The 72,089-nt window shown below is 42.0% G+C and overlaps 1 protein-coding gene across 2 annotated transcripts; it reads right to left on the bottom strand.

Annotated features, from left to right (window-relative positions):
* Window positions 1-1,175: 1,175 nt before the first annotated feature.
* Window positions 1,176-45,247, bottom strand: LOC147888909 (glycerophosphocholine acyltransferase 1-like). Of its 2 annotated transcripts, XM_087392790.1 has the most exons (9): window positions 45,060-45,247; window positions 44,766-44,852; window positions 44,462-44,519; window positions 44,150-44,250; window positions 41,092-41,376; window positions 13,698-13,793; window positions 13,497-13,590; window positions 2,332-2,569; window positions 1,176-2,057 (listed from the first exon to the last, which is right to left on the bottom strand). In XM_087392790.1, exons 1-9 carry the CDS (start codon window positions 45,126-45,128, stop codon window positions 1,535-1,537), a joined length of 1,551 nt encoding a protein of 516 aa, XP_087248916.1. In that variant the 5' UTR covers window positions 45,129-45,247; the 3' UTR covers window positions 1,176-1,534. The 2 variants fall into 2 exon arrangements, with proteins under 2 accessions (XP_087248916.1, XP_087248917.1); XM_087392791.1 differs by lacking the exon at window positions 41,092-41,376 and having other exon boundaries at window positions 45,060-45,245.
* Window positions 45,248-72,089: the final 26,842 nt, after the last annotated feature.

Genomic DNA, 72,089 nt, shown 5'->3' on the forward strand with positions numbered 1-72,089 from the left:
GTATTTGTGCAATATAATTTTTTAAAGAGTTAAAAGCAAGGTTGAAATTAAAAAGTAGACTATAATGTAACCAAGATTTTACTTTTATAAATTTTGCAAGGTATTTAAAAACAACAATCGTGAGAATTGTTGAGACTAAAACTCTTTGATTTTCCATCATGAGTAAAAGCTGTTTTCAAATAAAAATTGAGAATTAGTAAGGATAAGAGAGGAGTCGAGTGAGAGGAGGTAAGAGCAACCAGGAAAATGAAACGTAGGAGGAGTAAGTAGGAAGTAGGAAGAAGGGAATAATGAAAAAGAGGGGGAGGAAGGAGGGAGAATCGGAGACAAAAAGTTGAGAGAGTGAGGGAGAGAAGAAAGAGGGGAGAAGAAAGAAGGGAGGATTTGAATGAACAATATAATGAAGGAAGGAACAATATAATGAAGGAGGAAGGAGAAGTAAGATGCTGAGAGAATGAGAAGGAAGAAAGTTAACAAAAAGAGGATGAATCAAGAAGTTGGAGAGAGACAGAGAGAGAGAGAGAGAGGGGGGGGGGGGGGGGGGGGAGACGAAGGGAAGGGAATTAGAAGGAGCTCAACATAAGAAAATATGAGAAAGAGAGACTGATGGAGAATTGGTGTATAGATGCAAAGGAGACCGAGACACGTATTGCTGAGCTTCAGAGTATTGGAAAAGTCCCATCGAGAGGGTGATAGGTGCAAGCAAGCAACATAACAAGGGTCGAAAAGGTAAACACCAGTAGCTACATTTCGGCTAGCAGGAGTCCTTGGCCAAAGTATCAATGTCCTAAAATGCATATATGGTACATTTCATTTCAATACCATGATAGCATATACTTTTGGAATTGCTCCATGGACATCAGTTTTAATAGAAGCGAGAGACAGAATTCGCCTGAAAATCAGCGTTTCAAAACCACAATTTCCTGTTAGTATTGGTCTGAAATCAAAATTACAGGAGGCCTGAAATTTCGTAAGATGAGACACACTCATAAAAAACCCTAGTAGCCATGACCAACCTCATTAAAAAGTCAAGAATCCACCTTCAGCGTTCCACAAACACAAATTTAATACTGGTCTGAAATCAAATTTACAGGAGACCTGAAATTTCGCAAGATAGACACTCTGGTAAAAATACCTAGCCACAACCAACCTCATTAAAAATTTGAATTCCCTCGTTTCAAAACCACAATTTAATAGTAGTATTGGTCTGAAATCAGAATTACAGGAAGCCTGAAATTTTGTAAGGTGACAAACAGTCATAAAAACACCTAGCCACACCCAACATTTCTTTCCTGTCCTGTCTCAACATATCCCAATGTACAAATGTGCAATATCTACACAGCCGCCAATAAAATATGTGCATTACAAGAGCAATCGCTCTAATATTTATAAATCGGAAAGACCCTTGCATGTCACCACACGTACCGCTCGGCCATTTATCAGTCAATAAATGCCAGCTTCATTGCTCCCACTTCAGGGAGGGGAGTCTTTGCACGGGAACCTTCAATCATTTCTGTTGTGGCGATGGAGCAAATCAATCGTTATGTACATTTGCTTTAATACTATCAAGTATAACCAAGGATTCAGCCAAATTCTCTACACTTGGTCTTCTACATAAAGCGCAAACATCCTGCCCATTTGTACCATTCAATGGAGTCCCCTCAGAACATGGAAATACTCCAGCAGAATCCAGAGTGTTAGCCTTACCGGTCTCAATTAATTCATTGCTCTTGGACCTGACCATATGTCCATTGTGTGGTGATCCGTTTGCCTCAGGGGTAGAATCAGTTTTCTCCTTTTTCTTTTTGGCAACAACCTGCCGGGGCATGACGTCAAAAATATAGTTTCCCCCATTCCAAACTGTTGCCGAGAGCTTGAAAACCTCAAAAATGATGTGTAACCGGTATGACTTAAACAGAAGAACAGTCAGGGCCAATGTTGCAACAGTGAAGACTGCTTGAATTACAGCATACATGATAACCCGCCTCTCATCACCCAGTAGTCCACTCAATCGCCACCAGATATTATTAGCCCGCTCTGCTTTGCGTTTGAGTTCCCTGTAAAATACATGATGGATCAAAAGGTCATTAACGTATATACGATAATCAGAAGAGATAGGGCAGACATACATAACCTTTTCAGATTTAACTTAATAAGATTAGTCAAGGCAAGAGGGACTCAAAATATCCATCCTACATTATTACAACCTCTTAAAAACAATACAGAAACAGGTCACACAAGAAAGGTCACACTCAAAAACCAAAAATAGAGCGCAAAAAAATTAAACTCAATATTTCATACAGAGTCTAAGTATATCTACATACTGCACACCTGTAAGATGTCATCACCTCAGGGTCATTTAGTAATCTCTGACGCCGTAATCCTTCCACAATAAGGAAATATAATGCCTGCCATATGCAGTAAACCAATAGTGGTACAAAAAATAACCATAGCCACTGAGAAGATGAGCTGTTAACAACAGGCCACGCAGGCCAAGGTCCGGTATCCTCAGCGGAATGGCGGGGGAAAGTGGCAGGATCCCACCAACGAAGAATGAAGAACACAGTCCCTGTAGGCAAGGCATTTTCAACAGAGATGATTCTCATTTATCTGATGCAGATTTGCAAACGACAAGCTTACCTACCCTTTAGATTCTCTTTTCTTGCTCTCACAAGCTTTCTTGCAATGAGAAATTAAGGTTTACTACAAAGGACACACCAAATGACTTGTAAACATTGAGATCCTTATATTTTATTAACTAAATAGTGCATTTATAAGACATTCAGAAAAGCTGCAAATACATTGAAAGCATACATGCAGAAAGCAGGCAAAGCCAGTGGCAGGAAGGTCAACAAAGTGAACAAGTCCCTCACAGTCAACAATTTTGGAAGCCAGCAGTCAGCAATCTTGGAGCTTCATACATTGCTACAAGCTGCCTCAGTCCTCCCTTGTCACTGGATATTTTAAAGTAATCACATTTAAATCAATTACATGTACTTCTCTTCTCTTAGTTCTGAAAGAAGATGTCTCTGACGACATGTTAAAGCCATCTTCAAAGCATGTGTCTCCACCTCCCCTTCCTCTATTTCAAAGAGATTTGTTTATTTCTGGATAGCCTATGGCAGGAAGGTCAACAAAGTGAACAAGTCCCTCACAGTCAACAATTTTGGAAGCCAGCAGTCAGCAATCTTGGAGCTTCATACATTGCTACAAGCTGCCTCAGTCCTCCCTTGTCACTGGATATTTTAAAGTAATCACATTTAAATCAATTACATGTACTTCTCTTCTCTTAATTCTGAAAGAAGATGTCTCTGACGACATGTTAAAGCCATCTTCAAAGCATGTATCTCCACCTCCCCTTCCTCTATTTCAAAGAGATTTGTTTATTTCTGGATAGCCTAGAGACAGCCCTTTATCAAATTCCTTCATACATCGCGACTGGCTTTTCGAGCAGCCTTCACAAATTGAATGTCTGACACAAAAGAGATCATAAATATCCCTGGTTCAACTTCTTCTGGACCATGATGCTCTCTACCTCCTTATAGTTCATAAATCGGTCAGCCATGAAACAATTTCGATGATTGCATGAAACACAGGAGTTTCAACAAGAAATATCGCCTAGATTGCAGTTTCATTGCAGTCATTTCAGGGAAACTTTGAAGGCTCATCTTAAAACGTTTCAGAAACCTTGAATATGCTTTGTTGAAATATATAAGGGAGACTGTGGCAGCCACATGCAAACACGACTGTGTGGTGAAGAAGAAAGAAGCAGATCCAAAATGTATCAAAGGAAATTCAAGACATGAATGGGGGACATGAATGGGGTGAGTTGATGGCTCATAAAATCCCTGAAGCCTACATGTCAAAGGCATGCCCCGAACATATCCACACCCACACATTCTTAACTATCCTTTTATACCAATGTCTTATTGCTATCAACACGCCAAACAAAGGCCAGCACTAAAGGAGGAGGCTAAGTAGTCCATTTCTCCTCATTCAAGCTACAACTGCTTGTGAAGATTATAAAATCCATTTGGTCTCTCCTGAACAAGCATGTCCAAGGGAAAAAAGCGTAGACGAGCTAGCAAAAAAGGAAAATACCACTTAAGATAGAAAGAGTTTATCGGAATATCTGAAACCTTAAAGACTTCTTCAAATCCACAATAAATACAACAAATCAATTGGAAAGACACGTGCAATGGATGCGCAAACTCCATGAACAGGCTAGGAAACCTGAATGGCCTGTGGGCAGCAACTCTGAACTCCAAGAAATCATGTGCAATTGAAGTGAGAAGAGAATGCAGTGATCCAATTGGAAACCTCATCGCAATAGAGGATAGGAGCTGGAGAGGAAAGAGGAAAAGAGAGAGAGAGAGAGAGAGAGAGAGAGAGAGAGAGAGAGAGAGACGCAGCACAGCCAAAAAGAAGAGCTGTTCCTCTCAAAGGTTTTTATTGCAATAAAAATCTCCTGTACAACCGGCTCATGGAGGAGCATGAAGCTGAATACAAATCACAACTTCCTAGTGAGCACAAAGTCTGTCAATTAGGAAAAAGCAGAGCTCATGTTGGGGCCCTGTAAGAATTTCATAATTTTCTTATTTTTGTGGCTCTAAATTAAAAAGTTCTAGAGTGAGAGGCTCAACTTTATACGGTCAAGCATTCAATTGGAGATATAAATCGCGAAACAGATAAGCTGGCACTTTGAAGTTCCAGCTCGAGCGTTTTATACCCGTGAAAACAAGCCCTAGGGCATTGCCAATGGCTTTCTCTTATTTTGGTGAGGAATTTGATAGTTTTGGCATCACCATTGTATTCGGAGCAAGCAAAAACCCCGAAATGACTTTAGAATCACTAAATTTGCCCTCCTGACGACCAAAACAGGCGCCTCACAGAAGTGTGCTTATGTAAGCGATTTGGGCACTTGGCCAAGTGACCAAATTGCATCGCTTTCTTAAGAACACTCCTGTTAGGTGCCTATTTTGGTCATTTTGACCCAATCCTAGTGCCCAAATCAGTTTCTTAAGCACACTCCTGTCAAGCACTTGTTTTGGTCGTTTTGACACCTCCGAGAGACCAAATTTAGTGATTCAAAAGTCATTTTGAGGGTTTTCGCTTGCTCTGGACACAATGGTGATGCTAAAACTACCAAATTCCGCACCTTAAGAAAGTGATTTGGGCACTTAGCCCCAAGCAAAGTGCCTAAATCTCTTTCTTGGGCACTCCTGTCAAGCGCCTATTTTGGTCCTTTTGACCTCTCTAGGCCCGGAGGACATTTATGACATACTAAAAAACACTCGAGCAAGAACTTAAAAATGTGTTTCGTGATTTCGTGTAGCATTTATGACACACTAGAAAACAAGAGCGAGAACTTCCAAATGTCAGTGTGTCGACAGAAAGTCTATTTTCTTTTAGTAACGTTAGCCTCTCTCTCATTGGAGGATCTCTATTTTTTGTCCAACCTAAATAAGCTCCATCTTTTCCTAATGGCAGCCCAAAAACGTATGCTTTCTAAAAGCTGTTAGCTTCTTTCTGAAAGTTGGGGCTTTCTAGCCTAGAATAGGTGAGCTTTCCGAAAAGCTGAGCGTTTCAAGACTTCTCAAAAAGTAGAGGTTGAACTTGCTTGTAGACATTTCTAGCTGATCTTCTTTTAAAATTGGGTGCCTTGTCTTGGTACTTTTCCCTTAAAAGTGAAAAATCGAGCACTCTCCAAGGTCCTACACATTCAATAAATAATATCCAACACTTTAATCCATTAGAGATGACTAATCCTAGTCCCTTGTGGGCGTCCCCACAATGGTCATAAACCAATGCAAAGCAAAGGAAAAATGAAACTTCTTCTAGTTAACCAAATTCATCTTTCTTCGACCGGAGGCAATCAAAAGATTTCTCTTTATTTCTTAGGAGAAGTATAACTTTGGGACATCTCTTTGGCTTTTGATTAGTTGCCCTAAACTGAAAAGCTTCTTCATACAAGAGTAAAACTTGTGGATACTCCCAGAAACATTCCTCATCCATCCACTTAGCATGAAGTACCTCTGGGTACCTGACAAGGTACCTATGGGTAATCTTGCCTTCGCGTCCTTTCTTCTCTGTGTGATACACAATTTGTTCTGGTTGGAGGATTTTCTACATTGATTCCATCTCTGATGGCTCTTCTTATGCTGGTTAAAACTTCTTCATACAAGAGTAAAACTTGTGGATACTCCGAGAAACATTCCTCATCCATCCACTTAGCATGAAGTACCTCTGGGTACCTGACAAGGTACCTATGGGTAATCTTGCCTTCGCGTCCTTTCTTCTCTATGTGATACACAATTTGTTCTGGTTGGAGGATTTTCTACATTGATTCCATCTCTGATGGCTCTTCTTATGCTGGTTCTGTGGGTTCTAGTCTTTCTTGAACTTGACAATGTACCTATGGGCAACCTTTCCTTTGTGTCCTTTCTTCTCTCTGTGATACACAATTTGTCCTAGTTGAAGGATTTTCTTCATTGCTTCCATCTCTAGTGGCTCTTCTTATGCTAGTTCTGTGGGTTCTAGTCCTTGATATTTCTTGAACTTGAAAATGTATCTATGGGTAACCTTGCCTTTGCGTCCTTTCTTCTCTATGTGATACACAATCTGTTCTAGTTGGAGGACTTATTCCTTGAACCTGAGAGAAAGTTGTCTCCGAGTCTCAAACATACTGATCGGTTGCAAAATTCTCGTCCTTGGTGGTAGAATCACCTTTCTATAGATCACTTCAAATGGGGCTTTTCTTAAGGAGCTGAGGGGTGGTGTTGTACGCAAACTCCACTAGAGAAACTTGCTTTTTTCACTCAAATTTTTGTTCAAACACAGCGCGTTTCAAGAGATCTAGCACCGTGGAGTTTGCAATCTCACTTTGACCGTCTGATTGGGGATGAAAGAATACTGATCGGTTGCAATATTCTCGTCCTTGGTGGTAGAATCACCTTTCTGGGGATGAAAGAATATGAGAAGTCAACCAACTTTGTCCCATGCTTTCAAATAAAGCTCTCCAAACAAGCTAGTGATCCAGGAGTCTCGATCACTTGCTATAGACTTGGGTAGCCCATGGTGCTTGAAGATCAGTGCCATAAACAACTTGATGGTCTTCTTGACACAAAAAAAGGAAGCTTGCTTACTAAATCTATCAATAATAGTCTTACTCCAGTCATTTTCATTCTTTGACCTCAGTAGATCAAAGATGCAACCATGGCTATACAGAGTTTCTCATGAAGCCTAGTCTGTCAAACTTTACTTTCTAGAAAGTAAGGCATGTCCTTTCGCATTCTTGGCCAAAAGAAATATATTTCAATATCTTCAATCGTACTGGAGATACCTCGGTGACCTGCATACGACGTTGCACGAGATTCCTCTATAACTTTCATCCGAATGTCTCTAGTCACACAGAAATGATCGTTTTTCATGAGATACCCATCCCTAAGGAAATATTGGCTAGTTGACTGGCCTTGCTCAATATTCTCCACCATGATCTCCCCAAAATCCGGGATTGTGTAGCTAGTGCTCTTTGATGTGCTCAAGGTCTCTACGGTGGCTACCTAGTCTCTTTTGTTCAACAATGGCCTTTGCTCAAAACTGCGACATTATTCGATTGAGGCCTTTTGGATAGTGCATCTATTATGTGCCCCTGGAATTCTTTGCCCTTGGAGTTTGCATCGTATGAACATGGAACATGGACTGACTTTGCCCATCTCATATGATTTTTTAAGAGCTTAGTCTGGGACAAAGAGTTTTGGTGATCTGTCTTGATCATGAAATCAGCTCCCAACAAGCAATGCTTCCAATACTTAAGGCATGAATTACAGCCATCACCTCCTCGTAAAACTATAGATGCCTTTCAACATCTCATAGTCTTTGGCTTTCATCCTCGTAAGAGTAGCTCCAACAAACTCTCCGCATGCATCGCAGTCCCCAACAAATGGCTTTGTGCAAATCAGGAGCAATAAAGATTGGCTCGGTGGTTAACTTTTTCTTGAGAGTGTTGGATGGTGCCCTTTGCTGCTCTCCCTATCTGAAAACTGCAAATTCCTTGGTCAATCGTGAAGCCAGCTGCAATATTAGCCAAATGTCTAATGGGTGATTTTTTCATTTCGTTGTGGCAATCTCATGTAGAAGGGAACAGAGTCCTAGAAAGCTCCATACTTTTCTTCATTCGACTATTCTTAGATGGCTTTGATCTTTGCCGGACCCATCTTGATTCCTTAGAGAAAGATGCCCAAGATAATGGATCGTGTCCAAGAAGAATTCACTTTCTTGCTGATGATGTAAAGCTTATTGTCTCGCAGTTCTTGAAACATGTCACAGAGGTCGGAAGATTTAGTCCATCATCCTGTTCCTAGATGGCTTTGATTTTGCGAAATCCGTTTGTCTCCATGACATGCCTAAGGTAGTAGATCTGGTCTAAGAAGAACTTGCTTTCGTCGTCGTCGATGTAAAGCTTATTATCTCACAGTTTTGAAACATGATGGCTAAATATCTCTTATGCTCCTCTTCTCACCTTGAAAACACAAAGATGTCATCAAAGAAGGTTCCTGTGAAATTTTTACGAGGTATGAAGATCTGTTCCATCGTACTGTTGAAGTTAGCAAGAGCATTCGTAAACCAAAAGGCATGACCAAGAACTCATATAGTCAAAAGGTTGTCCAAAAAGACGTTTTATGGATATTTTGGGATGGATCCTTATCTAATGATAACCACTTTCAAAATTAACTATGCTGAAAATAGTGGCTCCTTTTAACCTGCTCAACACATCATCTATACATGGAATCGGATATCTACTTTTGACAGTCATCTTGTTGAGGGCTCTATAATCAACACACATATGATAGTGTCACGAGCATCCACATCCTGTGGTCATGTTGCCTGCCATGCAAACAACGTAGGAGTACACGCAAGCAACGCAAGAGCTTCCATGTGACAACACTGACGTCAGGCTTGCCATGGCCAGTTGGCTGCCACATCAACAGGCGATTCAGCAGCAACAGTAGGTCGGGACAGGAGGAGACTAGTCGGTCAGCATCTAGAAGCCTGGTCAATATTTTAGGCCCAAGGGACCCACTTGGCCCTCATTCTTCATCCACTCCTCAGGCCTTCAAGCCTTCGGAGCAGCATAGCGAGGCCTCCCCGCAGCAGACCAGCAAGGTAGCCTCAGCCTCTTCAGGGATCTAGTGAGGATTCACATCCTCTAGGTAGTCTAGTTTCTTTCCAGTTTTGCAGTTGAGGGTTTCAGCCCCTCCATACAGCTGTATTCAGCCCTTTGACTGAGCATTCATACATTTCAGTTATATTCTCCACCTCTAGATTTTCTCACTCACATCCACAGCATTAATTTGTGTATTGAGTGCACCCTCTTGCAGTTTACAGGTAGTGAGCAGGAGAGAGAGAGTGAGGATAGTCTATCTCCCACTTCAGATAGGATCCATCCTTCTTTTGAACCAACAACACGAGTGAGCAAAATAGAAAAGAACTAGGTCGGATATGTCCTTTGGAGAGCAAATCATGTACTTGAGCCATGATTTCCTCGATAAGGTAGCTGATTTGGAGACTCATCCCTAGAATGAGCTCAATGGTGTGATCTTCCAACCACTCTTTGAAGGTAGCTCTCCTGGCAGTGAATCTCAAAAACTATCTTTAAAAGCATCTAGAAGCTGAATTTTTTCTTTATCTTGAGGATCTGACTCAACTTTTGGTTCATCCTTTTTTTAAAGCAAATATCATGTAAGCGAAATCAAAATTTTCCAACAGAAACACTAGCTACAACTGGAATAGTTTCTCCTCTTCTTTGCGACAATCCGATGCTCCCTATTCCTATGACTGAAAACAAGTGTCCTCTTGTGCACAATGAGGTGCACTGCTTTGGAACCGAGGCATTCCCAAAACTACATCAAACTGATCCATCCAATGGCGAAACGAAAAAGTCCTCGTGATCCACATAGTCTTGGATATGGATCCTAAGCTTCCAATAAGAGGTGTCATTGGTACTTGGAATATTTTTCATGCATCAAGAGATTGCCCTAACTCTTCTATCTTGATCCCTCACCGCAAAGCTAGGTCGTGTGAGATCAAGTTATTCGTCGCTCTTAGATCGAACAAACCAACGCATTCCGGTCTCTTACTTTACCCATGAGAGACAAAGTTCTCAAGCTTCTGGATCAGCCAGTCTCCCAAGTACGTCAGGGACCCTCCCGCCAAAGTTTTTGGCACTTCTTTTGACTTTTTCTGTTCCTTCGATCTCTTGCACCAGTTCGAGCAATCGGCAGCACTTGCCTTCCTTTCGAAAAGTAAACATGGACTTTTATTTGTAGGGATTTGATTCACCCCTCAGCCTCTGTGGCTAAGACTCCTTTTCAAATCGTGGTGGCAATTTTTTCCAGCTTCGGTGGTTGGAACATGGACATAGCAAGGCCTTGGGCTGCACAAATCATGGGATTGTACTGCGTGATTCGAAAGGCTATTGTGAAACGCGACGTAGGGTGCCACGGTGGTCACGTGGTTGCGGTGGCTGTCCCGGGTCTATGAGTAGCCTTGATGAATTCGAAGATTTTATGCATTGCCCATTGGGAGTCTGGAGCAACAGGCAGACGGGCTAGTGAAATGAGGCCTGCAATAGTAGAATGGCAAAGGAGAGAGTAGAGAGAGGCTAGACAGCAGTGCAAAAAGGGTGGAGGGCTGAGAAATGCGACGTAGATTTTGGGCTAAGCATAGGTCAGCCGCCATTGAACGCGATGCGGGCAAAATTGTAGCATTGGTTCGAGATCTTCTACCACGCATTTCCTTCACGCAACGCATCGTTAAAAAGCATTGCCCTTGTCTGAAGCTTCTGTAGCTCAGTGAGTAGTTGCTGCAACAGGAGCTACATATTCGTTGGACTTTGTTCAAAAGCCTGAGCAGAAGTAGCAAGATCTTCAAGGGACTAATGATGACGAAAAACGTCCATCGATCCCCAATGAACCTTGCACTTTGAGCAAGGGAGGACCCTCCACGTAAGATCTACTACAAACACTGAGAAAAAAGGAACTCTCTTCAATTATTCAACCAGACTATCAAACTGACAAAAATCTGGGAACACGAGAAGCTGAGATGCTTTGAACTGAGATACCTTGAGCTCTCTCTCCCTAGGCTACAATATAAGAAAAGAAGTCTTGCAAAGGATGCAAGCACAAGGTATTCCTTGCCCTTTCATTGCTAGACCAGCTCCCTCAAGAAGTACATTGGAAGCTGCTCCCGAGATAGTGGAATGTTTCAAGCTCTGAGGGGCTAGTTCTTCTTTGTGGGAGCTCACTGGGAGCCTACCTGTGGAAGAACTTCGTAGCTTTTTCAGGGTTGGGCCGGTCCTTTCACTGGGCTAGTGACTTATTGTGGTTGGTGTGGTTTATTGCTTATTGCTAGTGACTCAGACATTGGTGGCGACCTTTGGTTTGGCCAGAGGGGATCTATGGCACCACCCTTGACTCCCCCAGCTGTCAAAGTTCTTTTGTCACCAGCGGATAAGCAACAGGTACAGTAGGCCGTGAATCTCTTACAAGACAGGGCCATCATAGGCAGGATAGTAGGTCTCACTCCTTCAAGGGGGAAGATTCGGGACTGGATCTAAGCCAGCTTGGCACTAGGAGGTCACTATCTATGGACGTGGTGTTTTTCCTCCTCTAGCTAGGCTCCCCGGATACCACTCTGACTATCGTGGAGCATAGCCCTATCCTCCTGGGACCCCATTTGGTTTACCTCATCCCTTGGTATCATGGATTCACGGTGAAGGACATGGACTTTGACTCACCATGTTCCTCGCTTCCCAAGACTTCCGAGGGAATACAGATCCATCCTTTCTTCCATTGGACGGGCGTTTGGCACAGTTCTAGAGTACCTAGCAGAGTCAGAGGCAGCAGTGGTGACACATGATGAGGTTGGTCGACTCAAACTCGTGGTAGAGTGCCCGGATACCCTCCCAGACGTGATTCTCTTGGAGACTTTGGAGGGGGGTACTCTTCATCAGCGTATGGAGGTTTCAGTCTTATCGGGCCAGTGCTTGAGGTGCACACAGATGGGCACCTAGCTCGAGATTGTACACGAGGCCAGCACAGGACTTATCCTTCCTCCTAGGAGACACAGGAACAGCATAGCGACTCGAGAGGATCTTGGGCTTTCAATCGTTGATAATCAGAGCTCCTTTGGCTTGTTGATGACTCTCCCTTAGCAATTAAACTTCCACTCTCTCTCAAATCTTTAAGTGTCCTCAACAAGGGAAGTGAAGAGGTTGGCTCTAATACCACTAAAACCTTAAAGACTTCTTGCAATTCACATGTGATAAATACAACAAATCAACTGAAACTCTCAAACCCATGCAATGGATGTGCTAACTCCACAAACACGCTAGAAACCCTAAACGGCCTGTGGGCAGCAACTCCACTCTCCAAGATCATGCGCAATTTAAGTGAGGAGGGGATGTAGCGATCCAATTGGAAACATCATCACAACAAAGGATAGGAGTTGTGGGGTGGGGCGAGTCTGTGTGCATGTGTTGGGTTCGCGCGGGGGGGGGGGGGGGGGGGGGGGGGGGGGACACTAGCACCCCCCCAAAGGCCTTTATTGCAATAGAAATATCTTGTACACCTGGCTCATGGAGGAGCATGACGCTGAATAAAATCGCAACTTCCTAGCGAGCACAGAGGCACGAGTCTCAATTCATAGACAGGGGTGGGCAACCAGAAAGCGTATGCTTTCTAAAAGCTGCCAACTGCTTTTTGAAAGCTAGGGCTTTCTAGCCGAGCTTTCCCAAAAAATTTAGAGCTTTTCTCCAAAAAGTAACGTTGAACTTGATTTTGCTCTAGTGGGCCCTCTTTGAAAATTTGGTGCCACTTGTATTGGAGCATTTCCCCATAAAAAGTGGGAAATTTAGCACTCTCCAAGTTAAACAAACAATGGTTAGCAAATCCATGACTAATCCTAGTCCCTTGTGGGCATCCCCACATTGCTCATTAGCAAAGGAAAAATGGAACTTGTTCTAGTGTCAGCTTTTTTTATCGGAGTCAATATAAAAGATCCTCATATTCATCTTGGATCAAGAGATACAGCTTGATCTATGTGGAGGGGGAAAAAAGGAGAAAATGATGATGTGGCAGTTGGAGTCACATGGAGAACTGTGGTTGGTAGGGGCTGTGCCTGTGGGGCACTATGCCATCAATCACTCATGCCCTTCTACCAATGCCAGATTGGTACTCTGTTTTGCTCATCCATTAATCTTTTTGCATAGAATTGACATCCACCACTAGTTTACAGAAATAAGAAGAGTCAAGTTTTATTATTTTTTACCGAGTCCTATTGTCAAGAAATACTGCCATGAAAAGTAGACCCTCAATACATTGAGACAAAATCTACATCCCTACAAATAGAGAAGTGCATAACTAAATATGTTCCTCCATCAATCACTCATGCATTAACTTAATTAAGCATTCTCAATTGAAGCCCGTCTTATATACCTGGAAGTAGATGAATCAAGACGCTCACAATTTTGTCGAAAGAGCTGAAAACAAGACTGCATCTCCATACAATCAATGCCCATGCCAAAGGACCCTGAACAAAAACATAAACATTTGATTGAAAAAAAGAAGCTGCCTCATTAATTTGAATATTTTGCACAAGGCAACCCAAAACAAGTTGAAATGATATGTAAACATTACCTCAGAAAAGGAGAAGCAAACCATAAATAGCTTCTCGTTATTTGGGAAAAAGAGCAACATTGCCATGAAAATTGCATTTGCATAATAGCAAAAGTCCTGAAACCACACAACATCTATTTAGTGATCAGTCCTTTGTAAAGCATTACATACAATTGAAACCTTCAAAGATACACATATGTCTCAATGCCAGCAATACAATGTTAAAATGACTAAACCCACAAGTCAACCCTCCCAAAAATTGACTAAAGCTTTACGAGCGCTCTTCCACACATCTAATGATTAAAAAATAGAAAATCCTTCCTTGATAAATACACTCCCCACATTTAAGTTGAGTTGGCTTTCCCATAAACGTGTTTGACTCAATATTCTCATCTAGAAGTAGACCCTAGGAGAAGTCGTCCACACTAGCCTCTCAACTATCATCCCCCCCACAAAAAGGCATGGTGATTAACAACCTTGCAAAGTGATGATGAAAAATGCATTTTGGCAACATGCCACTACTGGAAAAACTCAGGCTTGGTGACACAAATGGTGCAAACAGAAAACATATGCACTTGGGCAGGCAGACTTCCAAAGGAACTAACTCTACACTAATTCAAGGCTCGCTTCTTGCCACCACAATGTGTCTCAATTGAAGATAAGGTTATATACCAAAGTTCAAGCCCAAGATGAGACTATCAATCCTTATGCCAAACAATTCATCCAAGTGGCAATCCACCAAAACGATGATAATAGTAGGGTGGACATTGCGTCAAATTATCAGCATACAGAATCACCACAATTTCTTGTCGCCCTCTGACTTGCATTTGATGGACTTTGGATCAGACTGGTTCTATTGAAATAATTGTTGATCCTTTACAATGCCTTCCCAAGTTTACACACTATCACCCTGGATTTGGAAACATGTGGAATCACCATCAATTTCATGTCCCCCTTTGACTTGCATTTCATACTTTGGATCAGACTGATTCTATTAAAATAATCGTCGATCCTTTGGCAACACATAAGGGTCCTGTTTCAGCCCGACCTCAGTTTACACACACTCACCCTAAATCTCAAAACCACATGGCTGATTCACATACACCTCCTTTAGGTCTCCCTCCAAGAACATTGACTTCATGTACATCTGAAAGATTAACCCGTCTCTGGGTTGGAGAGAGGGGAAAGAAATAGGGAAGGAGCAAGAAACCACCCCCCCACCACCCCTCCCCCCCCCTCTCTCTCTCTCTCTCTCTCTCTCTCTCTCTCTCTGTTGCTTTGTAGACTTCAAGAAATCCTTCAACACAATTCGACGTAAAAAGCTATGGGAAAGACTAGAAAAGCTCCAAGTCCCTCAAGAACTCAGAGAGGCCACAAATCGATTATACGAGAGTACTAACCAAATTAGCGCAGCCACTTGTACATGGATTGTGGTGTTGGATTAGGGTTGGTCATCTCCCCCCCTATGAACCCCCATATGAGGAGTGCATCGAGGGGGTGGACCATAGATTGATAGTAGTAGGCATGGGGCTGCCACATGAATAGCACATGGGCTGCCATGTGGGCAGAAGAGTGAGAAAGAGAGGAGATCCCTGGCAGAGCAAAGCCAACAGGGAGGGCAGATCTGGAAGAGGCAGTCCACAGATGGAAAGGGCAGATCTGGGCAGGGTCTCCAGCAAGCGATGACTGCATGGACAGGGCGCTGACCTCAGCAAAGGTTCTGGACAGTACAGCAGACCACACAAGCATCTCTGGAGCACTTCTTGGAGGCTGGAATGGTGCGGAACATAGGCAACAAGAAGGCGCACAGGTTCAGCAAGATTTGGAAGGCTTATGGGCAGCTTTTGGACGCAGGCCAGGGCCACCCTCCAGTCGGCTGTAGGGGCAGCCTGAGTCAGCTGGTAGGGTCTGTAAAAGTTGGCCATTTTGGTAGGGCCTTGAGCCCTATAAAAGGGGGCATTCGGGCCTCAATTCCCCATCACTTGGATGGCAGCCAATCCAGAAGCAAGGAGGAGTAGCAGGAGGGCTTCCTTGGGCCTACTTCCAAGAGGCGAAGGAGACCTATAAGTGCTGCGGACTTAGCGCAAGAGTGGCAGCCCACCTAGGCTGGTATCCAGACAGCAAGGTGGAAGGGATATTTGGACACAGAGTCTGCATAAGCTCAGTGGAGCACAGGGGCTCAAAGATCTAGAGGTGCCAAGATTATAGTACTAGAACATTTGGTATTGTAAGAACATTTGGTATTTGTGTCCAGTTTGTGGACGGACAGAATTATGTAAGTGTTGCTTCTACATTTGTCTTGATGCAAGAATCTATTTGCTGACTTGCACACTTGGGCTCACCTATCAATCTTCCGCTGCCAGATATCCTCTGGTGGGATTTCATTTTCTAACACATGGTCTAGAGGAAAAGTCATCCTAAGTAGCGATACAGAGGTCAAGTAGGGCTGCCCCCTCTCGCCAACTCTTTTCGGCCTCTTTATCAAGGAACTACAAGATTGGATCGGAATGCACAACAGAGGAGTCGTCTATATGCCCTAATACAACTCATTTATGCAGATGATGTAGTCTTCTTTGCAAAAAGAAATGCAAGCACACTTGGAGGCACTGGGTAATTTCCGCACACACCCAAGCACTCAAGCATGCAGATCAACATAGCCAAGACAAAAGTAATTGTGATCAAGACTCGAATAAACATATAGATTTCACTTTCGAAGGGGAGCCTTAAGACACGGTCCCTACATACAAATATTTAGGATTGGAATTTGCAAATAATTGCAAGTGGAATGCATGCGTGGAAAGGAGAACTCTAGGGGATTTGAAAGACAGCTTTGAAAATAAGTGCAAGAAGAAACGCCTATGGAAATGGGAAATGAGAATGTACAAACTCTATAAACGCTTTCTCAAGGAGAACTCAAGGTCAAGGTATAGACACCAAAATAGATGGAATCATGGGGCTTAAAAACTGCTGATATACCAAAAGATGCATGTGAAATCAAGACTTCACTGATGCAAAAAATGCTACAGAAATTATGACAAGATCTGGGGCTAAAAGGCGATTTACAAACAGGAAATTTACCCGATGGACATTTATGAAATGCAAAAAAGCCTCGGAGAAGATATATCAATGTTCCAAAAGTTAGACAAGTGAACTCTCACATAGAGGGTATCCCGCAATGGAACACTAATAGTTAGACCAGGAATTACACGCGGAAGTGGTTCACTATGGAATCAATGCTTCATCAAGTGTGTGTACTTCACAACATTCATGTGTATGTGCAAACTAGCAAATAGACTGTGCTTAGAGACAAATATAGAAGCAACACCTTATATTTCCATCCGTCCACAAATTGGACAAGATACAATACCAAAAGGTTCTCCTACTAATGCCTAGCACCTCTAGATCTCTCTGAGCCCGCGTGCTCCACCTTGCTGTCCCGGACCTCTCCACCTTTGTCCAAAGGATCTCTCCACCTTGCTGTCCCGGACCTCAACCTAGGTGGGCTGCCACTCAAGCTCAGTCTGCAGCTCCTTCAGGTTCACCTTCACCTCCTGTGGATAGGCACAAGGGTCCCCTTCTTGCTTCTCCTGTCTGCTCTTAGAGGGTGTTGGAGAAATCATAGCCAAAGAGTGTGTTGGTGTGTTGTACTAGGAGATCTAGAAGAATTATGTGTGAGTGCCACGTGTCATCATGGGAGTTATCCCATATGCACTTGGAAATAGAGTGCGTGTGTCCAGCCTATAAAGGCTTGTACTTCACTTATCATATCATACTGATGATACTTGATGAATGAATGAAAGCCTTTCATTATGTCTACATTTGAGTATCATTTCCTCTCACCCTGCCCCCCCCCCCTCTCTCTCTCTCTCACACACACACACACACCATATTTCCTTCATGGTATCATAGCAGGTCAGCCCAATCTGTCTTGCCACATCAATTGCCCTAACCCTAATTCTGCTCAAACCTCTTCTATGCTGTCGCCTCCTAGTTGGCTCATTTTGCCTCTTCCTTTCAGCCATTTGCATCCATTTTAAGCCTTTATTGCCTGCCACCTCCATCCGGATTGTCTAGGAGCTGTCCCCGAGTACTCTAGGTTTCCTTGGCGTTCTGTTAGCTTGTTGGTCAGCACATTTTCTCGAGAAGCGCCTGCATGCGTAGTCCCTGACTTTAACACATACACACACATACACACACACACTTTTTTTGTCAAATCTTTGATTGATTATATTATATGAGTAGCAACCTCAAAACAAGATGCTACAATTACATCAACTGAAAATTTCAATATATGCCAAAAAGACCTCATGATCTATGCAGCGAGTCTGCAAGCAATCAAATAAAGATTGCTACAAAGAACGCCTAAAAAAGCCAAACAGAGAGAAAGTAGGATCACCAAAGACTTTACAATTCCTATATGTCCATAAATATACCTTTGTAAGACTAGAATAAGTCCAATCATACAAATTTAGAAATTTTGTTGTTCTAAAGATTAAAAATCTACAAAGAAAATAAAAGACAAAATGAAAGAGAAGAAAAAAGAGGTAAACAAAAACTCTTATGAAAAGCAAAAGGAAGACATACTTAGCAAGCAAAGCAACACTTATGTCGTCATCAGTGCCCAAGCATAAGCAGCTATACTGGGTTTCTAAAGACCTGCGGAGTCTCTTGGGCAAACCCAGTGCTTACTAAAATACGTCAAATAAACAAAAGAGAATGAAAACAAGAAATAAAGAAGAAACGAAGCAGGTGACTTAAGCAAAAATAAACAAGCAAGCCAAGAAACAAAAACTTCCAAAAAACTAGAAACTCTCTCTCTCTCTCTCTCTCTCTCTCTCTCTCTTATTTAAAACATAAAAAGTTAAATGGCACTTTACACTTATGTCTCGTTTCTGCCCGATAGCGAACCAGCGAACCCAAACGAAGAAAAGATGAAACTCCAATCTGGATGGATGAAACCCAAATAGCCAGAAAAACTTCCCAAATGGAACAAATGGAAATCTCGCTCACAGGCACTATCGAAGCAGATAAAAAAACTCACGAGAGCACAACATGAAACTCCGGTCTGGATGGATGAAACCCAAATAGCCAGGAAAACTTCCCAAACGGAACAAATGGGAATCTCGCTCACAGGCACTGTCGAAGCAGATTAAAAAACTCACGAGAGCACGGACAATGCCAAAACAAGTGAGGCACAGTCTCCGAAGAAGCAGAACATCTGTGGCAAGTGCAGGAGCAATGTGTCGATGAGCTAATAGCTGTCCAGATGGAAACACTCCCAAAAGAACTCGCCAAAAGAAAAAACATGTTGCCGAAGCGGTACTTTATAGACCTTAAGTTGCTATAATCTTTTCCTCCACGACTTGGCTGGGCGATGCGTTCGCCAAACATAATTACCTCTCTCTGAAACCCAAGGTTGAGGCAAAAGCATTTTATATAATGCAAGTACAGTAATCTGAGATAGCCTCAAAGGACGAGAAGAGGACCCTGGAAACACTCCCAAAAGAAGTGAGGCACAATCTCCGAAGAAGCAGAACATCTATGACAAAGTGCAAGAGTAATGTATCGATGAGCTAATAGCTGTCTAGATGGAAATACTCCCAAAAGAACTCGCTAAAAGAAAACCTGTTGCCGAAGCGTTACTTTATAGGCCCAAAGTTGCTGTAATCTTTTTCTCCACCACTTGGCTGGGCGATGCATTCGCAAACAGAATTACCTCTCTCTGAAACCCAAGGTTGAGACAAAAGGATTTTATACAATGCAGGTACAGTAATCTAAGATAGCCTCAAAGGACGAGAAGAGGACCCTGGAGAAGTCAAAGTCCAATCTTCCAACCGGTCCTGGAGTTCCAAAGGAGGAATCGGAACAAAAGGCGAAAGCATAGAAGTAATTTGTCGCCACAAAGGACGATAATGAGAGCCCAATCCATATGTAGTGGCTGCTAGAGAAAAGGGGGACACACTACCAGCATCATCTATAACATCAGCAACCGAGGTGATGCCTTTAAACGAGACAAAGTAGAAACGTCGAGGTTCCTGTAAAGCCAAAGTTGCTGTAATCTTTTCCTCCACCACTTGGCTGGGCGATGCATTCGCAAACAGAATTACCTCTCTCTAAAACCCAAGGTTGAGACAAAAGGATTTTATACAATGCAAGTACAGTAATCTAAGATAGCCTCAAAGGACGAGAAGAGGACCCTAGAGAAGTCAAAGTCCAATCTTCCAACCGGTCCTGGAGTTCCAAAGGAGGAATCGGAACAAAAGGCGAAAGCATAGAAGTAATTTGTCGCCACAAAGGACGATAATGAGAGCCCAATCCATATGTAGTGGCTCCATATGTAGTGGCTGCTATAGAAAAGGGGAGCACACTACCAGCATCATCTATAACATCAGCAACCGAGGTGATGCCTTTAAACGAGACAAAGTAGAAACGTCGAGGTTCCTGTAAAGCCAAGGGAGGCTGAAAGACTTTTGACCAGTGAATGCTTTCAGCTCTCAAAGAATTCCCAAGCAAAGATTGCCGTCCATTCCATTCCAAATGAGAAAGAACATGCTTCCAATCAAGAAGCAAGCGAGAGACAAAAGGACAGCCAGGCAAAGTGCCATCAGAGCAGCCAAAAAAGAAATCCCATTGATCGAGTTGCCAATGACCAAACGCAAAAATATTGATATGAGTGACCAGAGTCCTAGTCATAAGAGGACCCAAGGCTGATCACCTTGCAGAAATTGCAGCAACATTTTTCCCCTGTGGGCAAGAATATGCACATGAATATCCGTGATGTTTAATCCACCATGCATCTTGGAAGAATAAATGTGATGCATCGAAAGCAGCCTGAGACTTTTTCTGCCATGTTTGGATCGCTAGAAGATTTTCATAAAGACAGACATGAAAGATGTAAGATCTGCCTTAGTGAACATGATCAGTGGCAAGTAAAATTGAATACCACAAGGATGGACTGCACTATTCGAAGACGAATGTGTAAAGGCCAGGTTGCCAGTTTCCAATACTCAAGCTTTTTCCGAAGCTTAGCCAGTTTGTTGTCGGCGAGTGAGTTCCCACCCCAAAGGATAACCAAGAAGACAAACAAACTGAGTGGGTGGAATGATATCACCGGACCATAATAGACTATGCCAGTCTTTGGAATGCAAAGGGAGCAGCTTAGACTTCTGAAAATTAACATGAAGACCAACTGTCAAACCATAACCAGAGAGGGCCTGCATCAAGACACCAAGATCATGGGGCGTATTCTTCGGGGTAAAGAAAGAATCATCAGCATAAGCTTGAGCAACCATGCTGCGATTAGAATCCAATTCCAAGCCATGAAGTGATCATGTAGCCACAAGATGATCAATATATTGCAGCATAGGATGAGTAGCAATGGCATACAGTAAAGCACTGAGAGGGCATCCCTGGCGGATCAAACAACGAAGAGTCCACTCCACATACACACACACACACACACATGCAATTTAGCTATTCGATGTCAATCAATACTAATGTTGCACTTCGAGAATCTACCAATGCAAGCATCAACCGGATTCTCTCCATTTAGCTATTGGAGCGAATGTCTCTTTGTAATCAGCTTTATACTTGGTCCGACTTGTAGTTGACCTTATATATCCACTTGATCTCATAACTAGATCCCATGTTTGTTCTTCTCAATTCGATGCATTTGTGAATTGCAAATCCGAATTTCCCTTTGCTTTTTCAAGGGTGTCGGTTCATCAATCAACTTAATCTAAGCCCATCAACCCCGTAAACCGTACTACATCGTTGACACATTTCCAAGTCGACTCGTCCCCCTCACCACCTCAAAACTAGTCCCCAGGATCGCAACATTCCTGAAGACTTCAGTATCTTCCTACACCAATGGTTTCATCTTCTTAGCTGCCACAAATTCTCTCTCCTTGACTTTGCGTCATTTGATCCTAGATCAAGGTCTAGTGCTGGAACCGAGTTCATTTATGCCTCAAAATGTGATCTCGAAGAAGACATCGGAGATTTAAAAATGCAGAGTTTACGCTTTCGTCACAAGTCAATGCATTGACTTTTGAGTGACTTGGTCGACGGTCGCTGTTGACCAGCCGACCAGGTGTGCCACAAAAGCCTATATAAGGGCAACCCCTTGGCCCACCACTTCTAGGGCTGGTTTGGGCAGCAGTTCTCACCAGCAGTAGCAAGGATCAGCAGCAAAATAGGCCAGCTTTAGGGAGCAGCAGATCTGCCCCTTCCTTAGCATCTACACGTGCGGTTCAGCACCAGCGAGCAGCTGCAGGGGTCTGGATCACAGCATCCCATTATTTCCAGCAGTTTGCAGTTCCTAGAGTGAGGGTTTAGTCCCTCCATACAGTATTTCTACATTCTTTTCCAGTGAGGGAAAATAATATCTACACAATGTTTGGCCCAAAGGGCTGAATACAACTGTAATGAACTGAAAGACTAAATACGGTATGGAGGGAGAACCCTCACTACAAAAGAGAATAGCCAACTTCGGTTGGAGAGTTGTGCCAACTTCGGTGAGCCTGCTGTAGAGGGAGTAAACCCTCACTGTAGATCTGGAACTGAGGGCTGATGAAGGGCAGACCCCATCTGCTGATGTACCGAACTGAACCGGACTGAGTACTAACTGAAGGAGGGCTAGGGGCTGCTGCAGACTCTCCTGCCCTGATCCTGATCCCTGGAGTTTCTGCTGCTGAGGGCCAGCGCACTAGAAGACTGGATGGTGAAATGAAAACTTGGGAAGTGCAAGCCAGATGAGATGCCCACTTTGTCAGATTGAGTTTTCAGCTTCTTGTATACCAATTTTAGGATTGGCATTTTGATGGCCCATAGTAGCTTTAAGCTCTTCTAAACTACAAACTCTATCATTTTCCATCCATTTGAATACATAACATCCGCATATTTTTGGGTTCTTAATATCAAGTCTTGAGTTATTAGTATTGAAATGTATGCACAATATATTTCTAATTCTTAGTCTTGAAATGCCCATAAAACATATGCATAGTTGACTCTCAAAATATTATTTTAAGTTACATATATAATTGCAAAACAAGAAAACCCATTGAAGCAATCCATCAAATGTGAAGCAACAAGCAAAAAGCCTGGCGGCCTAGCTCTGCTCCCTCTCTAGCTGGTGTGTGCAACTATGGCCCTAGCACTCCTTTTATAGCCTCAGGGAAGAGTGCTCGCCAAGAAAAGCGAAAAAGAAATCCTGCTGACCCATGTTTCTACGGACAGCAGTCTAGCCTGTCATCTGCCGGCCTGTCCCTAGCACATGACAAGAATGCAACCACTCAGCTTGAAACGCTCTATTTCTATTTCTCTCTCTAGGATTTCGTCAATTCACAGGCAAGGCAAATTCACAGGCACTGGCATCGTATTTTTCCTCCCCGTCTCTCATGGATTGCATGCCCACAAAGATACGTAATTTCTATTTCTTCATGCCTATCCACAAGCCCACAACTCCCTAGATGGTTCCCTCTGCCACATGTCATCATTCTAGACCTTTAGCTTGGTACACCATTTACCCGACGCAATTAAAACATTTGCCCCTTGGCATTTTTACACATTTAGGTGCACCTAGGCCTTAGCACTCAGAACCACCTAGTCGATGCCAATACACCCTCACCTAGGACCTTGGCAGTTACTTCCCTTGACCATTTTATTTACGCACATAAAATATTACAAAGGTCGGTCATCTAAGAGAAAATGCCCACCGATCTTTCCGAGGTCATGCTATCTCGGCTAGAGCATAACATTCCTTCCCTCTTCAATCATCAGCGTCCTCGATGATGAAATCTGGGAACACTCTCCGTAACTGGTATACGGATTCCCAGGTAGCTTCCGATAGAGGTAGACCATGCCATGCAACCAACACCGTGGGTATCTTCCAATTGCGCACTTGCATTGTTCCTCGGACCAGGATTCTTGTTGGTTTGCATCTTGCATTATCCTCTATCTCCTGAAACAAAACCACACCTTCGATTAGTGAGACACCTGTATGCAAAAATTTCTTTAAACGAGAAACATGAAACACTGGGTGCACCTTACACCCCAGTGATAATTCTAATTTATAGGCTATCTTGCCTATTCTTTTTAGAATTAACCATGGCCCACAATATCGAGGTGATAACTTAGCACACTCTCCTGCAGTCAAAGACTTAGAGTGTGAAGGAACTCTGAGAAAAACTTTTTCTCCTTTCTTAAATTCTCTAGCGGATCAGTTTTCATCCGCATACGCCTTAGCTCTATCCATAGCTTGGCGGATGTTAGCTCTCGCAAGTGCTAGCATCTCCCGCATCTGAACCACAAAGTTCGCGGCACTAGGCACTTTCTGAGGTACTCCAACTATAGTTGGATTCGCTGGTCTATAACCATAGTTCAGTTCAAACGGACTGAACCCTATAGAGAAATGTTTTCTATCATTGTAGGCAAACTCCAACAATGGCAACCACTTGTCCCATGTATGTTGCCTCAATGACACATATGCTTTAAGCATATGCTCTAAAATTTGGTTGATTCTTTCTGTCTGACCATCCGTTTCTGGATGATCCCCACTACTCATTCCCAACTCAGTCCTTAGTGTCTCAAATACCGCAGTCCAAAAATGACCGGTAAATTTGACATCTCTGTCTGACACTATGAATTTGGGTAATCCATGCAGACGAAATATATGTCTAATAAACAAATCCGCCACTTGCGGGGCACTAACAGATTCTCTAGTTGGAATGAAGTGAGCCATCTTAGTAAGACGATCAACCACCACAAGGATAGAATCATATCCACCTTGTGTCGTAGGCAGCCTTACAATAAAGTCCATGGAAATGCTCTCCCACTTACTTAGTGGTATCTCCAAGGGCTGTAAAAGGCCGGGTGGCTTCACCCGTTCTGCCTTACTTACCTGACACGAAAAACAACGTGTCACATATTCATGAATATGCTTTTTCATCTTTGGCCAAAAGAAATCTCGCTTCACGAGATCATGTCTTCTCGACTCCTGGATGTCCCGCACATGGGCTATCATGGCACTATCGAATGACTCTCTGCCTGAGATCATTCTGATTAGGTACTACTATCTTGCCATTTCTTTTCAGCATACCATCCCTTATGGCATATCTTGCATAAGTTTGGCCTTTTCTGGATGCCAGGTCATCCTTTTCGTTTTCCTCGGGTTTTAACACATGAGCCTTAGGCCAAAGGCTCTGGACAAACTCGTCCACCTTTTGAGTTTCTCTAATCTCGGCCATTAGAGCACTCTCTAACACCGTGAAACTCATGTTATGCATAATGCGTGACAACGCATCAGCAATCTTATTATCCTTGCCTCTTCGGTACCGAATCGTCAAATTAAACTCCTACATGAGTTTTGCCCACCTAGCTTGGCGGCCTCTCAAGTCAGGTTGTTTACAAAAATGTTTCAGAGTATCATGATCAACATGCACATAAAACTCTGATCCATATAAATAATGTCGCCATGTTTTCAAAGCATGGATAACAGCATATAACTCTAATTCATGAGTTGGCCAATTCCTTTGAGAGGGAGAAAGCTTCTTGCTTTCAAAGGCTACTGGCATTCCCTCTTGGAGGAGAACTGCTCCTACCGCAATGCCACTTGCATCGGTTTCGAGGAACAACGGTTTCTGGGGATCAACTATTTTTAACACCGGTCCTGTGACCACAGCTTGTTTTATGGTGTTAAAACTTTCTTGTTGATTCTGTCCCCATATAAAAGGTACTTTATCTGAGGTCAGATCAGTCAATGGCGATACTATTTCGGAATATCCTTTGATATGCCTTCGATAAAATTGGACAAATCCCAAAAATGATCGAAGGCATATCAAACTCTGAGGGATTGGCCAAGTCAGTATCGCAGCCACTTTCTTTGGATCCATTTCTACCCCCTCTGAAGTAATTATGAATCCTAAATATTCAAGTCTAACCATACACAGTATAGTTTTCTTTTTATTTACATAAAGACTGGCTTTCCTCAAAGTACTGAACACTATTCTTAAGTGTTCACGATGCTCAGTAATACTTTTACTGAATACTAGAATATCGTCAATAAAATGTACTACAAACTTTCCGATATACGGATGTAGTAAATCGTTCATAAGCATGACGAATGTAGCTGGAGCATTGGTAAGTCCAAAGGGCGTTACCAAAAACTCATAATAACCAAACCTGCTTCTAAAAGCGGTTTTATGCACATCCTCGGCTCTAATACGGATCTGATGGTAGCCACACTTAAGATCTATCTTACTGAAAATTACGGCTCCATGCAATGCATCTAGCAAATCATCGATCCGAGCCATCAGATACCTGTGCTTAATAGTGATATCATTCAATGCTCTGTGATCTATACAGAGACGAAAAGTATCATCTTTCTTCCTCTTTAATATCACTGGCGAAGCAAAAGGTGAAAAACTGGGTTCAATCTGCCCCAGCTTGAGGTATTCTTCCAGTTGTCTTTGCACCTCAGCTTCTTCTGTAAAGCTTTAATCTATAGGGAGGTCTATTTACAGGTTCTGCCCCCGAGATAAGCTCAATTTTATGCTGAACATTCCGCTCTGGAGGTAACCCATAAGGTAACTCATCCCTAAAACAATCAGAGAACTTCTCCGATATTTCTTTAGCCAACTCGGCCATTTTCCCTTCTTGGGTAGCCTCAGTGCTAGTCGATGTATCATCAATCGACTCTACCGATGCTATACACAAACACAGAAACTATTTCGGAGTTTTTTGAATTTCCATGGCTGAAATCAACGGTCCTCGAAGTAAATCCTTCTCACCTCTCAAAACATATTCTACTCCGTTCATCTTGAACTGGTAAATATGTGCTGGATTTTTCCAAAAATGCCAAGCCATGCCTAGGGCTATATTTGCGTGAGCAAGCCTGGTCAACTCAAAGTCCAGCTTCTCAACATAGTCCTGAATTCGAAGTTCCAACTGGGTAACCCTTTGGTCCCATACTTCAGTTGAACTTCCATCCGCCATCCTGACCGTATAAGCATAGTCAGACGGACTAGTTTTCAACTTGAGCCTCTAAATAAGCTTCGAGTTAATTACATTGTGCGTTGACGCTGAGTCAAACAACACAATCACATCATGATTGGCTACTTGCCCTTTCATTTTAATCAACTCGGGCTCATCGAAAACCGTATACCCCGTTGCTGCGAGCTTTGAAAGGATGTTATCAAGTGCACCACTTACTAACTTAGTAACAGACACACTTAACAACACAGGTACTAACCTCTGAGAAGATCCCGCCAATTGCATCTGCATATGTTCCGCATTGGGACTCTCCTGCATTTCCGCGTCGCATTCAAATATTATCATATTGGCCGTGCGATGGTCTTTGTTTAGTGGACAATCTTTCCACTGATGTCGCTGAAGGCAGCCGAAGCACAATCCTTCTTTTCTAGCTTTTTCTTTTTGCACAAGGGTCAACGAGGACTTTGACCAAGCCCGGGCTGCCATTGGAGTTACTTTTCTTTTCACCCCAACGGTGGTACTTGTCTTTGCTTGTCCCTCAACCGGCTTCACCTGCTTGGTTTGGCCACTTGGCTGCGAGACACTTGTCTTAGAAGTCCATTTCCTCTGAAATCCCCCTTTTTTCGGGTACTCATGCTGAGTCCCTGCCTGCACAAACCTACTAGGTCTGCCTCTGGCATCCTCATAGTTCAGGGCTACTGCAATAGATTCATCTAATGTAGTCACATATTTAGCCCGAACTTCCATTTTAATCTTATCGTTCAGTCCATAGATATAGTCTTTCAACTGAACCGACATAGAGAGAGGGTCTGTTATTTTCATAACACATTCCCTGAACTTGTCAGTGTATTCTGCCACCGACAAATTCCTCTGGCGAAGGTTTCTATAAGCATCCCAAGCTCGGGACTCTTCGTCAGGTAGAGGAAAGTGTTTCTTAAATTCAGCCTTAAACCCTTCCCAGGTGGTAGGGGCAACTTGATCTTTCTGCTGCTTTATCCACCATCTATCCGCTGCCTCAATAAACAGGTGAGTGGTCTCGCGGATTTTCTTTAGATCAGATCTGATTTCACAAATGGCGAAGGCTTCTTCCTACTTGTGTAACCAAACCTCGATCACAGAAGAACTGCGCTCGGTCATCCGACCAACGTACTTCTCCGGTCTACAGTTGGCAATATTAGGTACCTTGACCTTCGCACGCTCTGATGAGTGTATACTGGGCTCTGGCTCTGCTGGAGCTTTGCCCTTTTCATTTCTAGATGGTCTAGCCGACAAGGCTTGCACCATCTCCCTAATTTCATTTTGACCAGCGTTCGCTTGAAGCTACTGGTTCATGATCTGCTGTAAAGCATCTTCTAATACAGAAATCCTACCCACCAGAGTAGGTGTTGTGTGATGGGACACTTTTGCGTAGACCGTGCTCTAGGTTCACCAGGATTTACCCTGGAATCTTGTCCCTCTGTCTCCATTCTTTCAAAAGGGAAAATAGTTTGTTTGTTTTTTTTAAACTTCTTTCCGTACGTCAAAAACCCCAAAAAGATATCACCCTTCGAATTTCACTTTTCTGTACAGGAATAACAGACTGCAACCGAAAAGTCGTACTCCCTGCAATAAATCATCGGAGACGATGCTGAGACCCAAAAATCATCCGTCACTCCTCCTGCTGAACTGAGGGCTTGTTTTCACGCGCAGGGCTTCATGCAAAATGATAGGTACAAGCGAGGTCGAGTGGTCCAAAATCAGCATAAAAAGGTTCATTGTCAATGCTAAAGCAAATGGTTGGCCCCGGTAGCCACGATGCTTTGAGATCCTCCGGCCTATGCAAAACGGCAAAATATGGCTTTCCTCTGATCACCTCCGATATACCACTCATGTCCATGTCTTTCTGACCATTTCATAAGCTACGCTTTTCCAGCTTCAATTCGCTGCTGAGTCTTTCTATGGCGTTGTTTCCATTCCAAGTCGTTGCGTCGCTAGTGCTTGTAGAAAGATCGTTGCTTTCTGACCAACGACAGAATCCGGATAGCCGATCGGCGCTGGTGCATGCAAACCAATGACGATTGGAATTCGGGACGCTGCTCGATCGTTTCTAGAGGAAATGCGATAGTGCCGGTCTCAAAATTACGTCGTCTCACGCACTTCCTCTCTTGGAAGTTACTCGAAAACGCAATGGATGTCTACCCAACACAATGCGTTCCGCTCGCCTTGCCCACCTGTCACCTCTTGCAAACCTTACGAGACTCTATTCGTCACACAGCATCGCTGTTCCCACCCTTCCCTGATCTCTTCCTGTCGCTCTTATACCAAATGAAACGCTCTATTTCTATTTCTCTCTCTAGGATTTCGTCAATTCACAGGCAAGGCAAATTCACAGGCGCTGGCATCATATTTTTTCTCCCAGCCTCTCTCATGGATTGCATGCCCACAAAGATACGTAATTTCTATTTCTTCATGCCTATCCACAAGCCCACAACTCCCTAGATGGTTCCCTCTGCCACATGTCATCATTCTAAACCTTTAGCTTGGTACACCATTTACCCCTCTCTTGGGGCACAATTAAAACATTTGCCCCTTGGCATTTTTACACATTTAGGTGCACCTAGGCCTTAGCACTCAGAACCACCTAGTCGATGCCAATACACCCTCACCTAAGACCTTGGCAGTTACTTCCCCTGACCATTTTATTTACGCACATAAAATATTACAAAGGTCGGTCATCTAAGAGAAAATGCCCACCGATCTTTCCGAGGTCATGCTATCTTGGCTAGAGCATAACACAACTGTTAGGAAACAATCACATTGATCAATAGTATCGTTAAAATGTAGTACAGTAGGCCTTGCAAAATTACAAGCTTTTATATGGGATAAATCCAATAGTGCCATGTGGCATTTTCTACGCGGCCTACTAAAAAAGACTACTAAATACATCCACCCCTCTCAAAAAACATTTGTCCTCAAATTTTGATTAGTCTCTAAAAGAATAGTGGAATTACATCATCTTCATGCAACAACAATGGTATCAACGCCCCTTAAATTTTGCATCAGTCATCTTCATGCAGCAACAATGGTACCAAAGCCCCTTAAATTTTGAATAGTCTCTAAAAGAATAGTGGAATTACATCATCTTCATGCAACAACAATGGTATCAACGCCCCTTAAATTTTGCATCAGTCATCTTCATGCAGCAACAATGGTACCAAAGCCCCTTAAATTTTGCATCAGTTGAGTAGGCAGGGGTACTGCTCCAAAATAGATGAAGGCTGCCAAGAAATTCATCTTCTGGTACGCCTCTCCATTTGATGTAGTAATCCAAATATGACTTATTTCTTAGCACATGATCTCTGAATCCAATGATCTTCTCTAGAAAATATTCAATGTGTCCCGCCTCATCCATAGGAGGTAACTCCTCTAGCACTTGCTCCATAGGCCCTAAGTATTTCTTGAGCAGTGAAACATGGAACACATTATGAATTCAGAAAGTAGGAGAAAGCTCCAACTAATATGCCACTTCACCAAACTTTCCTCAACACCTCATATGGTCCATAGTACCCATGGGCAAGCTTAACATTAGTTTCCCCTTCAAAGATACATATCGTGATTTGTGGAGACTTAGAAATACATAATCCCCTTGTTGATCAGCACATTCTTTCATGTGGACTTGAGCTTTCATCATATTATCATTGCACTGCTTAACAAAGTTGACATCTTGGCCATACACCGCCTTTACAACCATACCTTGCCCAAACTCAACCATACATTGCCCAAAAGGGACTCATGTCTTGGCCATACACGGCCTTTACAACCATACATTGCCCAAACTCAACCATACATTGCCCAAAAGGGACTCATGCCAATAGAAGTATACAAGTATGCATTGTGCTGGTGTAAAAACTCAAGCTAGATGTAGCCACTTGTCCCATGCAAATTGGGTAGCAAAGCAATAGTGTCTAAGATACTCTTCCAACCATATCTGTTGTATTAGGAGTAAGGAGTGTGCCCAATAGACATGAAGAGCTCCTATCAAAACTGTCCCATGAACTTGGCATCACGGTCACTCACAATTTCTTAGGATAAGCCATGCAGTTTGAATACATTTTCAATAAATTGTTGAGCAACCATTGAGGCTGAATATCGAATCTTTGTCGGGATGAAATGGGAAGCCTTAGTGAGGTTGTAAACCACCACATATATGATGTTCCAACGCCTAGAAGTCACAGGCAGTCCTAAAACAAAATCCATAGAAATGTGTGGCCACTCCGCTTTGAGGATAAGCAACAGGACTTCAGCTCCCTATTTGCTGACATGGCTTAGATCACTCCAAAGTCCCTTCCAATAAAAACTCTGCTCCACTTTTTCATAAGCTTTGAATGCAACTCCTACAGAACTAGCAACTTATAAATTGAATTCTCATTCTGCCATCATACCACAATAATTTATTGTGCAAATTGAAGTTGTGATAGTCATAACAGTCAAGGTTTTGCAAGGCCTAGAACACATTAGCAACTTTGGAATCAGACACGTACTCTTCTTCAATCAAATGCATCCAATCCTTTGTAAATCCCTGAAATTGATGATAAAGTAGAGGCCCACGTCCTAGAAAGTGAGCTGTCACTGTATTCTCTTTGCCCACTTTATATTTAATATCAAAATCATAATTTTTCACAATAGATAGCCACATTCTCTGCTTAGGGAATAGGAATATTTATGATCGCTTTTGACCTTGGAATCAGACACGTACTCTTCTTCAATCAAATGCATCCAATCCTTTGTAAATCCCTGAAATTGATGATAAAGTAGAGGCCCACGTCCTAGAAAGTGAGCTGTCACTGTATTCTCTTTGCCCACTTTATATTTAATATCAAAATCATAATTTTTCACAATCGATAGCCACATTCTCTGCTTAGGGAATAGGAACATTTATGATCGCTTTTGACCTTGGAATCAGACACGTACTCTTCTTCAATCAAATGCATCCAATCCTTTGTAAATCCCTGAAATTGATGATAAAGTAGAGGCCCACGTCCTAGAAAGTGAGCTGTCACTGTATTCTCTTTGCCCACTTTATATTTAATATCAAAATCATAATTTTTCACAATAGATAGCCACATTCTCTGCTTAGGGAATAGGAACATTTATGATCGCTTTTGACCTTAAAATGGCTGCCATAAATGTAATGGGTCATAAATGTGATACTTCGACTCCTTATCATCCAACTTACAGCTTTCGTAGACTACACATCCATGACTCTGCTTACAAAATCCCTAATGCCACGTCCATAGCATCAGCTTCAATAATAAAAGGCTAGGAAAATTTTGGACATAACAGGATGAGAGCTGATGTCAAGGCATCCTTAAGGTCCTAGAACCTCTTCTCTGCAATGGTTGTCCACTCTTTCTTTAACTGATCACCAAGGGGTGCAGCAATTTCTGCAAAGTGTTCAATAAACCTCCTATAGAAGGAGGCTACTAGCCCAAGGAATCCCCTCAACTGTGTAGTGTCCATGGGTAATGGACAATCCCTTTTACACTTCCCCTTATTGGAGTCTCCTCTTATTCCACGGCTAACTTACCAAATGGCCCAAATATACAACTTCATTGGCCATGAAAGTACACCTGCTGGCCTTGGCAAATAATTGATACACTCTTAACACCTCCAAACCCTGCCTTACATGCAATAGGTGCTCTCCTTTGGATTTGTTGTAGATCAATATATCATCAAAAAATCTAAAAACAAATTTGGAGAGAAAAGGCTGCAGGATCTTGTTCATAAGAGCTTGGAAAGTTGCAGAAGCATTTGTAAGGTCAAAGGCCATTAACTTGAATTGATAGAGATCCCTTTCAGTCCTAAATGATAGAATTTACCCAACAGAGGGTACACGCAGCGGAAGACTTATAGTAATGCCCAGGAGCTCACACAGTGTGGTGTGGGTGTGGAATCACAAACTTCTTTACTTATGTGCATACAATAGGTGTGCAGACTCATCAATAAACAATGAACCGGCCAGATAGAGAAACCACCAAAATATATATTTCCGTCCACAACTATGGACACAATACAAAAGAGACAGATCCAGAGTCCCACCAATCATGTGGTCCTCTGATCTTACCACAAGGTCCTTCTCCTATCTGCTGGCTATCTCTAGACTCAAGCCCGCGTGCTCCACCTCGAGCTTCTGTAGACTTTCCGTCCAGATCCCTTCCACCTTGCTGTCTTTGCACCAGCCTAGGTGGGCAGCTCTTCCAGCTCTCAGTCTGCAGCTCCTTGTCACCTTCTTCACCTCCTGATATATAGGCCCAAGAGAGGGTTCCTTGGCTGCTCCAATCTGCTGGTTCCTGCTGCTGCAAGTGATGATTGAATGAGGCCCAATGGCCTCTTTATATAGGCCCCAAGGGGGCTGGCAAAATACCGACCAGCCTGCAGCAGACTGGCCGACCAGTCTGTGGCTGGTCCAGCCCTATAAAGGCACACAACCCAGGGCTTTTGGCCCAAACTTCCAGGGCCCTTTGGCCCTCCATTCAAGGCAGGGGCCCAGCCTATATAAGGCATGCCACTGCACACTGACAGCCACAATTTGCTGCTCCACCAGGCCTGCTGGTTCTGCCCTCTGCCAGGCTCTTCCCAGCCACATGTCCTGCGCCGTACTCCTGTACATCCTGCTGTCTTGACCCGCCTGTACCGCGCCATCATCAGGGTCTGTTGCAGGCCCTTCACCTGCCCACTACCCTCGCCATGCTGACGCCATCTGCAGGTTGCAATCCTGTGAGGTGCTGCCCATGTGGCAGCCCCCTCTCTTTCTTCTCTCTTGGGCACATCTTGCCCTAGGTCTCCCTCCCCCACGCACTCCTCATTTGGGGGCTTACAGATGGGGAGGTGACCTTTCCAACACCCCCTCTCACCGACACATCTCGGCCCAATGCCAACACGTCGATGACGATGCTCCAGTAACTCCCTGGTCGTAGTCCTCTGGATCCTTTCGGTGTCGAAATCTTTTCCTGGCTTTTCATCGAGTGGCTCCTGCTCCACCAAGTCCGGTTCCGCTTCCGCACACCATCCTGGTACACAGGTCCATCTCTGGTAGCACCTCCTGGCATCACCATCTTCCGTCACATTCCTGCCTTCGAACTCGAGCAATCCAGCCGTCATGATCTTCCAGTCGTCCCCCTCATAATGAGTGAACAACCTGAAGTCTTCCAGGCACCATGCTCTGAGGGTCTGTTTCAACCCGTCCTTCCTTTGGCAAGGTCTGCAACCAATGAATATTTCCAGATAACCTGGACCATGAACTCTCGCTGAGTTCTCAAGCAGGTACTCTTCTGGCTTCAGTACTCTTTGTCCATCACCTTCTAGCAATCTGTGTCCAAGATTTGAAGAAGCACCAATACTTCCCCTTCTGCCTTCGAAGAAGGCCAATTCCTTCCAATCTCTTATCACCTGAGACAAATGAAGAGCAAAGTCTCTCCACAGCATGCTATAAAGGCTCAAATGCAGAATATCAAATACATACCAGACTGTTGTACTGCCTGAATGTTCGCTCTGAAAGCAAACTCTCATTGAGGCACCCACCAAGCGCTTGTGTAATCCTGTACTGTCCCCTTCTGAACTCCAACATCCATCTGACCATGAGACCCCAGGGCCTTCCATGGAATCCACCCTCGTGTCAGTGTCAACAGCCACACACCTGGAATATATACCAGACTGTTGTACTGCCTGAATGTTCGCTCTGAAAGCAAACTCTCATTGAGGCACCCACCAAGCGCTTGTGTAATCCTGTACTGTCCCCTTCTGAACTCCAACATCCATCTGACCATGAGACCCCAGGGCCTTCCATGGAATCCACCCTCATGTCAGTGTCAACAGCCACACACCTGGAAGGTACCAAGCGCTCCATGCTGTCCTTCACCTTCACAAAGGCATCTAACTCCTCGTCGACCCGCATCTCTATGTCAGACATCCTCATTGTGATTTCTGGATCAACATATCTGACCTCGGTAACACTCCGTGATGTCACGAGGAACAACTCCTCGATTACCACATTTGCTTTGGCCTCTTCCTCTGAATCTGAGTCAGACTCCTTTTTGTTTTTCAGATCCGCCTTTTTCTTTCTACAGTCCTTTGCAAAATGTCCTAGCGTATCACAGTAGAAGCACTTCTTCTTATGCTTCCTCTTCGAAGTCCCCTCGTCGTCAGAGTCGTCTTTTTTGGACTTGCCACCGTTAGGCTTGCCCTTTCCTTTGCCAGCGGAATCCTTTGCCAGCATCTCCTTGTCGCCTTTGTCCTCGTTGTAGAGCTTCTCCCGAGCTTCCTCCTGTAGCAGTAATGGACACAACTCCTCAAACGTCAAAGGTTTGGTCCTCTATCGTGCTGTCACAGCCGTAACAAAGCTCTTGAAACTCCGAGGCAGTCTCCTCACTACCATCAAGGCCAAATGGCATGAGTCTGTCTTCTCACCAATTGCTGCCAGCTGATCCCTCACCACCTTGACCTTCGTCAAATGGCTATGTACCGTATCTCCTTCTTCCATATCAAGATTGTGGAGTTGATGCTGAAGAAGCACAATCCGGGAGGTGTTGTCCGTCTCGTACAGATCCTTCAAGGTGGCCCACGCCTCTACTGACGTCTCGGCCAACTGGATATGCGGAAGAACGGAGTCCGCCGTAGTCCCTATGATTATTGCCAGGGCATGGGCATCTCTGTCTTCCCAAGCTTCAAGCTCCTCTCTGTCTACTACCATGAGTATCTCCCCTTTCTTGTCCACCATGTCCTCCGGCTTTGACTCCTCTCCCGTGGTCAGCTTCCACAACTTCCCAGCCACTAAATGACTCCAGATCTTCACTTTCCAGATCGGATAATTAGTCCCGTCCAGGTTCCCAGACTCTCCAAAAGTTAGGGATAGTGAAAGAGAGAAAACTGGGGGAGGAGGAAGGGAAAGCAAGGGCTGAAGAGGCTGTAGAGGTCGACATCTCTGCTGTTTATACCACACAGCAAAGTCAACCAAACTCAATTTCAGTAAACCAGAACTCTGAACGCACCTGACTGAACCTGAGTCACCCTCCTTCTCGCAAGGGCACAATCCTCCAGTCGTGGAAGTCGATTCCCTAGAGCTTCTGAATCAGGGTCATCCTTCAGCAAGGTCCCTGCCTTCAGGCTCCCACACCTGTGAGCCTCCTACTTGGGCTCTGATACCATGATAGAATTTACCCAACAGAGGGTACACTCAGCGGAAGACTTATAGTAATGCCCAGGAGCTCACACAGTGTGGTGTGGGTGTGGAATCACAAACTTCTTTACTTATGTGCATACAATAGGTGTGCAGACTCATCAATAGACAATGAACCGGCCAGACAGAGAAACCACCAAAATATATATTTCCGTCCACAACTATGGACACAATACAAAAGAGACAGATCCAGAGTCCCACATGTGGTCCTCTGATCTTACCACAAGGTCCTCCTATCTGCTGGCTATCTCTAAACTCGAGCCCGCGTGCTCCACCTCGAGCTTCTATAGACTTTCCGTCCAGATCCCTTCCACCTTGCTGTCTTTGCACCAGCCTAGGTGGGCAGCTCTTCCAGCTCTCAGTCTGCAGCTCCTTGTCACCTTCTTCACCTCCTGATATATAGGCCCAAGAGAGGGTTCCTTGGCTGCTCCAATCTGCTGGTTCCTGCTGCTGCAAGTGATGATTGAATGAGGCCCAATGGCCTCTTTATATAGGCCCCAAGGGGGCTGGCAAAATACCGACCAGCCTGCAGCAGACTGGCCGACCAGTCTGTGGCTGGTCCAGCCCTATAAAGGCACACAACCCAGGGCTTTTGGCCCAAACTTCCAGGACCCTTTGGCCCTCCATTCAAGGCAGGGGCCCAGCCTATATAAGGCATGCCACTGCACACTGACAGCCACAATTTGCTGCTCCACCAGGCCTGCTGGTTCTGCCCTCTGCCAGGCTCTTCCCAGCCACATGTCCTGCGCCGTACTCCTGTACATCTTGCTGTCCTGACCCGCCTGTACCGCGCCATCATCAGGGTCTGTTGCAGGCCCTTCACCTGCCCACTACCCTCGCCATGCTGACACCATCTGCAGGTCGCAATCCTGTGAGGTGCTGCCCATGTGGCAGCCCCCTCTCTTTCTTCTCTCTTGGGCACATCCTGCCCTAGGTCTCCCTCCCCCACGCACTCCTCATTTGGGGGCTTACAGATGGGGAGGTGACCTTTCCAACACTAAAGGCTCATCTTCCTCCTTCATTTTTATATGATGATAACGTAATATGAGATCAATTTTGGTGATAACGTGATCTGAGATCAATTTTCGTGAAGAACTTAGCCCCCTTCAGCTCATCCAATAGGTTGGGAATAGGGAAGCAGTTCTTGATAGTGTCAAATCCCTGAAGTCAACACACATTCCATCCTTCTTCTTTACCAAAACAACGGGAGAAGCAAAGGATATCGGCTGTGGGTGATGTCCATTAACTCCTTATTTGTTTTGCCGCTTCCTCCCTCTCTCCCCTTGAGAGCCTATAAGGAGCCTTATTCACAGGTTTGGAACCCAATTCCAGCACAATACAATGGTCAATATCCTGCTTAGGTGGAAGACGTTGGAGCAAATCAGGGTCACTATTCTCCACTACCATCCCATTACTATCTTGTGATTTGGCTAAATGTGAAGCATAGATACCACAAACACAATTAACATTCTTAGCCAATCTTCTTGCTGATATGAGAGCTAACTTAGAAGCATTGAAGCCAGCCACTGTAATAGGTTCACCCTCATGAAAGCGCTTCATTAGCATCTTGTCCAGATCAAAAGAGAACTCACCAATGACTTCATCCACTCACACCCCAAAACTACATCAATAGGGCCCATGTCAAAAACAAATAGATCACCAACTAATGTATAATCCCCCAGATAGTTGGATCCTAGTGGCTGGTTGCAATAGGAGTACTGTCCATTAGCCACTTCCACTTTAATACCTTAATCCATTATTGTGAAATGCGACCTCACCGTTTGGATGGACTTAGAGTTGATGAAATTATAAGTGCTTCCACTGTCAACTAGTATGTGGACAGGCCTGGTTTTCATGAACTCTTTCAAGCGAAGAGTTTGAGCTCCTTTACAGCCCATTATGGAATCTGCAGATATGCTGAACAGTTCAGGCTGTGCATCAAAATAATGATTGGATGGACTTAGAGTTGATGAAGTTATAAGTGCTTCCAATGTCAACTATTATGTGGACAGGCCTGGTTTTAATGAACCCTTTCAAGTGAAGAGTTTACGCTCCTTTACAGCCCATTATGGAATCTCCAGATATGCTGAACAGTTCAGCCTGTGCATCAAAATAACTCTCACCATCGTCTAACAAGAATGCGTATCTGAAAATTTGTCATCAAGAGAGAAGTCAGGTGCAGCTTCAATATTCCATTGCTGACCAACATGTTGACACTTGGGAATAACCTTTACTGAATGCTCCCTTGCTGATCCACATGGGTCAAAAGGACAGGAACCCTTAGCGACATCATCATCAACTTTCTTACTGTCATTCACACAATCGTGAGATTCCAATTCTGTAAGAGCTTCACCAGGGGTATAAGTCCTCATCAATTTCTGTAATCATGATGTAAAGACTTTAGCTCCAGATTTAGCTTTGCATATGCTCCTATGATCAGGAGACCCTTTCTCTCCACAAAGGTAGCATAGCTTCTTCGGAGCTTGAGAGAGATGCTTAACTAACTTTCCTTTCTTGTCACCCATATCTTCTTTGCTAGATGGCTTAGGCAGGGCCTTATCATCATCAGCCTTATAAAATTTACAATATCCCAAGGAACTACCATACACTATAGGGAATCTCAGAATAGAGGGAATTGATGACGATACCACTGGCTACTGGCCCATTGAGGTAGGGCTCATCTTGCTTAGGGGCTTGTTGCTAGAAATGCCCAATGCCAATACTCTTCTCCTTCCAATTATACTCTGGCTCATAAAGTTCAGAAATTTGCTTAGCCTCGTTCAGAGAGCTAGGTCTTTGAGCAGAAACATCAGAGGCTACGCTAGGAAGAAGACCATGAATAAATTAGAGTATCTTTCCCTTTTCATTCATACCATGAGTCAATAGAGATAGCTTCCGGTATTGCTTGATATAATCCTTCACTGTTCCTTACTGTGATACATCATACCACTGACGTATATAGATCTCGAGCAATCTCTGCTTTGAACTCATCCCATGTTCCCACTAGAGATGCCTCCACCAAGAGTGGGTAAAATCCTCAAGATGCAGAACAGCAAATCTAATTCCCTTTTTGGGTATAAAAGGTGTCACGGGGACATGATTTTATGAACCGTGACTAACCTTGGCTTAGGGGACTAGCCCAAGGGAAGCGACACTTCCTAGAAGTCCCTAGGTGCACACACTAGGCCTACATGCTAGGGGCAAGGCAAGGTTTAGGAGGGGTCTTAAAGTTAGGCCCAAGGAAACCAATGTTTCATTGGTTAGAAGGGTTAGGATTTTAATGTGAGGGGCAAACCAATGTTCCATTGGTTTTTGTGGGTTGGAGCATTATTGAGGGGGCCACATGGCAGCCCCTCATGCACACCTACCCCCTTCCTCTCCTTTCAAGGCTACATGATGTTTTCTCTTGGCTGGTTTTTATCTTTCACGCATTTCAAGATCACCTTTTCCCCCCACGTTACTTGCTGCTGCACGATTTTTGAAGGCTGCTCCCTTGCACGCATCTTTGGCACGCATCCCTGTACGGACTCCTATGCACGCTGTACGGACGTAAATTCGCTGCTGTGCGGATGCTATTTTGCTGCTGTACAGGATTCCACTGCTGGCTGTACGGACGCCATTAATGCTGCTGCTGTACAGATACCAAAGGCTGTTGTACGGACGTCTATTCACTGTTGCACTGCCCTTTTCCCCTGCTGTGTGGCCTGCTCACCTTCTCCCTCCTGCTCGTAATTCGCCGCTGTGCGGACGCTATTTTGCTGCTGTACGGGATTCCACTGCTGGCTGTACGGGCGCCATTAATGCTGCTGCCGTACGGATACCAAAGGCTGTTGTACGGACGTCTATTCACTATTGCACTGCCCTTTTCCCCTGCTGTGTGGCCTGCTCACCTTCTCCCTCCTGCCCGTGATCCTCTTGCTCCCTTCTATCTCTGATTCCAGCCCATTATCCCTCTCTTCCTTCCCCTCTCCTAGCTGCCAGTTCCTCCTACTAGTCTCCACACTGGATCTGTTGCTTCTGGAGGTGTTTCAGAGCTGGATTGAAGTCAATTGAAGCTGGTTTGAGTTCTCTTGTCTCTATCCCTTTCATGTTGATTGCATTTGGTGATTTTGGAAGCTTGTTATTGCTCCATTTGTTTTTGGAAGCTCCTCTTGGCCATTCAGGTAGTGATTGGGCACCCATTCATAGAGGGTGTAACCAAAGGGGCACTGTGTGGATTTTCTTCCTGTATTGTGGTCACTTGTTCAGTGTGAGATTTGTGTTGAAGCTGGGTCACCCTGAGAGGCTGGTCAGTGGGTTGTGGGATTGCCAGTCTTGGTTGAGCAAGTTGGATGCTTTGTGGAATGCTTGGACACCTTTACAATTGGTCATGAACAATGGTGAATGCCTTAGCCTTGCCTTGGCACTTGGGTGCTAGTGTGTGCACTAGGATGGAATGCAGGTTGTAGCCAAAGTTTGGCTTGGACAGTGAAAAAAGCCCATGGGGCAAAGCACAAGGGTGAGCCCTTGTTGTATGTACCAATTTCATTCCTAAAGAAATAAATAAATACCGGAAGGGGCGCCAAGTTTTTGGGGCCAGTGTGGTGTCTTGTAGGTTTCATTGAGCAGGGGCACTCTAGCCTCCATCCAATTATTTCTCAAATTGTTTCTAAGTGGTATTGCCTAAAGTTAAGTGGTTCGAAATGATGCAATGTGACTGTGATTAATGAATATGCAATGCAAGTTATCGTCTACTGCCCTTCAGGAAACTGAAGGCCGATTACAAAAGGAAATAGTCATCCAGCTTACTGAGCCATTCCTCCAAGTCATTGGGAGAACATGAATCACCCATGAACTTGGAGAGAATAATCTTGTCCTTAACATCTCTGCTTTGAACTCATCCCATGTGTTAATAATTGTTTTTACCGCTGAAGATGCCTCCACCAAGAGTGGGCAAAATCCTCAAGATGCAACAGCAAATCCAATTCCCTTTTTGGGTATAAAAGGAAATAGTCATCCAACTTGCTGAGCCATTCCTCCAATTCATTGGGAGAACATGAATCACCCTTGAACTTGAGAGTAATCTTGTCCTTAATATCTTTATCTTGAGATGTTCAATTGATTTGACCGTTTAGTATATTGCAGGAGAGTCAACACTGCCCTGAGATCTGCTGGCAATCCTTTATATTCATTAAATTTTTTGACACAAGCCATTAGCATCAAGACTATTACCTCTAGAACATTAACATTTGGAGGATCCTTGACCTTGTGAGCTGCCACTCCACTAGAATGATAAGCTATCCTAGCAAAGGACATAAAACCCACTGGATCAGCTTCAAGAATTGGACCATCTTCTATATCAGGGTCTGCTTCAGTCTCCATGGATCTCTTCCCCTCTTGGATTTGGCTTCTCTTGACCTGATCCAACCCCTTGTTTATAGTTGTAGACAGATTTTGCAATCTTTGATCCAATCTTTGATGATTAAGCTTGATCTCATCAGTCAAATCCTTGAATACCTGTGACATAGGGACCATACAACTTTGAATTATCTGCTCCTGGCATGATCAACTTCCATAGAAACATGTTAACTAACATTAGGCTCTTCATTTCAAACTGAACCTTCAGCATAATCACCAACTATAGATCCAAACCCAGAATAGCTACAACTTCAACCCTGATTGTCTCCTCCATTGCATCACCCTTCTTAATCAGGGACATGGTTGCTTCTTAATCATTACCTGTCTTCTTCGAAGGCATTTTAATCAGGTCTCCATTAGACATTGGTTGCTTCTTAGTCTCCTTCGGAGGCATTATGAAGTCTTGTTCTGCTCCAGAATTCCACTAGATTCCATAATACAGATTCAATGGAGCATAAGCAGAGGACAGATATGGGATTCCCAATCTTGCTGGGGCTTGGCTTTAAAAACATGAGATCGACATCCAAACAAATCTGATTGCAACGAAACATGGTATGTAGAGGAGATTGCAACTCAATTTATAATACATTAGCTCTCAACACCAATTGCAACTCCAAACCAGAAATCTTGCAACGAACAGTTAGGCTTTTAATCGGGAGATCATTCCGAACACATCGATACCAAAATTTCTCAAATCTGACAACATGGGATTTTCCTGCTGTTTGAAGGTTCACGCGAGATAACCAATGATGCCATTACACCTGAAGCAATTGGTATAATTATTTGAATGAGTACAATGCAGGACATTTCAGTCAACGTTACTTGAATAGAGACATGAAAAGGCCAAGTTTTAAGAGGCCCTTCACCAATAGACTATAGCTATAATTCCTTGGAACTCGGCCTACAATTCCAACATTCTCTAGAAAGCCTATTCTCGAATTGCCTATAGCAAAGTCTTCCAAACCTTTCGATGATGGCAAAGGATTCAAGTCTAGTGATTAAACATATGGCAAGAATATGAACAACATGTAAAAACAGCTCTCTTCTTCCTTGGTGGAGGACAAAGAAACGAAAGGCTTATTGTTTCAGATGTGGTGAGCATTTAAGAGTTAGTCATAAGAGTGTATGCAAGGTAAATGCTAGTGGTGGCAAGCTCAGCGTGATTCTTGAGATTTCTAACTCCAAAACCTCCTCATCTTCTGTTGAACAAGTGGAGGATGAACTCCTGAGTGTAGCGATTTACACTCGATGAAGCTACTAAAGAGGATGAGAACTGTCTTCAATCCTACTGGTTGCTTCCATGATGATGGCAAGGTAACTTCGTGCTCCAACAATGCTATATTTTCTTTGCAAACACTTGCTGTGGTGTAGACAGAAAAAAAAACCACTAAGATATGCCCAAGAAATGGGGTGGGATAGATACTCACAAATGGGGGGTGTAATACATAAACACACCAAAGCTTTGCTTGGAATGTGTGGGAATACAAAGAGTAAGAATCAATGGCCACACAATGCAGCATACATGTAAAACACTAGCCAAAGTTCATAGACTATGTGCTCATCTTGGATACAACAACTGCACGAGTTTTTTAAAAATTTACATGGGCAAACCATTTCCCCGTATCCCCGTAGAACTTTGATGACAGGTTTCGACGTGATAAAGAGAGAGATTTACAATTTAACTCTCGAAAAAGCTGCCTCCTGTACTCATTTGATGGACACGGTTTGGCAAATCCTTGTAAAAACACCAAGACACTGCATTAAACCGTGCGCTGCTTCAAAGTGCATGTATGGAATGGCTGAACTCGGGTTTGTAAAACAAACAATAAAAACCCTCACACAAAAGAAGAGAAGAAGTACGAGGTGGAGTTGGCAGTACACAAGATAAACAAACTTGCTAGTGACCTTGAAGAATTCTGATGCACAAGGGACATCAGCAAGAGCAGCATATTTCTTTCAATTTTCTATATAATCAGTGGATGAGATTTTAAAACACTTCCCTCACCAGTAATACTTCTCTAAGAGAATCTTGATCACTGTACTGACTGTTCAGGTGCTAATGTACTCCATCAGAGAGGGATCTTCCGTTACCCTAGAATTGGAGACAGACTGTTTGCTGCAAATTTTGGTCCTAAAAACACCCATGAAAGCTAAAACAGGCTTCAAACCTTGGCAAACTTAGTTCAATTGCATTTTCAGTGAAGGAGCACAGATTATTGAATAAGGATGCTGCTGGCTCTAAATAAGCAAGGCAAAGGTGATATGAAACTGAAAGATTAAAGGGTATAAGTCAGAAGATGGAAATAATAAAATGTGCAACACAAAGGGGTGGAAGATGAGCGTTGCTAAAACTATGAACTTGGACAACTTGTGGAGCAGCCAGCCAGAGACATCATGGGGAATACATAAAAGAAATCCTGACCTGCAGGAAAAAGATTTCATACGTAGAAACATTTATAATATACATACCCAATAGAAAAGCGATGTTTCTGTTTTGGTCATTGTTGTTAGTCGCATTTTCTTTATCATGACGGGCTCCAATATATACCGTTAGATGGTTTTTCTTAATTCTGTTTGGTCTCCAGGGGACATTGATAACTCTCTCTCTCTCTCTCTCTCTCTCTCTCTCTCTCTGAGGACGCCCTAACTACGCCAGTAACCAGTTTACTGTTTGAAAGGATTTTCTTAGCTCTGTGAGCTGCGTTACTCTGTTGTTTTTGTGTATGTTAATTTCTAGTATGAACAAGTGTGCTGCTAATGTTGTACTTGGCTGCGAAAGAGTCGCGGGGTACCACAGCAGTAGCATTTGTCAGTCATAATTATACTGTGATATAACTAGAAAGAAAAGCCCGAGATATCCGGGTCCACATACCAGAAGATAATAGTGCCATTTCTTGAAGCGATAATAGATCCATCTTAACGGAGCCACGACAATAAAAAAGACGCAATACAATGAGGGTATGTCCTGGGGTCCTGCATGTAACCCCCACATCCGGCGATTATGTACAATAAGGATAACCGAGTTCGATATCAGTAAACAGGAGGATTCACTCGCAAAGGAGGATCCAATTCTCTATTTACTTCGCGCGACGACTTTATAAGCATCCATAATGACAGACTGGGAAAATGATGAAGGCCTGCGCATTTGCATATTTGACAAAGCAGTTGAGACCGTTGTACTTACGTGATCCAAGAAGAAAGCAGAAGGTTCCAAAGCTCAATACTCCCAGTGAGTACATGATCTGCGCAATGAGACGAGGAACGGTGAATTATGTTTAAAAGCTTCCCGCCCGTGCGTCGGACGAGCATGCTGGAGAACGTATGCCAGCTTCCGGATCACTCCATTCTATGCTAAATCTCACCTACTGGCAGCACGTAAAAGGACTGACTGCTATGTACACGACTGATAAATCTAGGTTGAGCTGCCTCGAGATACGCATCGAGAGATTACGTTCCGCCAGATGAAGATCACGCAAGAAAAAGCGCACCTTGTTGATGAATTGTTCATGTTCATCCGCTCGTTTGGCAATCTTGACTGCATGCTTCTTCAGCACTTTCTTTGTCTCCAGCACGACCTGCGGAAGGAAGCGTGTCAAAGCAGGGGCAAGGGTCGCGGAAGCAATCGTACGCCACAAGTCATGAAAAGCCCCAAAAAAGCAAGAAAGAGGACGGGCGAGAATGGGGCGGCGACGTCCGAGAAAAACGTCGGCAATGGGACACGATTCGTCAAACGCAGACGGAACAAGAACGTGAAAAACGGGGAGAAGGGGAAGGGGAGGTACCTTGGGAGGAGAAAGGGAGCGACGTCTGGAGAGGAGGGGGGGAGGATCGACGGATTGACGGGGAGCCATGGAGATGGAGGAGCAGAGATTAGGGCAGCAAAAGAAATGCGATGAAGACGAAGAAGCAGAAGCAAACAAAGAAGAAGAGCCTGAGCCTGCACAGAAATTAACAAGCGTCCAAGGAACGACGAAGTAGCAGCAGGAACCCAAAGTATCCAAGCAAACGGTCAAAGAATATCCTTTAGCCCTCATTCACGTTCGCTTTCCTACGTGCCTCTCCCCCATTCGCCCCTTCCCCTCCACCTCTGCTTCCGCTCCTGCCCCCCTTGTCCTCTTCATGTGACCCCCCCTTTAAAACCTTCGTTGTACTATCGTCGTCTTAAAGCCGTGTCATGTTTCTTGGGACACATATCCTTGCATAATCTGAAATGATTAGCCAAAGCAGCTTGAATTATGTATATGCAATGTGCATCACAAAGTTATATCATGGCCTTGGAGATGCCATGGTAGCCCATTGGTAGGGCACCTACCTCCCTGAGCAACGAGGTGCCCCTAAATAGGACCAAATGGGTGGTTGAGTAGGTTAAGTGAGTTATGTATATGAAATCGTGGTCTGAAAGCAAGGTAGGACTCCAGCAAGCCGTGCTCAGCCAGCCAAGGGTTGTGCACACACATGTGCACACACACAAGCACACATACAAATGCCTTGTCAACAAAAGGATGTCCTAAGCATTATAGTAAGTTCAAGTCACTCCACCACCTAAAGCTATGGAAGATCATGGGACCTACTTTTGCCATCTTCATCTTCAAAAAATACATCAAAGCCTTAGTCACCCAAACAAGAATGCAAGTAATACTCACAATTAAATTGACTTCATTTGACCCAACATGGTTTAGAGGTGATACAAAACTATGATCCTTGACCCACAACACAAGATTTGACAAGCCCTCACACATTCTTGTAAGATGCAGTTGGCTAATGGCCATCTTATCTCAATAGTAGCAATACAGTACGCTTCTTAGCTGTGTTACCTTTCCCTATGGTCCATTCTTGACTTCTTAGCATGACTTTATTTACATTACACGACGTCTAAGAGATTGGGTTCTTGCTTGTTCTTTTGTCAAGTCAACCTCTCTCATGTGCCAAACACCCGTGGAAGCTAATCACTTGCTACAAGATAATTTACATTTCTTACCTTTACTTGATGGATCAAGAGCCTTGAATCATTTCAACGTCTTTAATGAGAAGGAATAATACTTAGACTAGTTTAAGAATGCCATTTTAACTAACATGTGTAATCTTCCCACTCATTTCAAAGGCATATACTCACCCTCAAAGCTTGCCTTTGTACTAAGAGAGAAGAGGTTTCATGCTTGCCAAGACCTGATGTTTCATGTGCTTCATTCTCTCACCTTCATTCAAGAAATTGTTTTTCCCAAAGATAGGGAAATGGTCTAGTTTCTAGTGTATTGAAAAGCACACTTTTGTCTTGCCAAAAATGCTTTAAACAAATTAACAATCTCAAATGCTTTTGTAGTTCTAAAAATCAAGATATTTTGTTTTGGTTCAACGTGGCAGATTTGCATACATTTCACAATCATATCCAAACTCCAAAGATACATGTAGAAACAATGGAAATAATGGTCAATAAGATATGATCCTTGGTCATTGAATTCAACTTGCAATACATGTGTGTGCGCCAAGTAAACTAGTCTAAGTGGGGTATGCTTTCTAGCAACACATGTTTGCAAAAGGAAGATACTTTTGTGATGCTCATGATGCTCAAACAAATCAATGCTGATGGCTATATGTGCAATTATTGGCTTTAATATAAAATGATAAAATCTTGTTATTAATAGCTTTGTCACAATCTCTCCATGGAAAACCTCCATTCCATGAATTGATAACCACCACATGAATATGCCATACAAGTTGGTTGTTTCAACTTGTAAAGGGTGGTTTGTCATTGCATTGAAGGCAATGTATATGTACATATTATTGCTACTATTACTTTTTTCAAATTACATACATTTTTAAATCTCCAAGTTCAAACCCCTTGCGTGCAATGAATATACATCAACATATCAAAGTTGCAAGACGGTACCCAAAGGTGGTATGATTGTTAGTACCATTATTGTATTCCATAACAAGGTAGGTTTTTTTTTGGGGGGGGGGAATGCCGGATGTATTAAGGGGCTAGTCATATCGTAAAAAGACCAAGTACAAAAATTGGCAGACAAAATGGGCCACACGCCCCCTACCTTCGCTGTACGTAGCAAGAGGTATTATGGTTTAATGTGCACACCAATCATAAGAAGGTTTCTGCTAACAAGGTAGGCTATTTATAGAAGCTTGTTTAATGTTATATATTCTTAAGGAATGGATTAGGCAATGGACACATGACTAAATATTAAATGCTTTGCACTACCTTCACACAAAGGGAAGCATGAGACACCTCCTACATCGAGTCGGCTCCTAAGATCAACTTCATTGAACCACCAATTACAAACCAAATAGTTGATTGCATGATTTGGAACTCACAACCCAACCATAGAGCTATCAACTCACCCACATGCATGGGAGGTCGCAGGGTAGACAACATGACTTGAACCTAGGTCAATAGATCTCTACATCATACCATGAAAGCCCCATCCGCATTGACTTAGCTTGCTAGGAAATGCCATGTTCGTATTGTATTGGCTAATAAATCTATCCTTGAGTTGTTTTTGTCTTTTTTCTATAACCTTTTCACATTCACGTGGAACATTTGTCAAATCTTCCAAGTGTAAGGAGATACTAAATTGTCTTCATGACCAAGAGTCTACTCACATGGAAAACTAGATGTAACTTTGACATTGGAAAGGAATTCTAGCTTATGAGCTACATCGTTTACTTTCTAAATGATGCAAAAAGGGTCACGACATCTTTTTCCATGCCTTGTTCTAAACCAAATTTTGTAAACATCCTCTTCATAAATTTTTGTTTGATGATATCTTGTACATAGATTTTTGGGAAAATATTTAGCACTATGAAGTCATCCACATTTATTATTGATTGTAAACTTATTCATATTCTTGTACATTTTAGGATGGGGCATATTAGATCAAGTAAACCCATATGGGGTGCACCAATGTTATTGGTCATCTCAATCTCATCTTCTTCCTTTTGACTTAATCTACACGGATTAATACGGATGAGTGCAAAGAAATATTTAGCACCTACTAATCGATCCACAAAGTCATCCACATTTATTATTGATTGTAAACTTATTCATGTTCTCATCATTGCTGCTTGTAAACTTATTCATATTCTTCCGGGTCACATTAGATCAAGTAAATTCATATGGGGTGGTGCACCAATGTTATTGGTCCTCTCAATCTCATCTTCTTCCTTTTGACTTGATCTATACAGATTAATACGGGATGAGTGCTAGGAAGTAGGCCAACACCCGATGGTAACCCAAGTTGCTTCCTTGAAAGTTGAAAAATTTTGTATTTTATTCTTGAAGCCATCATTTCTTCAATTGAGGGATTCATACACTTGTAGGTGGCCACAATCATACCATCATAAATATAAGCAAACTGGATTCCATCTTCCAAAGATGAGATCTTATTTCTATGAGCTTCATTTGATAATCCATTGAAACCCTCTTATGAACATATCACAAATCGTAAGAGGATTCGTGTTAGAAACCTTACTACCCAAATCAAAAAACTATTGGATGTAGTGATCCAAAATTGAGAATTTATTTGTAAGCTCGGCAAGTTCTTAAAGCAATCTAACCCATCCCTTTCTTGAATGATATCCTTATGAAAAACTACTTGAAGACACATCAGAGGTTTTGTCTTCAAATCACACCATCATGTCAGAGCTTTACCTTTGAAATACCCTTGCATAGTAGTCAAATCAAACTCATCCCCTTCTTGAACGAATTTTCTTGAAGCCACATGAGAGGTTTTGTCTTCGAATCAACCATCACATGAGAGCCTTACCTTCCAAATACCCTTGCATAGGAGTTAAACAATGTTGTTCATTAAAGTTATACGAGTCAAAATGTCTTGTCCAATGTTTCAACCGTCTCTTAACATCAGAGGTTTTGTCTTCAAATCACACCATCATGTCAGAGCTTTACCTTTGAAATACCCTTGCATAGTAGTCAAATCAAACTCATTCCCTTCTTGAACGAATTTTCTTGAAGCCACATGAGAGGTTTTGGTCTTCGAATCGACCATCACATGAGAGCCTTACCTTCCAAATACCCTTGCATAGGAGGCAAACAATGTTGTTCATTAAAGTTATACGAGTCAAAATGGCTTGTCCAATGAGTCAACCGTCTCTCAACATGGTCGGCATGCTAAATTCTCCACCAAACATCTTGGGTCAAAAAGAAGGGTTTCCAAGAACATCTTGGAGTAAATGATTTGCATTCACAAGGTTGACCATGTCTCCGAATTGTTGAATTTTTGCATTGAGCTCCAATATCATAATACCCTATCTTTCTTCTACTTCTCTCATCTCTAGTTGCTCAGGAGGGGTTCTTAGTCGTTCAACATAATTATCTACTACGACCACACATAAAACTTTGATATGCCTTTTATTAGTAATATTATTGCATATTATTAGAAGAAGTATCAAAGAAAGATTTTATTTCATAAGAAAGAAATAAGAAAATAACTAAGCTGGTATAATATATGGGATTTAAAATTTTCATATTCAAACCTTCACGAACAAGGTTATCTAAAGGTTGAGAAGAAAGAAGGCACTAAACATTGAGATATTCTAGTACTCAACAAAAACCCACGTGCAAAAGCATGCCTTAAAACACATACCTTCGTTTGGGTATGAGGAAATTGGCTAAGGTTATTTTGCAATCTTCATGTGCATAAAGGGCCCATGCTACCATGACTCAAAGTCTACTCTCATAAGACTTTCATGAAAAACTCAAAAGGGCTGTACTTGTTGATTCAGAAGTTGAATCAAGCTCCTTCCTCCCTAAATAGACAATGATAAAGCTTATATTATAGAGTTCCGATAAGAAATAAAAATAGTAAGGTAATGATCTCACTCTTCCTTCCTTCTTAACATAGCTCCAGTTTAGGATGTTAGTCACCATGGTTAGTGATGAACGAAGGGGATATTGCAATGCTTCTTCTTAATCTTTAGGCAAATCCACCACAAGGTAGGTTTTTGACCAAGGGTACCTTCATTAAACCTTCTAGATTGTGGACTTGACAAATGTTGTTATATGATGTGAATCTTTGATATAGAATCTTGTTTGAAAGATGCTTTTGATTGATCGAAACGTTTCCAACTTTTGGCAATCCTGGTTGGTCAAGCTCGCCGAGCTTTGAATGCCAGATGCCTTTTCTTTGTCGAAAAGTTCTACATATTCCTTCATCTTTTTCACAATCATAGTCAAAGTTTAGCCATGATTGTGCATCTTTTGTGCCTTAACACCTGCATTCATCAATTAAACAAACAAACACATTCTATAGACAAGTCTCACCAGAGATGCATAGTGCAGAGTGCTAATGTTTGGCAAAATTATTGTTTGCAAATTTTTTTAATGAGTGTTCTATCCACTATGAGAGATAGGAGATTGTGACCTAGAGGGCAGGTGCACCATGAGCACTCCTCTTAACTGGAGAGCATTTCACCACAATATTTCATTCTGCTCATCGTCCAAGAACACAATGACCTCAGTCTAGAGTGTCATAGGCTACCCTGAACTAATGATTCTTGATCGACTTAATCGATGCATAAAATATTTACTTGGAGCTATGCTTCCTCAAACAATTCCTTCACCATCCAAATGATATCTTGGATTTCAAACTACAGTTTAGCATTTGCCTTAGCCAAATGTAGAAAATATCTAAAACATGCTTTAGGCCATAGATAAGATGATCCTCTAGACATATCAAACATTATTCTAGGGTGAACTCTCAAAATTGCTTGTTGGTAAGATTGGAATTAGCCTATGAGCTATAGGACCAAATAAAGATTGAGATGCCAATAGATCCACCATAGCATTATAATCTTGGGTCACATAGGCAAGTTTGGTACTCAAGAACTTAGATTACAACTTTGAAGCCTTAGGCCAATAATATCTCAGATATCATTTAGGCATTTGATACTCACGTCTTAGTTGTTGAATTATGAACATTGAGTCCCCCATGACTTTAGACAAGTGATTTTGACTTTGATCACTAACCTGAATCTCACAATTAGGGCTCTCCACTTGCTCATATTGTCAGCATATCCATATCCCATCATGGCTCCCACGATGGTATATCCAATTCTTGTCTAGAGCATTGTCTTGATCTACCCTTTTTTCTTAGACCCTTTGGATGCTCTATTGAATGAAAAGATTGCTTCATACTATGACAAATACCAATGGTTAGCAAATAAATTAATCAAACAATCAAACCTTTTGCACACACAATAATTCCATAGTTGAACTTATATTTGTTTTTACATCGGCTGATGATGAGTAACACATGCAAAACAAAAATTGATCAGTTTAAATGCTTTGATACCCCATGTTCTTGTACAACCTAGCTAATAAGGCTTAATCTTGTCAAAGTTTATATGAGTTGGGAACCATTTCCCAAATAGTTTAGCTAGCTAGATAGCATTATTTTGTCCACATTTGATGATTTTTGTTGGTCCTTGCCCCATAAACATTGGAACTTCCCTAGAAATAGTTCATGCTTTGAGCCAAAGAAAACAAGAAAGTTATTCTCCTTGAACTTGAAGTCCAAAGCTCTCTTATCATGATACCGTTTCTTTTGCTTCTTCTTGGAAAGAGCATTCTCGTAGGAAAGGAATAGTTCATGCTTTGAGTCAAAGAAAAGAAGAAAGCTATTCTCCTTGAACTGAAGTCCAAAGCTCTTTTAACATGATACAATTTTTGTTGCTTCTTCTTGGAAAGAGCTTCAACTAGGCCTGATCTCTATGCTCATCCAATGAGGGGATTTGAAAAATCCATTGTTTGATAGCTCCAACTTCTCCAAGTTCATGTTCCAACATAGTCCGAAGCACTCAAATCTCTATCTCAATGGGTAAAATACACTCTCTACCATACATGAGAAAGTATGGCGTATACCCGCTTCCCTTCTTATAAGTCAATTTGTATGCCCAAACTACCCATAGCACTTTCTCATCCCAATCTCAAGGGCACTTAGAACTTTGTTGGTGCTCTCCACTTAGCCATTGGCTAGTCTCACCCTAGCTACACAATGGAGAGTCTCTTGATAATTCCTTTAAGTAACTCATCATGAAATGTGTCCCCATATCTTTGAATATTTGACACAATTAGATTGATGAACTTTTTGCTACAATAGCAACATCTTCTTATAGTAGCCATTGCTTCCAACCATTTTGTGAAATAAAAAATTGGTACCAAAATGCGCTTCTTCCCTAATGAAGATGATGGTGCAAAAGGGTATAACAAAATTGGCTCCCCATTTTTTGAAGGGGATTAGGGTCGATATAGGAGTGAGTGGTGGTTCATCATTTTTCAAAGAGGAGTACATAGTACAAGAGCGAGTGATCTTTTCATTATTAACTCTTGCTTCTCTTTGACAAGCATCACAATTTTTAACATGTTCGTGGAAATCCTTTACTAGTTTGGGCTACCAATATCTAGCCAAAAGGATTTTTTGTGTTGTCATTTGATAAAAAAGTCCCTCTTAGAATGTATCATGAAGTTCCTATAGAATAAAAGGGATTTCATTCATTGTCACATAGTGATGATATGCTCCTTCTAGGCATCTTTTGTGAAGAGTGTCCCTATTATACTAAATATCTATTTTTGTATCAATAGCTTGTGATTTTGACTCCAATCAATCCTCACGTGAACGCCTTGGTTTAAACGTACTCACCAATTATTAAACACTATAGTGGGATGTTACCAATCTTGAACAAACCAAGAGGTCCCACCACAGAGGTACCTATGGATTGTATAGAGACCAACATGTATAAATATCTCTCAATGGAATGAAGCTCCCACTATTTGGGGTTCAGTGTTCAAGCTCACTATTGTGTTCATGTGATTGATCTCCATTGCGTCCATGCTCTCTTACACTATCATGTTCTAGCATGCCCTTACCCTTGCACTCTCTTGTCCTCCCTCCTCCTCCTCCTCCTCCCTCCTCCTCCTCCTCCCTCCCTCCTCCACTCTCCTCCTCCTCCACTCTCCTCCCTCTTCCTCCTCCTTCCTTGTTCCTCCTCCTCAACCCTTACCCCTCGAATCTGCGAAGGAGACTAGCTCTCCACTCCCCAACCTTGGACTTCTCCTAAACCTTGCAACCCCTCTGAACCCTAGAACTCCTAGTTAGCCCACTCAACCGTGTCCCCCTTTCGAACACTGAAATCCCCTTCTAAACCCTTGAACTCTCGTGGAGGAGGAGAGTGCATGCATGAGATCTAGACTTTCCACGCTTTAGCCTACACTCCTCACTGGAACACGACCCGAGGATCTATGCTACACTTGTGATCACCTATGCTACAGTGAGCAACGACATGACTGTAGGTGACTAACACCCTCGGAACCTGCACATGGGAGAAACAATGACAACACGCTTCAATTGGTACTTGTAACACACAATGGCTCTAGGAGATTGTTGCAACTCTACTTTGGATTCATCGACCTCAATCGGTTAGGGGGAACAAAAATTGTGAGCTTTTGATTAAGAGATTTTCCAATACACCTAAGAAAATTTCAATATTTTAGGCTATATGTCAAGGGAGCATGGAAATAGAAGGCACATTCAGTCAACAAAGCACCAAGCAAAGTCATCGCATCGAGGCACCACATGTAGGTGGATATAGGAAGAAGTTGAGTGCCCCTAAAAGGTTTTATTTGGGATTTGGAAGCATTATTAGATGCCATATTTGCTACAGGCTATGGCTTCTAGTTGCATGTATGAAAATTTTGGGACTTGATCAATTTTATGCATAATTTTTTAGATTGATATAGCATATTGCCAAAAAAGAAGAGAAATTTGTGGAACAAATGCATGTTTTGTCAAAGAATGATGAAAAAGGAAGAGGAAGGTTCACAGGTGGAAGAGGAAGAGGCAAAGGATGTGTAAGTAATGCAAATCTTAAGCATTTAGGGGGAGAAGCCTTTAATGAACATGATTTCAATTATGTATAGCGTATTTTTCTACCAAATCATAGAAAGAAGGTATGAAGTCTCACCTGTCAAATACGTCAACTTTGGATTGTGGATACTTTGGAGCCTCTACACATATCATAAGGAAATAATGGTTCAGCTAGCTTAGTTATGATGTTGATCTAGCATTTGTCAAAGTGTGTTTTGGTAATAATGAAAGTCTTAAAGTTGAATGTACATAGATGTCAAATCAATCTCAAAAGGTTGAATTTGACAATCACATTTTCACAATCATGGATTCATGTAATGGAGACATGATTGTGGTAAGAGGAATTAGAGAGGAAGATTTGTCTATACTCTATGTTGCGCCCTCACACAAGATGGAGTATCATCTCCCTCACACAAGATGGAGTATCATCTTACTACTAAGAAATTGTGTTCTACCTTCCCACATTGATTTTTTGTGCATATAATTGGAATTATAACCCATCCATGCATAATGACCAAAAAGCTAGCTTGTTAGTGCAATAAATTTTTGTGCTATACTTTACATTTCTAGCTACTTTTATGATTCTATTTTCATTATAAGTTATGCAAGCATAATACAAGACTATAAATCTAGTTCATCATTATGTTTACTATGACATCAACCATGTTTTCCAATCAACAATAACTTACAAATACCATAGTAGACAATATGCTTGCTTATCATTAGTATTGTGGCTCATCCATACAAAAGACCTCAAAAACAAAATTGAAATGAATAAGGCATACTACTCAAGGGTCAAGCATATCAAATGCTACATCTTATAGTAGCAAATGCAAACAAGCAAGGTTCTACTCATCATTAGTGCATCATTAGTGGATGTCCCACGTACAACATCCAAAAGGCACTAATTGTATACTCAAGGTATCAAGAGTATCAAAAGCTACATACTAGCAAATGCAAACAAGAAAGGGTCTAGTCATCATCACTAGCATCATCACTGGGTGGCCCACATACCACCTAGAAGGCACTAATTATATGACATTGTCACCCTTTAAGCACATATAACAGTGGGTCATAACAGCGGGTCATATCTTGAAAAGCACAGCACAAACCTCCATAATTAGCAAAGGCATCCAACACATAATCTAGATCAATTGTAAAGGTAGCCAAAAACCACTAGAAAAATCATAGTTTAAGGCTGATTAAAATGCAATAATGTTGAAAAATGTGTCACACCCCATAACAACTGAGCACTTGAAGAAAGCTAGCATAACTAGAGCTCTGCCTCTTTGAAAAAAAAAACTAGAGCAGAGGCCAATAATGGTGCCACTCACAACTATAATGCACTACCAAACTCTTAGATAGGAAGTTCTTCGTATGGCTACAAACATATGCGGGTTGACCTGCTCCCCTCCCTCCCTACCATGAGCTAGCATTGGTATGCCTACACAATAAAACAATCCAACGGTGAGGTAAAAAAAATAGAGTATTGTTAGTGAAAATGTAGGAAATTACTAGCCTTCTTTAATAAGGAACATTAGAACAAGGTTAGGAATGACATAGCTCCTCACCAGTGTTGCGGTGCAAGAACCCCATTGCACATAAGAGTCCATGTGCAGTGTAGTCTCAAGCCCATATTGCATGTGGACATTGAGACCTTGCCAAATTATTGGGCAAGGCCCAAAGTGACTAAAAACTTCTCATCCACAAGAAGCCTTTGGAAAGTTCCATAGTGCCCTTCACTAGCTTTGTTGAAAAGCCAAACTAGTTTTATTCCTAAGTTCAATAAATTTCCCAATCTTAAAAGGAAGGAGCACTTCAAGAAGGAGATTTCTCAAGCACCACCCAAAAAACCGCAAAGGCAAAGATATCCTCTCTTGAAGAAAAGAGGATTATAAAAATTCCAAGCAGGAAAAGATTTGCTTTAAATGTTTAGGCAAGGATCATGCTGCTTGGAACTACCCCAAAAATAAATAGGCCAAAGCTAAAACCCCAAAGAAACCTCCACAAAAACAAATTCATGCAATGCAAGTATGACGGCTTAAAGGTACTAAAAAGTACAATGAGGTAGAGATGAGGATAGCATGTGTTGCCTACCATCAGCAATGTGGTGGCCCTCCTTTGGTCCTCATGATTTAAGGAGGATGCATGGAAAATTTAAGGGGCAAAGAGTTAGCATTAGGGTCGATGATAGTGCAGCACATAGTTTCTTAAACTATTCATTAGTTAAGAAATTAAAGTTGCCAAAGAGACCAAGTGCCCGTAAATACATGGTCTCTCTAGCAAAGGGCAATGATAAGAAGTTTTGGGACACCATGATTCATAATGTAGGGGTGGGCACTCAAGGCTATCAAGATGCCTTGGATTTCTAGATTATGCATATTGAAAGAATAGATGTTGTTCTTGGTTGTGAGAATGGTTGTATAGTCCTGGGCATAGCTTGCAGTAGAGTTATTTAGGAGGGATCCAAGTAATGAGGAGGCATCCAACTAAACTAGGATCTTTCATTGAGTAGTCACATGGAAATGGTGACATGCCGTAGGTTGGTGATAAAGGAGTCAAATGGGAAAAATATCGTATTGAAGATGGCTACCTACTCTACAAGGGTGGAGTATGCAACTCGAATAATAATGGCATTATGCACCAAATTATTTTGGAGTGTCATTGTAGTCCCAGTACTAGGCACATGAGAATTTAGAAGACGTATGTACTTCTGAAGAGGCAATTCTTTTGGCCTAGAATAGATAAGGACATCCAAGATTATGTATTAATGTGCCAAAAATTCTAGGTCAATAAGGTTGAATGCCTTAAGGTACACCAATTGGAGATTCCATTTGGCAAATGGAAAAGCATCTTCATGGATTTTATTGTTGAATTACCTAGGACACAGAGGGAGCATGACTCTATGTGGGTAATTGTGGATTGATTAACCAAGATGGTTGACCAAGATGGCTCACTTTATTGCAACAAATGAAGAGGTTCAAACTCTAAAATTAGCTAGACTATTTGTGGAACATATTTGTAAATTATATGGGCTACTAGTCGGTATTGTCACAGTGACCGAGATAGCAAATTCAACATCCATTTTTGGAGGGCTATGTTCATGAGGTTAGAAACTTCTTTAAATATGAGCACAACGAATCATCCATAGAGTGATGGTCAAACTGAAAGGGTCAGTTAGGTCATTGAGGATATGCTTCGAGCATATGTAAGTAAATCAAAAACTAAGTTGGAATAGTACTTTCCCATTTTAGAATTTGCATACAGTAGTGCCAAACATTCAACTACTACAGGTTTTAGTTCATTTATGATGACAAATGGATTTCAACCTAGTTGTAGTGGGACTCAAAAAAGAGAAGGTTCAAGTAGCCAAATACTTTCTTGAGGAAAGGAATCAAATGCTTAAGTTAGCTAAAGATATAAGAAGAGCTTATGCAAACCCCAAAGAACTTTTGTAAACCCCCACCATAGCAGGTTGGAATTTGAAGAAAATGAGAAAGTCTATCTTAGAGTACCTGAATCTTGAGAATCCCTAAAGACAAGTAAATGTCCCATCTCACCTCAACCTTGTAGGTGTCTTTTAGACCTCTCATGAATTATGAAACCCCTTATCTTTTGGAATTTATTGATTCCCTTCAACTTAAGGATTGTAGTAGACTAAAGTATACTTTGCCCATGCTACAATTGTCCCAAGCTTCCCAAGCCTTTTCTAGCTCATTCTCAACTAAGAATTCTTTTAAGAAAGCTTGTTCAAACTCAGCCCAGTACATAGGGATCATGTCATTTTCTATGACTTATTTGTAGATCTTATTTCCAAGAGTTGCTCCATGACTTGATTTTCAAGGGGGGTGTTCCTAGGTTTATGGAAGTCTTGCCATTTTTGCAAGAACATATTTATTGCATCCTTCTTTTGTTCTTTCTCTTTCCCATCGATAATTGGTGGTTTTAAGTCCTTAAGAATATTTGAGGTTTCTTTAAGTCGAGAGGTAGACCTCTCAACTTGACTTGGAGGAGTCAGTGATTTTGTTATGGGAGTTACTGAGGATAACTTGGATATGGATTCAGTTACCTTGGTATTTATTTGAGATCTTAGAATTCAATTTCAAAGTTGTCGCGCTCTTTGCTTTGTAATCTTTGCTTTCAATTCCGCTCAGAAATTTTCTTTCCTCGATATCAATCTCTAAAAAACCCCTTTTGATTTTCTATTCTTTGGTTGAGAAAGGTGAGGCTAATAAGTTGAAAGAGCTATGCATCTTGGGTATTAGAGAGAGGGGAAAAAAGACGAGGCTTATTTGGAAGATAAAATGGCTTTTTGAAGCTTAGAAGTAAGAGGGGTATAAAAGGAGTGATGAGGTGGCTTTTTAAAAACTCCTTGGAGCCTTGGTGATGATGTGGCTCTTGGTCTCTTTTTGTTTGTATGCAGGTCGACGTCGGCATTTCTTCTTCAAGGATTTCCACCTATTTCATCTCCTTCTTGCTATCTAACAAGCCTTCCCTGATTGCATTGTCACTTGTTAACTTGCAAATTTTTCCTTTATTGAGAACATGTCCCAAGTTTAATGTCCTCTACTACTGCTATGCTTTTGGAAGCTTAAACAATATGTAAAATCTATAATAGTGGAACCAAGTTTACTAAAATAAGTGGTAACACTGTTAATATGGGTGCACACACAATTGTTATATGGAACAATCATTTTCATATACAACTATCATGTGGCTTTAACATCTTGAGTGCACATTCAATTATTAATAGAGTATTGTTTACTTAAAGCCATGTAAAAATTGCCTATTGACTTTGGTTATTGAACTTTTGTCTCTATCTAATGCTTTTTCTTTCTTGTGCAGCTATAGATGATGAAAAGGACAGCTCAAAGTTGAAACAACATAAAAAGGAGTTGGCTGCAAAGGGGAGCCTTCTTTAATTCTAGCCCAAATAGAAATAGACAAATTGGGTCCTCACATTTGTGTGAGCGAGGACCCTATTGGCGACGAGTTTTTGGAGACGGGTACGCAGTGAGCGCGCAGGCCCTAACTCGAAGTTGTGGCAATCGTAATCGGAATCATCGGATGCTTCCTTTACTAGAGAGGACTTCTCACACCCAAAGACAACAATCCATAGTGAAGATGTGGCTAGTAATGTCCCTATGCTGAAGATATGGCTATGATGTGGCTCTAAGGATGGGTAAGAAGTACTCCACTTCTGCTTCTCTACTTTTGCCTTTAAAGAGAGCAAAGCTCCCCTCTGGCACAAAGGAGGATGAAACAAGTGCCCCGATTGTTTTTAAACCATATGCATGCAAGAAGTTGTGATGCACACTATGTCCTATTTTTCAAGTTCTTACCAAAGCAAGAATGAAGAATTCAATGCATGTGGCTTACTTCTCTACCCTTGAAAACCTATATGCCATGTCTCTCAAAAAAACCTTCTAATACTTTGGGAAGCATGGAGGAACTAAGATCTTGCACAAATTTTTGTGATAGAAACTCTTCATGTATTTGAAATTTGTCCTTTAGTTTTAGGTCTAAGCCTTTTGCATCTCGACTATACATTACTAGTTAGCATTCATTTAGAGAATACTAGTTTGCTAGTTAGCACTCATGTGCTAGTTAGATGGTACTTGTATGCTAATATTTTATTAATATAAGCATGAATATTGTTAGTTTATTACCCATTTAGAGGTACTCCACTTATTTTATGTTCGATTATTGGATTGTCATTTTTATAGATCCTTAATGTGTAACAGATCTACACACTTGTCAACTCTAGAGCTGCAGGATGGAATTACATCAAGGTTGATGTGATCATCAAAGATCTTGTAGCTATAGGGTATCGCCTAGAAGATATTGGAAATGTAGGTGATGGTCCAGGAAAGGATGTTGAGGAAGATGGGCCATGATCATCTCAAGGAGATGTTTGGTTGTAACAATGATGATATTGTAGCCTATTTTTGTAAAAACCAAATATACAATAAAAGATCTACAAATATATTGCCTTTTTTCCTTTTGTGCTTAAGTACCATAACTTTGTTTGCAAGATGCTTTGTTGCTGGTTGTATGTTAGTTACTAGTTATATGTTAGTTATGTGGCTACTTCCATTTTTATGTATTACAATTGATTGGTCAACAAGGGTTTAATACATATTCTTTGGGTAAATCAAATGTTGTGTTTGATGTATTTCCAAGAAATATTGCCTCCTAATGTGTTTTCACACTGCACACACCCATCACATTATGTGATGAGTAGTTAAGACACTATTGTCTTCTAGGCCACCAGAGGAAATATAGATGCCAAGAGAGTAAATATTGATACCACTATTGTTTGGGTAAATCAAATGTTGTGTTTGATGTATTTTAAGAAATATTGCCTCCTAATGTGTTTTCACAGTGCACACACCCATCACATTATGTGATGAGTAGTTAAGATACTCTTGCCTCCCTGGCCACCAGAGGAAATACAAATGCTAAGAGAGTAAATATTGATAACAAATTTGGACCATTCATGCTCTCATTTGATGGATTATGGTATTAAGTGTTGAATACACTTCAATGTTACTTAGCTTTTGTTATGGCCCCTTGTTGGCATGCTCTCTTATGTGGCAACTATGAGCTAGCGACCCGTTGACTCAAGAGGTTATGAGTTGTAGTTTTTAATTTTGATTTTGAATCTTGAACTCAATATTAGGTCCCTATAGTTCCCTGTATCAACCGTGAGTGATTGGCATGCATTTTTTGTCATATACTCTCATTTTTTCATTATCTTTTCCTCTTGTTCTTATTGTGTTCATCTATGGGGTTAGCTTGGGTGTTCAACATATAGTCCTTTGGATATGGTGTAGCTCTACTTTTGTTATTGGAGACAGTCACATCCATTAACCATTGGTTCAAGTCATTACGCCTTGTGTCTACTGTACATGTACTTTGGTACCTTATATATGCCTTATGTTAATCTGGTGCCTTTACAAAAGTACTCCATAGTGCATGCATGAACTTAGAGTCCTTTAATTCAAGAATTGAAGTCCAGTTGATGAGATGATTAGTTTACAATGATCAAGTTATTTTTTGTACTTATATGTGTAGATCTAGGTTGCCTTAGTGTCATTGAAACCTCATGTGACCCACTAGTGCCACTTTGTGCGAGCATGAGATTTTTTTCCATGTAAAGATGCTTCTAAGGTGAACTCAAGTTCTAAAAGGGAATTACCTCTAACTTTTTGAGCATTTTAGGTCTTTCTTATTCTGTCATAGGTCATTTTGATTTGTTACATTTCCCTTGAGACATTCCAATAGTTGTCCAACATTTTGAGGACTTTCGAGGATTCTCACTTTGAAGATGGCATTCTTGCAAGGTGAATCTGAGCTCAAGAGAGAGAGGTTTTCTCAAATTTTATATCATGATGAGCTTAGGCAAGCACCCTTATTATGCATACATGTAATTTTAGTACCCTTGGGATGGCCTTTCTATATCACCCTAAATTCTTTATTTATTTCCTTTTTGACCAAATTGTATAACTTTCACCCTTTTTGGCAAGGTCTATGCTACCTTAGTGTGCTATAAGGGGGGAAATTGGGAAATAGCAAAAAAAAAGGAAAAATCTAGAAGAAATTTAGGAAAAAAGGAACAAATAGGAGGAAATTTTAGGAAATTAGGATAAAATAAAAGAAATTAGGGAAAAAGGGGGGAAAGGAGGAAAATCCAAACTTAGGAAAACATAGGGAGGGAGGAGGGAGAGAAGTTTGAGAGAGAGAGATTAGGGAGAGGAAACATAGAGAAATATTAAAAAAACAAAATTAGACAAAATAGGGAGAAAAAATAATAGGAAAATCTTATAAAAATTAGAAGAACAGGGAAATTTTAGGAAGATTTTAGAAAAATTTAGAAAAATAAAAAAATATTAGGAGAAAATATTTTTACTTAAAAACAGATTTTTACATTAAGAAAAGAAGGGGAGGGGAATGTTGAGAAAGTGTATGAGGGAAATTATAAGAAAGAGAGGGGAAGGGTAGAGAGTGTGGGAGGAAGTTTCATTTGAAGGGAGAGAGAGGGGAGAGGTAGTTAAAAAAGTTTTACCAAAGGGATAACAAGGGAAAGAATGTAAGTTGCATGGAAAAAAGGAAGAAAAGGATTGTGTGTGTGTGTGTGGGTGTGGGTGTGTGTGTGTGTTTCATATCTATAGTTTCTCTACTACCAGATGAGAATCCATTCATGTTCTCTTTAGGCGAGAGTAAGTGTCATAGATCAAAATCACTTTAAGAAAAACATTACTAGTCACCTCCATGCCACCAAGATTAAAGACCTAGCGAATGTTCATATTGACAAGTAAGGAAGTATAGTAGCAAATTGTTATGCATAAAAACTTTGGATTTATTAGGATGAACGTTTGATCTACTGGAAAAAATAGCAATAGTCTTAGATACACTGTGATTGACATAGCCGCACACTTCTTTTTTTCCATTTACCAAATAGATGTACATAATAAAATTTTGAATGGCTATCTACATGAGAAAGTTCATATGGATGACCATTGGTGATTCCTTAGACACGAATATAAAAAATGTTTTGAGAAGTTACAAGCATTTTTATTGAAACCATTAAATCTAGCATTAGAACAGACTATCATACATAGAGAATCATAGCTTTTAACTTAAATCCCCAAATAAAAAACTAAGAATATGATCAAAGATAGCTTTGTTGACATATAAGTTTTATTGAAAATTGACATTTGAGCAAGAAATTACGATTATTTTACCACTCGGGAATCCAAAAGTGCATTTTCATAAGTACAATGAAGAGTCCAAGAGTACAAGTTATATGCTACAATTACAAAGAAGGTGGTTAGCTCAGATGTAGTCTTCCAAGAATTTGACTCATAGGAAAGCAAAGTATTCCTAAGATCACACTTTGATGGGAACCTAATTTGGTTCTAGTACTAGATTCTAGATCTCGAATCATTCAATCCAAAATCAATCTAGATCAAAAGTCTTGAGAACAGAGAAGTACTCACATAGGAGATTTAGAGACCGCTTTGGTGTGAGAAGACATGGAAGACTTTGGGAATGCTAACCTAGAGATTACTTCTTAGGGGGTACAAAGGCCAAGGAAACTTTGAAATCTACCAAAAATGAGCTACAATACAGTGGCTATGATCAAACTAATCAATGAGATGAGGTCCTTTAAGGAAGTGAAGGCTAATTCAATTGGCAACCAAAAATAGAAAATGAAATGGAATTCATTGAGAGGAATTGGACATAGGATCTAGTTGAGATCAACATAGTGAAAGGTCATAGGGATAGAGTGGATATACATTGAAATGGAATTCATTGAGAGTTAGACATGGATCTAGTTGAGATCAACATAGTGAAAGGTCATAGGGACAGAGTGAATACACACTTGAGGTGCGAATAGTGGCCAAAGGGTTTGCATAGAGCAAAGGTCTCGACTATGAAGAGACATTTGCTCCCATCACTCAAATGAGATGATTTGAAGCGTGATTGCAAGGGAAGACCAAATCACAGTGGTCCATGATGGATGTAAAGTCAATCTTTTGAATGGAGATCTCAAGAAGGAAGTCTATGGGGAGCAACCACTCAAACTCTGATGGATCCAAAGTGACAAGGTTTACAAACTCCAAAAGGCATTATATAGGCTAAAATAGGTCCCACAAGCATGGTACTAGAGGATCAATGATTACTTATAAAGAATTTGTATAATATGTAGTTCATTATATGCAAACATGTTATCTCTTTTTGGAGGGGGATAAAAACTTGTTGGTGATCTCCTACATGTATGACTTGAATATAATGGGGATCAGAAAGAGAAGATTGAAAACGTGATTACTTTATAAAAAATATGGCCAACATCATTCTACTTCATAACTTTCTCATCTCATTAAAATCTAGCAAAGGGATAAGTTGATCTTTAGAGAGCAAAGACAAACTTTATTGCCTATGGTTTCAAGATGACACATCACTTGTCTCACTCTCCCTCTGCTCTCTAGATTCCAACCAATAATACACTACTCCACTTACTATCATGTGGCTCACCAGCTTTGAATTTCTTGTCTCCTTTCAGTCTTCCTTGTTCTCATGGTCTACATCTCCCTTTATCCTTTTTGCCTTAGCATCCTCAATAACCACCTCTCCTTTGTCTCTACCTACATCCTTAGGGCCCCCCCTTCCCCCTCAACAGGCTTCATTGTGCATGTAAGTGGAGAAACCATGACTTCAAGAGCCTTGAGAGTAGTGTTTTTAAAACTTGATGCGAAGAGCTCGATAGACTAATTGCAGATTTGATGAGAGTAGCAGAATAACAAAGATTCATCACTCAGTAGTTCAAACTCTATCTCCATTAACAAAATTGTTTCTATGTCGTTAGGTAGGACAAAGGTTTCAACAGAGCAACTTGAAGCAACACATGATGCATCTTAGCAACATCTACACTTGTGAAGCTCCATGGATGAGTTGATCATAATGGGGGTCACAAAGAGAAGACTGAAGACGTCACTCTATTGAAGATATGATCAACTTCAATCTGATTCATAACTTTACCAGCATCAAAATCTAGCAAAGGAATAAGGTGATCTTCAGAGCAAAGACAAACTTTATTTCCACTAGTTTTAGGATAACACATCACCTATCTCGCTCTCCCCCTCCTCTCTAGATTCCAACCAATATTGCACTACTCCACTTACTATCATGTGGCTTACTAGCTTCAAATTGCTCATCTTCTTTCTCTTCCTCCTCGTTCTTGTGGTCTACATCTCCCTTGATCCCTTGATCCCTCCTTTGTTACTACCTACATCCCTAGGTTCCCCCATTGACTCCCTTAACAAACTTCATTGTGCGTGTATGTAGACATACCATGGCCTCAAGAGCCTTGAGAGTATTGTTTTAAAATTTGATGTCAAGAGATAGATAGAGTGCCTATACATTTGATGAGGGTAGCAAAATAACGAAGGGTTAGAACTCAGTAGTTCAAACTTCATTTCCATTGACAACACTGCTTCTACGTCATCCCCTATACTAAAGGTAGGACAAAGGTTTGAACGGAGCTACTGGAAGCAATGCATGATGCATCTCAATAGCTTTTGCACTTGTGAAGCTTCATGAATCATGGTGTCATTTAGTTTACGAGATGCCTATCATCCCTTTTCTTGAGATTGATTAATCTTGGCCCTTGGATGGAGGTGGATAGTGCCCAAAATGGTGGGCGGCTAAAGGGAGGCACCTTTGGTGGGCTCCTACTTGCAAATTCTAACAATAGGGAGGTGTATTTAAGAGGGAGAAGGTGCCTTATGTTGTGGGCCATTGGATCTTGGATAGATATGTGGTGGAGATGGAAGATTCAGTTGAAGGGCTAGGATTGAGGCGCATAATGGGGGGTGGAGATCAAGGCATGTTATGGATGGTGGAGATCTTGGCATATAATGGATAGTCTAGATTCAAGTGCCTTTTCCTTCCATCTCTTGGATCCTCTTGCAAAAGGCGCTTCCTTCTTTTATCTCCTCCCTTGGATCTATTGCTTGGTCAATGGCTAAAATTGTCCTGCCTCCTAATCTCATCCATTAGATCTTTGCATTAATCAAGGGTTCATATTTGACCGCTCTATCCATTGATGTTGATTGCTCTATTCATTGGTGCATGGGATTGTTTGAATGTATCCCTTGGAGATTGGACATCAAATCAATGTCTAGGATGAAGATCACGGATCTCAACTATGGGTTAGAGATCTCCCCATCCATACATACTTTTGGACATCTCAACATGGCATTGACCCACAAAAGGAAGCAGTCCAATTGGTCCACATCAAGTCCCTCACTAATTGGAAAACTCGAACTTGAGGCCCTTTGAGACCCTAGCTCTCCCCTAATGTATGGCCCTCTAAAGCTTTTAGTTGTCTAACTAACATGATTAATGAAATAGAGCTAGCATGATTGATAAACAAAGAGCAAGGGATCTTTCAATTCATTTCTAGTATGAACTTCTCATGTCTGTGATGTTCCACTATCAAGCCATTGCAAGTTTTGTTCCTTTGTGTATTGGGGCTTGCTTAATTATGGGTAGCAGTTCAACAAAGTGATTTCACTATATGCGAAGTTGCAAGGGGCACATGCTAGATGGAAGCATACCCAAAAACCGACATAATCTATTTTAGGTTGGAGTATGTGAGATCAATGATGCACCTACAAGTGGTAGTAAGAGGAAGAGAGGTCAGAAAAGTGAAGAAGTATTGTCTCAATGTAACTGTGCAATTTCAAATTAATGTTGGAAGTATTGAGTGTGAAGATGGAGATGAAGAATGCGAATATGAGAATTGGATCATAATGAGGTGCAATTTCTTGTAAAATCTATAACTTTCAGTCCATACCTTTGATGAGGAGGATACCAATGCCAACATTTTTCTATTTTTTACGTGAAAAAATGCCATTACAAAAAAACAATTCAATCTACAACTTGAAAATTCACATTCACATTAAGCTAAGTGAAATACTTGGCACTTAGCTTAATAAACTAAACTAACATCATGTGACATCAACGAATGGAGGAGAGGCCACCTATTGCCTTAAGATCGCTAAGAGAAGGGGGAAGGGGGAGGGAAGGCAGGAGGGAAGGAGGAAGGAAGTGACGGTGTAGGGCAGAATGGCAGAGAAGGAAGAGGAAAGGTCGAGAATGCGAGAAAAGGGGGAGAGAAGCGATGGAACACTAGTAGACGGGGGGCTGGAGGAGGGGGGAGAAGCGGGGCAAGTGGCCAAGGGCAATGGGATGGAGAGGAGAGATGAGAGAGGGAGAGGCAACAGGGGAGGCAAGAAGGGAGAGGCAACGGGCAAGGCAAGGAGGAGGGTTGAGCAAGGGTGAAGGCGATGGGATAGAGGGGAAAGACAACAAGGGAGATGGCAAGACAGAGACGAGGAGGAGGGGAGAAGATGCATTGAGGAAGGAGGGAGCTCTAAGAGGAGGGAAAGATGACGAGAGGGATGAGGGGAAATGGAAGAAGAAGGGGGGGCACAGACAGAGGATGGCAACGATGGGGGTAAGAGGAGAGGTAAGGTGAGGTTACCGATGGGCGACAAGGGGGGAATTTTTGGGTTTAGCTTAAGCTAATATTTTCATTTGCGGGGCATTTAGCTTAGGTTAATTTTTAAATTCATGGGAGGGAGAGACTAATTATTTTTCATTTTGTTTGAAGAGTACATAAATGCATCAAAGAAAAAGGTTATTGGGTTAGATCTGGTGTAGGGGTTAGGCATGGAAGGGTTGTGTGAATAAACTAATGTGGAAGGGAATGGGTGGCTTGAGGGGCGATGCTAGCCCAAATGAATCAGTCTAGTGGACTAATGCAGTGAAAATAGATGACCAGGCGATTGCCAAATAGGATATCCAAAAGGCTCGAAGCATGTGCATGAAAGGGTTGAGATACTGGTCACAGATTTGGATTCCGTCAAACGGGGTGGATGCCTCTAAGAGAGATCAATTGCTCCTTTTCTTTGTCTGTCCAAGAGACTACTCTGATGCATAGCATTTTCAAGGAGATTCTAGAACACTGGCCATCAAATTGCATGGAGCAGAAAAGCTAGAGGATGTCCCAATGGTATATGGGTAAAACCTGCTTTAAAAAGCTCTTAGCAAGAGTATTATACAAAAATATGATGATCCAACAGCCACTATATTTAGAGTTGAATAGAAAATGACGTCCCAACTGTATAGTCGGCTGGTGGAAAAAAAGACTTAAAGAGATATGGAAGGGGTGTAGGCTTGGCAAACTCAAGCTTTATGGCATGGAAAGTGCTACACCAATAGGTCCCCGTATGTGCAAAATTGGCCAAAAAGTTTGAGGTTAATCTCGTATGCTTGTTGTGTAATAGAGCAATAGAATCAGTAGTCCACTTGATGTGGAGATGTACTTTGGTTTGCTATGTTTGAGTGTGAATCAAAGGAACTGTGAGGAAGAGTGGTCTAATGGGGAGGTTTCCCGTCAGTCAAAATTGGACAATGGGTCTTTTGAGAGGCGCATCTAGAGTTATGTCCACTGTTAGTGCATGCTAGCCATATATCTAGGCCTCCATCCTATTGGGGGTATGGAATTTCCGCAACCAGATTGTCTTTGGGGGGAAAGGGATGGTAGGGTTTAGGGGGGTGGGTGAAACAACTTGTAACTGATGCAGCCAAAAGTAAAGTGCTAGAGCTATCAGATCTAGTTGTGAGCCTAGCACTGACAACTGTGGCGAACAGCTTCCAAGGTCTACTGCTATGTAGGTTCCTATCTGCTTCTTAGCGTGGGCCTAGGGCTCCAACCCAATTGGAGGCCAATTTTTGTATTGTTAGAGTCTATTTTTTTAAAGGATTGACCCCCCCTTGCAATACAAGCCAGCAATTTATCTATTTTTTTATTTTTTTAAAGGCAAGGTACATGGTTAAGCATATTTCCCTAGGATAATATTTGATGGCGAGAAAGTCATGTTAAATTGCCAACTTTGCAGAGCATCCTCATGCAAAGAGTGTTTATGCAAACATGAGTATCACGCATGGACAAAATGCCATCAAGATGCTTGTGTTGCTACTATATTTGCAAAATAGATTGCTGTATATAGGGAACTTAAAAAATGTAAGACTTAAGGTGATACAATTCTTATCTTCATTGTAGACTTCCTATTTTGGTGCAAATAATATTTTTTCATTTTCTAAGTTTCTAGATTGTTAAACTTGTTGCAAGATGTTGCTACTCAACATTTGATTGTATTATACACTCATTAACAATGATGACAAGCATTCTGCAAATATTATATATTGTATTGCTAAATGCATGATGGATGAAACTCAATAAAAGGAAAAAACCCATGGTTTGGTGTGAATCAACTGATATTACCATTCATTACCATATGATAATACGTCTCTCATGCCAAGGAAGGGTAACTTTCTATGATATGGAGTGAACACATGATAGGTCCTCAAATGGGATAAATGATGCCATCTTGGTTGAGTTAACAAAGGTTGATGGTTCATGAGTCATATAATTAATTGCTCTACCATGGTGGGCGGAATGAAGCGCGGAGCCAACTGTCCATAACACAACCAAGATCTTTTTATTCTACTCTCAGGTTGGGTCTCAGGTTGGGAGATAGATTGTAAGTCAATCTGCCAAAGTTTGCAAGGCCATGGAAGAGCACCTTCCATCTTAATCAATTCAAGTAAAAACTTCTTTCTATTCTTTAAGGAGAGGTTTCGACGTGGTGCAATTTTGGAGGTTTGGGGAGAGCAAGAGAGAGCTTCGTGGGAGGTTCGGGGGAGGTAGACGGAGGTTCGGGAGGGAGAAGGGTTTTTGGAGCTTTGCATAGGTCCAAGCTGCCACGTGGCAACTAAACAGAAGCGCACACAAACTGTGATGTGCATTGTGTAGATTGTGACACATAGACTTTGACGCGCAGCAGTGCGCCTGACGTGGGCACTGCAGTGGCCAGCATGTGCAGCCAAGGGCAGCGGCCACATGGCTTTCAGCCAAGGGACTGGGGCGGACTATGGAGCAAGGTGGAGGTTTGGAGGAAGTGCGTTTCAGTTTGGTGAAATGGGCAGAGTGCAGTGACAAGAGTCAAGATGCATTTGATTCACTTGATCGTGGCACAGTCAACGAGGAGGTGATGGTACAGGGCACTGCAGCCCGCGAGGAGGCAAACACGTGGTGACCAGTGCAGGAGACATAGGTGATCAGACAGGAGGCCCAAGTGTCATGACAGACTGAGGTCATAATAGCAGGTGGGACTTTGCGCCACATGGTGCATTTGCGAGGAGCCAGCACTGGCGGCCGGCCAGATTGTGCAAACTGTGCGACTCGCGAGTTAGAGCCACATGTGCGGATTGTGCGAATGGTGCCATGTGTACAAACTACATGAATGGGCCACGTGTGCAAACTGCACAAGATAGAGGTGGATTGCGCGAATGGTGCCATGTGTTAGGCAGGCAGTGAGAGTGCGCACTGTATGCAAAACGACAAGCAGGTAGGGCCATAGAGGTGCAGATGCAAATCACCATGTGGCATGGCAACAAGACAGACTCGGATCGCCATGTGGCATGGACACACTACAAATGCACAACATGGCAGAGCCACACATGCGGGTAGCGACAGAAGACAAAGGTGTGAGAGGGGGAGAGAGAGAGAGAGAGGGGGGGAGGGGAGAGAGAGAGAGAGAGAGAGAGAGAGGGGGGGGGAGGGAAGAAGGGGGTATATATATATATATATATATATAGAGAGAGAGAGAGAGAGAGAGGGGCGGGGGAGAGAGATGAGAGAGAGAGAGAGAGAGAGAGAGAGAGAGAGAGAGAGAGAGAGAGAGAGAGAGAGAGAGAGAGAGAGAGAGAGAGAGAGTTATGGTGCAAGATGGACTATGAACACAAATAAAGAGTGTATGGTACACAAATAAAGAGTGTATGGCGGGTTCTTTGCCAAATGAGCAAGGGAAGACCTTGCAATCAATCTCTCTCTATTGAGGGCATATATATGGGTTGGTTCTTTGCCAAAACCTGTAGCATTAAGGGAAGAACTTGCAATCATACTCTCTCTTTCTAGGGCCTAAAAATTTATATCTAGGGCACGAAGAGATGGGAATGCAAGAACTAAGAGGCTAGCTATGAATGTGTGGTGAAGGTGATAAACTCAGTAATGGAAGGCAACAAGGGGTTAACGTGACAGGTCAGGATGACATGAGCACACTATGGACCGTCTTTGGGCTCAAGTCTTCAGGACACGTGCGCAATATTCGGAGGGATAGACAAGTAAAAATGTAAAAGCATATCCACTCTAGGGGGAAAGATAAGAAACTATGAGGTAAAGACTTGGAAATCTTGAACTCTAATTACAAAATGCACACATTGCATTGACTTTAAAGATTTATGAGTATTTGGAAAATTGAAGAGGTGGGCAAGCAAGCTCAATAGGAGCCCACAATCTTTGAAAATCTGCATTAGTATTTGTCGCACGATGCGTGAGTGTCGATTAACATAAGGTGATTAAGGTTGATTGATGTGAGTGTCGATTAAGGTGAGTGTTGATTAATGTATTCGAGGGTGGTGGTGGAACGTGCTGGCTAATTCGAGAAAGTTTGTGAGAGATCAAGATGTTGATTCAAGAAAGTTTGGGGCTGCCCCGAGCGAGTATATATGGAGGGGAGGGAGGGGGCTGAGGTAGAGCAAACAAAGGGAGGGGAGGAAAGTCTGAGAGAAGGGGGGAGAGCAAGGAACGGAGAGAGGCAGGGTGCAGAGGCAAGATGAGGGTAGTGCGCAGAGGGTGAGGCAGAGTCGACGGTGAGGGCAGCACCGCGTAGAGGTAGTGAGGCGATAAGACCTTAGGTTAACTGGGTTAATAGAGGTGGCAAAGAGACAAATTAATGAATTTATTTAGGGAGAGTGAATAGAGAATGTGGGAAAAAATTTTGATATCAATTGACATATATAGCTTGATATTATTGTGGATATGCGCATTTAGACTTGCTTGGTTGTGTTCGATGCTAGAGTTTGCATGGGAGGAAATCTCAAAACTTACAATTCTAACCTTGGGCTTAAAAAATAATACCATAGACATATTGAATGAAAGATGGTTTGTTGTTCGTTTTGGAAGACGCTATCCCTATTTCCATTCAAACCTATAAAGGGGTAGAAAGTGTTTAGTGATGCTCTTAACATGATATAGCACTATGTGAAGTGGGTCTAAAGTTCTCAAATTTGAAAAGTAGGCTACTCCTCGAGGTTACAAATCCATGAATGCTTCACGAAGGACCGTGTTGAAACGAGTTGAGATATTGAAAGTAGCATTAGTGCAATGCATCTGCCTTTTTAACGATGGTGGGTGGCTTGCAATGAAAATGTTGAGACTCAAATGTGCTGTACTTGAAATTGTGAATATCATTGATGCCCTTGGAGAAAATGTGATGTATGGAT

The sequence above is a fragment of the Dipteris shenzhenensis genome, chromosome 21, assembly GCF_047967505.1.
Source record: "Dipteris shenzhenensis isolate YYH24624 ecotype China chromosome 21, Dip_SZ_1.0, whole genome shotgun sequence".
Classification (NCBI taxonomy): Eukaryota; Viridiplantae; Streptophyta; class Polypodiopsida; order Gleicheniales; family Dipteridaceae; genus Dipteris; species Dipteris shenzhenensis.

Bases quoted from the DNA above. Each gene is read 5' to 3' on its own strand.
- LOC147888909 (XM_087392790.1), bottom strand. From the start codon at position 45,128: ATGGCTCCCCGTCAATCCGTCGATCCTCCCCCCCTCCTCTCCAGACGT. The intron at 44,853-45,059 runs GTACCTCCCCTT...TTCCTTCCGCAG, and splicing joins GCTCCCTTTCTCCTCCCAAG to GTCGTGCTGGAGACAAAGAA. The intron at 13,794-41,091 runs GTAATAGTCTTG...GTGTGGTTTCAG, and splicing joins CAAATGTTAATGTTCTAGAG to GACTTTTGCTATTATGCAAA.